The following is a 72,089-nucleotide window of genomic DNA, read 5'->3' on the forward strand; positions in this document are numbered from 1 at the left end:
TCTTTTATAAAAGGAAGACTGGTAAGATTAACTATCTCATTGGTTGTGGTCAGAATGAAATATGGTAATGCATGTAAAATGCTTTTGTCAATGCTTGAGAATGTTATAAATGCTAAATAATGAGTAGTATTACTATTTTATTTTTCTTTCATTTCCTCAACCATGAATAATTGATGAAGCACAGATAAAGGAAAGGGGAGCTGGCGAAATAATCTCCGGATGAATTTATGCAAGTGGCCTATTTGCTTTTATAATTAAGTTTAAAAATTTTTTAAATTTTATTTGAAATGCAGAGAGAGAGAGAGAGAGCAAGAGAGAGAGCAGGAGTGAATGAGTGAGTATGGGAGAGAGATTGATTTTCTGTCTGCTGGTTCATACCACAAATACCTGCAATAGCTGGGGCTGGGCCAGAGCAAAGCCAGGAGCCTGGAACTCAACCTGGATCTCCTACATGAGTGGCAAAGACTTAAATGCTTGAGCCATCACCTGATGCCTCAAAGGGTGCTCATTAGCAGGAAGCTGAAATTGGGAACAGAGCTGGCACTCATACCTTTTCACTCTGATACCAGATATAGGCATCCCAAGTGACATCTTAACCGCTGCACAAAACACCAGCCTCAATTTCTTTTTGAAGCTTCCCTCAGCATTGCTGCAATAGGTATAACTCTTAATCCAGACAAGAGGGAGCTCTGCCTAGGTCCCATATTTTAGAGGGCACCTTCCTTGTATCACACATGAAATAAATTTATTAAAGAACACACAGATGCCCCTGTCATTTGTTAACCCTAAATATTCGTTCTCATGACTGACAGCATTCCTTTGCAGGGAAATATATCTCCAAGTCTTAGTATCCTCAAAACAAACATCAGCTATTCAAATGCATGAAGGTGTACAGGTTGAATCACTATTGATATTAAAGGTACACACTACTTAAAATCAAGACAACAATTTAAACAATGGAAACACCTAGGTAAATGAAAATATAAGTGTATTAACTTGTCAAATTCTTCCCCTTAATTAAAGCTTAAATGAAATAGACTCTTGTTATGATGAGCTATCCCAGTAGTACTGTTCTATTTTCTTGCTTCATTTCTTGTTCCAATTCATGGTTTCAGAAGTACTCACAAATTGGTGTAATACTTGAGACAGTTGCACAAGGCTGTAGGAATTTCAGATTTTTAATAATAATTATTTAAATTTGTATAGATATATGTCTTAGCTTAAAGCATGCAAAGGATATTGATTTTTTACATTACAGAATAGATCTCCATATTACTTTAACAGATCATAATAATTGTAATATAACTGATAGCTATGCATATGGTGAAATTAAAAATATTTTGGAACATTTTTACTAGTAGCAATTTATCATAGATCACTGTTATAATATTTGAACAAGATATAGGTATCTTATTCACTTCTAAATTATTTATTTCATTAGCAATTTGACAATTCCTGTCTCTGTTGCTTCAGCAAAACAAAGTTTATTCAAACTGGAATTATTAAAAACTTGCTTAAAAACAACAGTGTTGGGTGGACATTGTGGTTTAACCGGTTGTCACTGCTTGGGATTCCCACATCCTATATTGGGGTGACTAGTTCCCATCCTGGCTCCTCCACTTTTGATCCAGCTTCCAGTTAATGCACATTCTGGAAAACAGCAGATGATGACTCAAGTACTTGAATCTTTGCCACCCACGTGAGAGACCAGATGGCCTTGCAGTCTGGCTCCTGGCTTAGATCTGGCCCAGCCCTGGCTATTGTGGCCATTTGAAAGTGAACCACTGGACTGAAGATCTGTCTGTCTCTCTCTTTTTTACTCTTTCAAATAAATTAAAACAAATAAAAGACAATTAAGCCCCCCCACCAAAAAAATGCCTCAAGAAAGTTTGTCTAATTTTTCATTTCTGTCAATAAAGTGCAAGTCATGTGAAAAATCTTTATTATAACATTATCAGTTATTCTGTTAAAATTAAACCAGGAAAGGAGTGTTTGTGTAATAAATGTATAATTTAAAAGTTACATGTCTTTATTTTATTTACAGTTCAAGTATTGGACAACAAATAGGCATGCATGATAAAAATTAAATTTATTTGAATTAGTATTTTGCCAAATTTCAAGTATATAAAAATCATAAATTTTCATAAGCTTGAAAGAAATTTTATTATTAAGAAGATATATTTGTCACGGTAAAAGAATAGAACATATTATATCTAACTGCTCGTTAGGCTGCTTTCTGCTTTTAAAATAATTGAATATATGGTATGTTGTCTCCCATTTGTGTTGCCCTGAGTTCCACCAATGTGATGGATGAATCTGCGGTCAAGGCTTTGTATATTTAGTTAAGAAATTAAATCTCCATTCTCTTGAGAATGAAAGGTCAATGCAGAACTAAAAATTACATCTGTACTCATTCAGTACATTTGCTGATTCATTCAACAAACATTAGGCAAGGGCTATGTCCTAGACTTTGAAAATCAGATTTTGAACCTTGAACCTGTCAGTTACTGCCTGTGAGATCTTGGTAAGTTAATTACTTAGGCTCACTGGGTTCCAGTGGCCATGCCAGTAATATTGAGTTAAGGGAACTTGTCCTGAGAACTGCACAGTGTTGTAATGTGGACCTATATATATCAAAAAGGGCCTTGTGCAGGATAAGGGCAGAGCCTGGGAAGGTCATATTGAAGAATGTGCTCCTCAAGGTTGAAAGTTCTGTACAAATGTGGGATTGCGATATTCTTAGAATCAAGTCCTGTTTTTCCAAAACTTCCTCTGATTATAATTTACTCTGGGACTCTATGTGATCTTTTCCATAATAGGGTAAATAGGTTCAGTGCGGCAAAATGAGGAATGTATTATGCCATGGCATTTCACAAATTTTTGCATGAATAGCCAAATTTCTCTACATGACATTTTAATAAAATATCTTACTATGCTAAATTGTTTAGATGTTCATTTCTGAATTTTTTTAAAATAAGAATTAGTCATCAAACTGTCGGAGGGAAGGAGGGAAAAAGAAAAAGAATGTGAGAGAGATATTGTGTCTTATTTTCTTGGGCTCCAAATTGTGCAATTTCAGGGATGTAGTCAAAATTTGTGTTTGAGAAAGACCTTAATGAGCAAGTAAAATATGCTCTATAAAATTAGAGGGGAAAACAAAAGTCAAATTTAATAGTTGTGATAAACTAGCAGCTTTTACTCCCTTTGTAAACCTGAAGGCTACTCTGAGCCATTTGTCAATGTTTACTCTGTCCCCCATATATATCCATATGGACAGGCTGAATTATATTGTGGTAGCAAATAACTTACAAGTGTTAGTGTCTTAAAACAGTGAAGGTTTACTTCTTGTTCTCTTGGATTTTTATTACCTCCTCCAGTTCCCAACTGACAGAACATCTGCTATTGGAAGATTGCTGGTCTCCATAGCAGGGGGTAAGAGAGCTCTGCAGGATCTCATATTAGTCTAGAGCAAGTAAGTGCTCCGGGCCAGGAGTCTTACCTGTCACCTTTTCTTACAACATACTGGCTGGGATAATCACATGGCCCCAACCCACAATGAAGCCAGGAAACAGGATCCTAGCTTGGACTAGAAATAATTGATGAGCATTACTAATGACTAGTGTGCCAGTGCTACTTGCATGAGGCTGTCATGTGAGTCTTTGGAGTCAATCCAGTATGGATGAAGCAGGCCAGGAGGCTGACAGTGGCGATTGGTGTTAGTCCCTTTCAGTCTTCCTCAGGCTCAGTCTCTCGCACTTGCCATCCCTAATCTGTGCTACTGAAGTCTGTTATTCCTTCATCAGAATTTACTCCTTATGCCAATTCTAGTTATAATTTTGTGTTCTCTTTTAAAATGTAAATCAACACTAAATGCAAGTATACTATAATTTTCAAGTTTTAATCTGAAGGTTTTGGGGAGATGGCTGATGCAGGACTCTTGAGAATGGAAAAGTTGCTTCTGTGGGATACACAGCAGACTCAGAATGGCAGATGTCCTAAACAGCACTCTGGCCTCAGAATCAGCCCTTAAGGCATTCGGATCTGGCTGTAGAGCCCATGAGAGTATTTTAGGCATGGAAAGCCAAGACACTCTGGCAAAAACAAAACAAAACAAAACAAAACAAAAAACCAAACCAACCAACCAACCAAACAAAATAAACCTAAATGAAAGATCTCTGCGAGTGAGATCCCAGTAGAAAGAACGGGCCATCAAAGAAGGAGGTACCTTTCTGTGAAGGGAGGAGAGAACTTCCACTTTGACTATGAACTTGTCTAAATAACATCAGAGTTGGCAAACTCAAAAGGCTTCCATAGCCTTGGAAACTCATGACTAGAGCCTAGGGAGATTACTGACCCCATAAACAAGAGTGTCAATTTGTTAAGTCAACAATAGGAATCACTGTGTACTTACTCCTCGTGTAGGATCTCTGTCCTTAATGTGTTGTCCAATGTGAATTAATGCTATAACTAATACTGAAACAGTATTTTGCACTTTATGTTCTCTGTGGGTGCAAACTGATGAATTCTTTACTTAATATATACTAAATTTATCTTTTGTATATAAAGATAATTGAAAATGAATCTTGATGTGAATGGAAGGGGAGAAGGAGCGGGAGATGGGAGGGTTGTGGGTGGGAGGGAAGTTATGGGGGAGAAAAAGCCATTGTAATCCATAAACTGTACTTTGGAAATTTATATTTACTAAATAAAAGTTAAAAAAAAGTTGCTTCTGAAAGACCAGAACCTCTCCCCATGAAGGGGAGAAAAATATCTAAAGATAAATCATCCTCTTTAATACATTTTGCAGGGTAGGGCCTGACCACAGCTCTTAGGATATGTAGGGCTGGGCACCCTATTTAGTTCTGCCGTTGGAAGTCCAAGACCGGTTACCTAATCCATTCTCATACATTTTGAGAAATAGGCCTTAGGAGTCCCAGGTTTGAGACAAGATCCTTTTTTTTTTTTTAATTAATTAATTTATTTGAAGGAGTTACACAGAGAGAGGAGAGGCAGAGAGAGAAAAAGAGAGAGGTCTTCATTTGCTGGTTCACTCCCCAGTTGGCTGCAATGGCTGGAGCTGCACCAATCCGAAGCCAGGAGCCAGGAGCTTCCTCCAGGTCTCCTATGTGGGTGCAGGGGCCCAAGCACTTGGGCTATCTTCTGCTGCTTTCCCAGGCCATAGCAGAGAGGTGGAGTGGAAGTGGAGTAGCTGGGTCTTGAACCGGCGCCCATATGGGATGTTGGCACTTCAGGCCAGGGCGTTAACCCGCTGCACCACAGAGCTGGCCCTAAGATGCATTATCTTTAAAAACAACCATGAAAAATATATTGTAGGTCGTTTTCTAATTATGTAATAAAATCACTCCTAGTTCTAGCATGTTGGTTTAAAGTCAAAACAGCTTGTATTTGAATACAGCTATACATATTTAACATTCAAAAGCTGTTTTCAGCATGATAATTAGACATTAACTTGTGATTTATATTGTTAAATACTGATTTAGAGTTAACCAAGTAACAGTTTTGGAATTTTGAAGTACTTTAGGGTTTTATGTTTATATTAAAATATGCTTACAGTGTATCACATTTTCCTCTCAACTTTAGTGCATTATTTTAATTTGTATCTTAAAATATTTGGAAAAATAATATGTATATAATACAAATAGCCAAAGTTGTGAAATAATTTTTAGGTTAAAAATAAGTATTTCTCCAATTCCTATTCTCTGAGCCCTGAATTCCCCCCTTCAGAGATAACCACTGTTATCAGTTTATTGTGTTTTCTTCCAAAGATAACTTGTATGGCTATGAATTTTCCAATATGTGTGTATATTTGTTGGTTATTTGCTCTGACACTTTGTGTTTCCTATTTAACAGTAAATCTTGGAGGTTGTTTTATATTACTCTATAGAGAGCTGCTTTATTCACTTCAGAACTACTTAGTATTATAGTACATTGATCTGTTATAATTTACCTGCTTCCCTATTTAGAGCCATTTATGTTGTTTCAAATATTTTACCAAACAGAAAATCCTGGAAATTATATTCTTACATTTAAATCATTCTATATATATATCTGACTTTATTATAGGACATAATAATAGAAGTGGAATGGCTAGGCCAGATTTTCTTAATAGATTAATATATTAATATTAATATAAGTTAAATTTTAAATTGCATGATAGCATAAATCTTGAGTTTTGTTTCACCAAGGTAATGTGTTTGTTCGTTCGACTGTCCAGCTCTGAGTTAACATAGTCAAATAAAACATGGTTTCAGATTTCAAGGGACTTTACTGTACATAAAATGGCAGCTGTTTATAAAGTATTTATTTTTATTTTGAAAACCACTTTAATATCACCCTCATAAAATGTGCTTATCAACTATAAATTGAATCTAAAAAGATGTTCAAATGTTCATATGTACATACTACTTGTCTTAAAAAATTTCATGGGAAAAGTGTATTATGGAAAAACCGTGTGGATTTCAGTTCTTTTTTGGACTTAAATAAATTTATCTTTAAAAATATTTATTTAATTAGCTGAAAGCAGAGTTACAGAGGGGAGAGAAACAGAAAGAGAGCTTCTATCTGAGTCTCTCAAGTGAGTGGCAGGGCCTCAAGAAGTTGGGCCATTATCTGCTGTTTTCCCAGGTACATTAGCAGGAAGCTGGATCAGAAGTGGAGTAGCCGGGACTTGAATCATTGCTCATTTGGGATGTCAGTGTGACAGGCATCAGCTTAACCCACTGCATCACAATGGCAGCCCCTAAATTTATCTTTTAATTCCAATTTCCCATGAACTTTTTGAAGTATCCTTGTATGTCTGGATTCTGAAAATTCCTTAACTATAGAAAATTCTTATTTTTTCTCCAAAATTAAATACATTTTCAAGTGAAGTTCTGATAAACCATCACTAGGAATAGTCATGTCAAACCTGTCTTGGAATTTTGCAAATGATTGACAAAGACAACACAGTGATGTGCTTCATTAAAGGGTTCATTGAAAAGCTAATCTGGAAATTGATCATCACTTAAATGCATGTATCTGACTAAACTCACCAAGAAGTTCTTTAAAGTAGAAAATTCCCTGCTCTGAACTTCCAAATAGATTTTTGGATTCTTTAGAAAACCTTGCATGATTAAGGATGAATAAAGAAGCTATAGCTTCTTGGGACAATATTAGAAATCCATTTCCAAATGAAGAAGAAAGGGTGTGGTTTCCCAGAGCAGCACAGGAAGGGTTAAACTATCACTCCTTCCTGATAATTTCATATCACTTGCATAAGATTGCTAAATGTCAAAAAGTGTTTATTTTTTTGCTAACAGTATAAAACTGAACATACTGTGAGACATAAGGTAGCAGGTGTCTTGGCTCTAAACTATCAAGTCTGTGGGCATTCTGTTATAACAGGTGCTCCAAAAAATTTGAACAGATTTTAACCAGAGCTGTATGGGCTTTTTAATTAGCCTGGTTATTCAGCATGTGTAAAAAGCATTAGGTATATTCTTAAAACATCATAGGGTTTGAAAAACAAATGCTTCACATAGTCACTCTCTCTTTCTGACTTCTCTTCACTTTCTGCTATTACATTTGACGTATGTGTTTCTTTTATCGTAGAATTTCCCCAGTTGAGGCAGGAGCACAACAAAGAATGGCCATCCATAATAGCAATAAAGTAGGAGATCCAGAAAACTGTTTTGGCTGTTATACAGACACTCTGTACACGTTTAATAGAGCTCAAGTTTGGTATATTTTAAGAGGCTGCCTACCTTTCTCTGGAATAGCCTCTTTAAAAACATTCATATGGCTCATAAATTGATGATAATAAGAAGGAAATCAATCTACAATATAAGAGGAGTTTTTTCTTGGGATTTACATTTAGGGTTTTAGGAATGAACAATGACAAAAATAAAATTCTATCTATATTTTAATTACTGTTCTGCACTATTATGCTTAATAGATGTTAATTTAATACTTCCCATTTCTTTGTTTTTATTTGCTAATCTTACATTTGACTTCTGGGATCCAGTTTTACAACACCAATTCATTGAGTCAGCAAATATTTACTGAAAATCTATATCTATTATATTGAATTTGTGTGTGTGTGTATGTGTGTGTGGTGTAGCATAGATATAGAGTTTCTATTCTTCAGATACAAATTATACAGCTGAATATATTTGATATCCTTTTTAAAAAATGTATTCATTTATTTATTTGAAAGGCAGAGAGAATCATCTTCCATCCACTGGTTCACTCCCCAAATGGTCACAACAGCTGTGACTGGGCCAGGCTGATGCCAGAAGCCAGCAATTCCATTTGGGTCCCCATACAGGGAAGCTGGAAATCAAGCACTTGAGCAATCATTTGTTGCCTCCCAGGCACATTAGCAGGGAGCTGGATCAGAATAGCTGGAACTCAATCCGGCACTCTGAAATGGTTTGTGTGTGTCCCAAATGACGGTCTAGCCCTCTGTGCCACAATGCCCATCCAATGTTTGACATATTAGTAATGTTGTAAACAGAGTACATTTTGGAGAGGAAAAAAAGGGGAAATTTACATTTGGTGAAATCAAGCAAAGTTTCATTGAAGCAGGTGACATCCTGGTCTTGAAAGTTGGTTACTCTTGAAATGGCGTTAGGAGTTGATATTTGGGACAACATAACAGACTCAAATGAGAGCACATTATAAGTCATTGAGTTATTGATTATAATTACTGCATATATTAGTGTGAACAGTGTTTCATTATTTAAATATACAGGTGAAAGGTATAGATTTGATTTGAATTGAGTAAATGAAATGTACCTGTTGCTGATTCTTTACAGTATACTAGGCCCACTTGGGTCATTTGATGTTTATAACAACCAGGTAAGAGGAATCATTACATGTGTTCTACATGTGAGGTAACTTAGCATTAGAGGAGTTAAGTAGTTATCTCAAGGCTGTATGACAAGCAAGTGGCTCAAATACATATAGTACCTAAGTACATGTATTTCTCTGTAACATTGAGCCATCCCTTGGTTTTATATTATTTTTTATTTGTCTTTGCACTCAGAATATTTTTAATCATTCAAATTTTAAAAATTATTCATTTTACAAATCACAATTCAAATATCCAGTATCTTGAAAACTATGTTAGAAAGCAAAAACCCATGAGAAAAAATACAGATTAAAACAACAGGTATTATATATCTCAGATTTTACAATTTTCTTACTTCATCATCAGTGTCAGAAATCTGTTCCTTCCACTGGCTCCATTGCTCTGGATTCATATTAACACCTTTTCTTCCTGGTTTCATTTCACCTTCTCGATCCATCCAGTATTCTCCAACATCAATTAAAACATTGTCTTCAAAGTCCTGGGCACTGTCCTATCTCATTTTCCCAATCTGAAACATGTTCTCATTTCCACTGCTGCTTCTCTGGAAGATAATTGAACTCTCTTAAGTTTCATCGGTCTTTTGCTTCTTTACAGGTTTTTCTGGAGCAACTTGCTTTTTCCTCTTTAATTTTTTTGTCAGCTTCGCTGTCAGATAAGCGTGAAGAAACAAGTTCCTTTGATTTAGGCATTGCTCAGCTTCTCCAATCAGTGTCTTGATCCTTGCTCGCTTTCAGCTGACAGAGAACCCCCATCCACTTGCTTTTAAACCAGAAGGAATCTTGTGGACAGTACTTACATGTTCTCAGTGGGAACAAAAATCAGTCCCTGGGCAGAAAAATGAAACAACAATAAAAAAACCCCATACTCTTTATTTATAAAATATAGGTACACATATAGTACACACACAGATATACAGTATTACTGTGGTAGTAACATTTTATGGCAGAGTGATCAAGGAAAATGAATTTAAAAACAGAAGCATTGATCTAACTCAAACTCCTTTCATTTTCTAAGGAACAAATGAGGAAAGTCAGAGAATGATAATCACTGGCCAGTCCCATAACTATTCAGTGGTGTGTGTGTGTGTGTATGTGTTTGGAATAAAAATAAACCACCATTTTTAAGGACAACAGGGTACAAGAACCAATTATGTCTTTGCTAAGTAAACTCAAGAAGTCTCATGATGTGTTTGTTCCCTATAACTTGATTTTTCCCAGGGTTTGTAGATGAGCTTATTTATGCTCTCATTTTGCCTTTAGATGTAAGTAACTAAATTTCAGTCTTGGAGATCAGCAATGAATGAACCAGCCTTGGAGCTGCTTTGATCCTGTACTGTGTCATTCAAGCAGCTGTATTTTTAGGGAGCTTCTGAGCTGAACACTTGGCGCTCCTAGAACAGCATCTAACATGTTATAGGTGCTTATAATTATGAATTAGTGGATGAATATTGGTGGTAGCAGAAAGAAAAGTACTGAGAAAGGCCAAGAGCTGTTTGTCTTTTAAACTATTTAAATATCAACTCAACTCATTTCCCATGGGAACAAGCAACCCAGACTCATTTGCGGGCTGTCAGACATCTGCTTTCATTGCAAAAAGTGACCCGAAGTCTTGCAGAAAAGTCAGGCACTCAGCAGAGCTTTTATCTAGGGGTCAGGTGCTCTATTGGGTCTCAGATACTATTATGGTTAGTGTGCTAAAATGGAATACCCTTAGCTTGTCTGGGGTCAGACAAGGCACGGGATTGTCATCAAGGAGTAAGTATTTTGAGCCCTTAAACAGTTTTGATTATACTCTTCCTACACATCAAGGTATAATTCATTAAATGTGCTGAATATGAAAGAAGATTTCTTAAAAAATCTATTGACATGAATGCTTCTATTACATTTAATTATATGTGTGATACTTTCACATATTTGCCCTGCCCCACGTCCCAAATAAGAATATGATGGAATGTTTTCTTTCTACAGTCTTTCTACATTTGTTTCCACTGACCAATGTTACCACTTCTTGGCTATCCTCCTAAAGTTTATGTTTATAAAGCAAAACTGAAGAGATGTTTTCTCTCCCACTGTATCTATGAAGTGACATATTAAACACACTCTTCCATACCTCATTTTATTTTTTCAAATAGTTTATCTTGGAGATATTGTGTACTGGTACATGGAAAACTTTTTTAAATTAGTAATTGGATAATATGCCATTGGCTGTATCCTATTTGATTGTATTTCTATTAACTTTTAGGTCATTTGTGAATTTGTGCTATTACAAGTACTTCTATAATTAATGAGATTTTACATACATTATATTTGTATGCATGTATACATATTGGTAGAATATATTCAGACATGAAATTCGCTGGGTTCTAGAGTATATTCACTTGTGATGTAGATAATTTTGTTAAATTCCCCTCCCTAGGAAGTGTGCCAATTTATGCTTAAACAGAAATGTTGTAAGTGCCTGTTTCTTTATAACCTAGTCACAAGTATATCAACATAGTTTTTGTATTTTACCAATCTGAGAAGTGAAAATGATATCTCAATGTAGGTTTAATTTTCATAGTTCTAATTTTGTCAAGCTTCTTTTATATGTTTAAAACCACTTAAAATGGTGAATTATCTGATCATATATATACAACACTGAATTGTTGATCTTTTCTGATTTATAGGAGCTCTTTATTTATTATAAAACGTCTCTGATAAGAGGTTACAGATAGGTTTATCCCCACTTGACATCAATGATTTTAAATGTTGAATGATTAAACATAACATTTTATTTTTAAATTTTGCTAGTATGATTAATTAACATTGCTGGGAAAGATAGCGCCACATGATTCATTATACACTTTTAACTTCCCATATTAAAAATATGAATGGGGCAGGTGTTTGGCATAATGGTTAAGCAACCACTTGGCATGCTCATATCCCATGTTAGAGTGACTGGGTTTGAGTCCTGGCACCACTCTCCATTCATGCTTCATTTTATTACACATAACTGAGAGGCAGTGGTAAGGGTACAAGTAGTTGAGTCCCTGTCACCCTCATAGGAGACCTGGATAGAGTTGCTGGCTCCTGGCTTTGGCCTGGTTCAGTCAAGCTGATTGGGATATGAGGAGTGAACCAGAAGTTGGGAGATCTCTCTCTCCTGCTGTCTCTCGGCCTTTCAAATACATAAAACAAATACATGAATATAAAAAAAAAGTAAATAGAGTACTTCTAAAAATAAATACATCCATGAGAAGAATTATAGCATCTCATTTAGTGTTAACTCTATTTGCTTTACATCAGTTAAATAAGCCTGTTTAGAGTAATTGCCAGCTGTTTGTCCTAGGGTAGAGTAGTTTTGTCATTTATTTGCCTAATGCTCCTGAACAAATGAATGACAGATCCATGAAAGTTCAACTTTATAAGTCTTCTCTTTTAAACAATTGCCAATTGGCCAAGAAACCTGAGAAAATTATATGAACACTTGGCAAAGTACCTAGAATTTAGGTTTGGAAAAATATTATGTTTTAAATTCCTTTATATAGTTCCTAGAATGTAAAGGATTTCTATTCTTGTTTGGCATTCATAGGACTTTGTTAAGAAGTCTCACTGCCTGCCTTTTCTTTATTTACTACATTGAACCAGATGGAATTGCCATCTTATAGGCAAAAAATGGTTGTCTTTTGGCAATATCATATGGTTTAACCTATATCTGAAAACCTGATTCAGTTAGAGAGGATTCAGTCCTCACTGCAAGAAACCCAATGCCTCTTATTCTGGTGGATCCACTGTAGGAAGCTGTTGACCAACTTAATAGATTTTCTGCGGGAAGCTTTAACGGCAGTATTCAGCATTCACCACAAGAGGGGGCATTTCTCTTGGAAATGTGAAGCTTGTGACCAGTTATCAGAAACAGTACAGGCAGTCTAGGGGTGTGCCAGTAGGTCAGCAATAAACAACATATATGGGAAAAAGAGGGCAGTGATTACATGCTAGGCCCTTGATATAACAAAGGAAACTCCAGGAGTTTTCTGTCTTTCAGACTAGAGTTAATAATCAGAAAAGGATGAAAATGAAGGGAGCCCATAGCTAGAGCAAGGCCTTTATTTGGGGTTTAATTGTAGATTTTATAGCCAGAATCAAAATGTCAAAAATGGCAAGCAGCGAGGGTTGACGATATAGTATTCCATACACATTTGAAAACTTCAGCTGCTTGGGGAAAAATCAAGTTGGCATAAGGGATAGGCTGTATTTGCTCATTGAGTGGCATATTCCCATCTGAAGTACGGGCTGCCCTGCTGAAAGTGCAGTGCACACTAGCGCTGGGCTCCTTTGCGTGGATGTCATGCAGGTCTTCACATGACAGAAATAATGGATAAATATTTTTCTTTTGTATTGAAACTGCTGTTAGTACCTTTAACTCAAAAATTGTACAGCTCTTGACTAACAGGAAACTTGTTCTTTGTTAAGCTCCAAATGTTTACTATCAATGACAGAGAGATGAGGTTGCTCTTTAACTTGTATAATGTGGCAAGTATGTACCAGACTAGGTGAGTCCAACTTTCCAGGCTATCTTTTGGAAACAATCTCCAGTTTTCAAAGAAACATTGCAAGAATCAAACTGCCTAAATTAGGACATTAAGTGGCAATAAAGCAGTATCTCAGGGCCAGTGTTGTGGTGTAGTGGGTAAGGCTGCCACCTGCGAAGCTGGCATCCTATATGGGCACTGGTTTGAGTACCAGCTGCTCCATTTACCACCCAGCTCCTTATAAATGGACTGGGAATAGCAGTAGAAGATAGCCCAAGTGCTTGGGCCCCTGCCACCCATGTGGAAGACCCAGATAAAGTTTGTGGCTCCTGGCTTTGGCCTGGTCCAGCCCTGGCCATTGCAGCCATCTGGGAATTGAACCAGTGGATGGAACATCTGTGTGTGTGTGTGTTTCCCTCTTCCTCTGTAACTGTTTCAAATAAATAAATCTTTTTTTTTTAAGTTTCTCAACCAGAGGTAGTCTTTTTTTTTTAAGATTTATATATTTACTTGAAAGAGCTACAGAGAGAAAGGAAGAGACAGAGAGAGGAATCTTCCATCTGCTGGTTCATTCTACAGATGGCTGAAATGATCAGGGCTGGACCAGTTTGAAGCCAGGAGCCTCTTACAGATCTCCCACATGGGTGGCAGGGGCCCAAGAGCTTGAGCTTCATCTGCTGCTTTTCCTAGGCCATTAGCAGGGAGCTGATTTGGAAGTGGAGCAGCCAGGATAAGAACTGGTACCCAAATGGGATGCCAGTGTTGCAGGCAGCAGCTTTACCAGCTATGCTACAACACTAGCCCCTAGAGGCAGTCTTAAGAGAAAATCAAGAAATAGGAAAAGGAGGAAGAATTAATATGACACATATTGATACATCATTTTAATATTTACTTCAGTAATCCTTCTGGCCGTTTCTCACTGCCCAGCATCTGAGGTTAATTAGAATTTAGGGACTCTTGTTCCAAAAGAAAAAAAAAAAAGAGAAGAAGAAGAATAATTCAGGGGTCACTGGATTCAGTCAGTGAAATGTTATAATTTGATAGAGAGATACTAGACAGGTAATGATTTGTCTTCTGCACTCCCCTCCCACTAAGCCCCCACAAATTTCCAAGCTAACTGGGGTGCTTTTCTATGGTGATTTGTTGAGAATCTTTCTCTTCTACCTCTAAAACAAGTTGTAATGTTCTTATTTGTTATTCTCAGAAATAAATATGGATGTTAAAACATGTAAGCTTCAGCTTATTATTGTGGATAGGCATGAAAATGGTTGTTCTAACCATTGTAGCATGCAAGCTGCCTGTCTCATGCTACAAGGAAGCAATTTGCCAGTAATGTTGGTGCCAGATTAAGATTATCAGTGCATCATGAGTAAATTACCATCTCTGTAGTTTCAAGAAGAAAAAAAAGAAAACGAACAAACAAAAAACAAAGCTAAGAAATATAAGAAGGGAAATATTGGACCAAACTTTGGTAAAAGGTACATAGCTCTCTTCAGAAATAAACAGCTGACTAGCCTGTTTCATTTCTAAAAAAAAATTTTGTGGGTGTACTGTGAAAAAGGAATTGTCAATTGCTTTTATGGCTGTTTTTGAGTTCTTATGACCCAAGGCTAAGTGGTATTTAGACAGAGGGTCTTTCATATTTCGTGTGTATGTTATATGAAACCACGTGTGAAAACATTTTGACATATTGATTTGTAGTACTATTAATGCTCTGCGAGTGTGTTTTAGAACACGCTTGAATGAAAGAAGGCTGTTTTGAGGAAAGTCTCAGGTACATAAAGTGTAAACTATATCACAGATAACAAATACAGTAGATGGGGATTGAGCTGTAGATGGAAAGAGATGGTCTCTGTTGGAGAAAAGTGGATGGGAAGCAGCTGATGTCTTCTTCTTCCCTAAGTTATTTGAAATATAGATAAACTGTGCCATCTTCCTCCCAGCAAGTTCACTTTAATTCCTGGAGCAAATAAAATGTAAAAGAACTAAACATTGATAGAGAGGATGGGGTGACAAAGATACCCCTGGAATAGCCTAGAGGCTTGCATTTACTCTGACACATCTGTTCTTGATGCTATTCTATTAGCAAAGGGGAAGACCCAGTACTTCTGCAGTAAAGGCCCACCTGGGACCAACTGGTATTTTCTGTTATTGTAATTCAGCCCTCATCTGTAGCCAGGACTAGGAAGACTGCTGCAAGCATTGACAACTGAGAGGGAGCTAGAACATCTGGGCTGCTGTTTTTTTCTTATTTTGTTCCTACATTTCAAAGTAACCTTTTATTCCAGTTCCCTTGAAATGCAGAGATGTTTTAAATCAGGGTATTTCTCTGTAGCTGTTTGTATTTTATAGGAATTTGGGCTTCCTTTTTCATAGTGTATTTTTTTTTTTTTTTTTGACAGGCAGAGTGGACAGTGAGAGAGAGAGACAGAGAGAAAGGTCTTCCTTTGCCGTTGGTTCACCCTCCAATGGCCGCCGTGGCCGGCGCGCTGCGGCCGGCGCACCGCGCTGATCCGATGGCAGGAGCCAGGAGCCAGGTGCTTTTCCTGGTCTCCCATGGGGTGCAGGGCCCAAGCACCTGGGCCATCCTCCACTGCACTCCCTGGCCACAGCAGAGGGCTGGCCTGGAAGAGGGGCAACCGGGACAGAATCCGGCGCCCCGACCGGGACTAGAACCCGGTGTGCCTGCGCCGCTAGGCGGAGGATTAGCCTAGTGAGCCGCGGCGCCGGCCCTTTCATAGTGTATTTTTAAAAATGCATCTTACTTATCAGAGAGACAGAGAGATACAGATAGAGCTCCGATCTGCTGATTCATTCTCAAATACTAGTAACAGGCTAGATTAGACTGAAACCAGGATCCAGGAAGTCAGTTCATTTCTCTCATATGGTTGACAGGGACCCAACTACTTGAGTCATAACCTGATGTCCAGCCCCCCCGCCACCAAGGGTACACATTAGCAGAAAAATGGAATCAGGAGTAGAACTGGGACTCACATCTAGGCACTCCGAAATGGGGTGGGGGTGTCCCAAGTGGCGGGGAGCTGGTGATCCTCTAGAAAGCTTTTGAAAGCTACTCAAGCCCTGGGTAGCAATGGCATACTGGATGATTATGAATATATCTTTTTTATTCTAGGTGAATCCTAAAGCCTAGAACTGAATTGTGTTCTACAATAGAGCTCTCCTAAAGGAACACTGGATTTCATTTTCACGGATCAAGACCAGTGGAATTTCTCCTTTGGAATTTGTAGCATTGACAATGTGCTTTATCTTTTTAGGACAGATGAAGTCAGGACAGGTCCTTACGTTATAGCATGATGGCCATGGACACAGGGGATTGTTGAGTTACAGAGGTCTGTTATGTGTTCTAGGGCTCTGCTTTCTGTATATTTCTGAATATTTACTTTCCAAGTGTTCTCCATATTTATTTTGACAGTTCTTTTGCTTCAATAAACCAGTTCTTAGTAAGATTCCACTAGCACTTTTCTAAATATTTTAGGATTTGGGCATGAGGTAGAACTCTTCACTTAGCAAAGGAAACACCTGGAGAAAAATTAAATTCTCATCAACTTTCCAAGTATGATTATGTGCTTCTATGAAGAGGTCACTTTAGTCTTTGGTGACCTTAGTCAAGCTAGCAGATTGTCCTTCCTGTTTAGTAGAGCCAGACTCATAAAACACAAGGGTACTTGGTGATTTTATAAGAACTAGACTTAGAATAAAAAGGCTGTGGCTCCTCTGAGATCTGGAGAATCCCAAGAGGAATCTGAACTCTTGCAGGAATCTTGTGACTCTGAAACCGGAAGTCAGAATTACAAGCTTCAAGTCAACTTCTCTAACAAAAACCAAGGAGAAGAACAGGACTGTTTGAGCCTGGAGCTTTCCCTGCTTGAAAGTGCCGTGTCTGATCTCTGGCCTCTGTTTGCTCTGCTGTCAGGCCATTTCAACTCATGTCCTGCTTGGCTTCACTAACTCCAAAGCAACTTTTGTCCCAAGCTGTGTCCAGCCTTCTTTGACCAATGCCAAACTTACGTGCCACCCATCACCAGCCTTGACTGCTGACTAGCCTGGACCTCGTCTATCCTTATTACAAACCTCAGTTCGCTTCCCTAAAACATGCTTATTTTTCTTTTGCTATATTTCAAGCATTCACTGTTCAATGTTAATGAAAGATGGTATTTGAAAACAAAAACCTAAAATCTGCTGGAGTAGGTAGTGCTCTTTGTTGTAGATGGAAATAAGCTTAGCTGACCAGTTCAGAATTCAAGGTGTGCAGTAGTATCTGGTTCTGGGATGGAGTCACGTGGGTTCCAGGTTAATGCCAGATCCAGAGTCCTAACAGCCTCAGGGAGAATTTGTTGGAATTAGGGTTTTATCTGGAGTCTGAGGCAGCAGCTGCTTCTTTATTCCTGTCCACCTAGTTCTTCTCTGATTTGTCCTAAAGACCTAAAATAACCACGAAAACAAGCGTGGGTTTCTGGGCAAAAGACTCCTAAAGCTGAGTTCTTGGTTTCCCTGTCTATACTAGAGTCTGATCAGCACTTGGCTGTGTAGGGCTTCTATGGAGTGTGAGTTCTTGTAGAAGAGTATGCACACGGACTCCTTCCTGAAAGAGAAATGAGCATTTATTAAACTCTTCCTGGGATCCAGGCACTCTTTTATTTTATCGAGGTTGTCTCGTGACATTCAGTTCTAGGACATTCTATGTGGATGTACTATTGTTGCCATTTTACTCTTCAGGTAATTGAAGCTCAGGGAGGTAGTGACTCACACAGGGCTCCATAAGCAAAAAGAAGTAGAGCTTTGTTTGAGCCTAGGTCTGATGGACTTTAAAACCTGTAACTAGTCTATAGACCGGGAAGCAAAATACCTACAATGAGATTGTGGTATGATTATTTATATCAAGAGGCATTTTTCATGTACATATACATTAATCACACAAAATTCTTCTAAACAGTGAAGTCTATTAGTGAATTTCAAACATTCACTTTAGAAAAGATTAAGGTATGCTAATTTATAGCAACAGGTTTTATGGCATAAAGCAAGCTACAACTTGCAACTTTTGTGTGTTTGTTTTCTTGGCAATGTTCATGATTGCTTTTTTTCCTCACTTAATTACTTCCTGTTTTTTTTATTTGAATTGCTTTATCCTTCATTTACCTACACTGCCATCTTAATTAAGCTTTTTCAAATGTGATAATATCTCTTCATAAATTCTTAGAAATATGATGTTTTCACTATGAGGCTATTTTGTTCTAAAACAGAGATAACACAACTAATCTTGGTTCAAGATACTGGTTTTGAAATACTGCAAAGAAAACAGTGCACCAAATTACACTGCTGCAAGCTCCTTCCCGCCCCTCCCACTTCACAGCAGCCTCCTTTGCTGGTGGCCTTGCTGGCAGGAGCTGCTGCTGGCACCCTTTCCACCATGGACCCTAATTGCATTAAGCCCATTAATGATCCATTTGTTTCTTCTCCTCCTGTTTTCACAAAAGGAAATGCATTATTCATGGATAACCTTTCTCCCCTCTCCCTTTGTGTTATATCAATACTGCTAGGCTTTCTGAATTTCATGTGGGTGCACAGACTGTGATATTTGTCATTTTGGTAACTCTGATGTGAAATTATTCCATTGTCATCAGACATTAACAGAGCTCAAGAATACATCTGTGTAGCAGCTCTCAGTTTCGCTTAGAGCTCCAGCCATCCTTCTTAATGGCTCTCAACTGACCCACTTCAGCAGAAAACTGGCCAAACCTCTGGTCTGATCTCTTTGGAAGATGCCACTTGTCTCCTGTTTGTCTAATAACTCTCTTACTGAGTCCTGAAAGCTCTTCTTGAGGCACAGGGATTGTGAGGACATCTTTTCTCCATGCTGTCATTGATCATCAGCACCAACAGAATTATATAGCATACGTCCTAAGAGCTCCAGCCATATCATCTTTAATTGGTTGGACCTGTTTTGCAATACTTTCGAACCGGCTCCCCTGGGTGATAAAACTCTGTGTCTTTCTTTAAACAAATAAAAAAACACTGCTTAAAATGGTTGTTCTGTCTTCTGTGGAGCCACATACAGCTTCTTAAATGTAAGCAAATAAAAACTAAAATTTATTTTGCATTAGCTATAGTTCCAATGCTCAATAACCACATGTGGCTAGTGATTGCTTTATTTGACAACACAGTGACTATCCAATAACCTCAGAAGGTTCTGATGGATAGCATTGATCTAGTGATAACAGTTAATTTTTATTTATTTTCTTAGATTTTTAAATTTATTTGACAAGCAGAGTTACAGACAGAGAGAGAGAGAGAGAGAGAGAGAGAAGGGTCTTCCTTCTGTTGGTTCACCCCCCAATTGGCCGCCATAGCCAGAGCTGTGCTAATTGGAAGCCAGGAGCCAGGTGCTTCATTCTTGTCTCCCACATGGGTGCAGGCGCCCAAGCACTTGGGCCATCCTCCACTGCCTTCCTGGGCCACAGCAGAGAGCTGGACTGGAAGAGGAGCAACCAGGACTAGAACCCGGCGCCCATATGGGATTCCGGCGCCGCAGGCAGAGGATTAGCCAAGTGAGCCACGGTGCTGGCCCCAATATTTTTTTGAGTACCTGTCACATGGCAGCCACTGGTACATGTCTGAAATCTATTAAGGAGTAATAGATGAGTAAAATATGAGTTAGGTGCTGTTTAATTAACTAAATTTGGTTAAACAATGTGCTTGTGCTTGAATCCTTATGTAATGGACTGCAACCTAACAGTATGTAATTAACTAAAAGCTCAACATTGGGGTATAGTTTTGTAACAAATCATCAATCACAGCAACCTAGACTTATTCATTCACAGGTGGCCAAATTACCAGACTGTGTTCATCTAAGGTGAATACTGAGCTGTAACCAATCTAGCTGCGTCTGTGCCTCTCACTTGTTTGCTGTCCACAGTTGCTGTCTGCCATGTTTTTGTAGAGCTGACCTCTCTGTACTTCCTCTGATTCTGTGGAATGCTCAGTTTATGAACTGTTCTTTACTCAGTTAAACTCTGATAAATCCAAATTGTCTGAAGTTTTTAACAGTACTATTATTTGTCAGATTTATAGATGAGTAGACAGAAGTACAGAGACCTTATGAGTATTTACTTCATAAACACACTCACATCACATCCTTAAATGTGAAACAGACAAGACAAACATAAGTAGTCTATACCCCAGTGCCTAAGTTCCACACCTTTTGCTTCTCATGCTTAATGCATCAGGAAGAGACCAAGCCCTAAACCATCTTTAAATAAACAGTTTTGTTTAAAAATAAAAGCTATTAACCTAGTAATCATCCCCTATCTGCCCTTCCTAGCCCTGTCCCTGCTGTCAACAGACGGTGGGCCTTCCATCTCACAGAAATAAACAAGGCAAACAATGGGTTCCTTCAGTCTCTCTCTCTCTTTTTTTAATTTTGACAGATAGAGTCAGACAGGGAGAGATAGAGACAGAGAGAAAGGTCTTCCTTCTGTTGATTCACTCCCCAAATGACTGCCACGGTTGGCACTGTGCCGATCCGAAGCCAGGAACCAGGTGCCTCCTCCCAGCCTCCCATGCAGGTGCAGAGGCCCAGGCACTTGGGCCATCCTCCACTGCCCTCCCGGGCCATAGCAGAGAGCTGGACTGGAAAAGGAGCAGCCGGGACTAGAAACTGGCACTGATATAGGATGCTGGCGCCGCAGGCAGAGGATTAACAAAGTGAGCCATGGCGCCGGCCCCTGAGTCTCTTTCTTTGACACTCGAGTAAGTGTCTTATTTCTTCATCAATTTTTTTTTCTCTTTTCCTTTAGTGTCCTCCTAGGAAAGGCAAATTCCTTTATTGGCCTGACTGTTCCCATCCTTTGCCACCTCACACAGAACCAAACTGCCATTATTTACTCCCTTCTCACCACTCCGTTTTTTCCTCCAGTAGGATTCTTTGTCTTTGCAGAAAACATGTGCAATCCTTCTCTTCCTGTGCATTTGTTTGAATATGCCATCCTAACCTGGAGTGCTCCTTTAAGCATCATTGCATGTTTCAGCAGCACCACCCCTGCTGCCCCTAGAGGCTGTGCTAACCCTAACCCTCTCCTCTGCTCCCACAGCCTTTGCTTAGCTTCATTGTACTCTCTGCTGCACTGTGCTGAGCAATGTGTTTTCATTTTTATTTTTTCCACTGAATTTCTTACTACTTGGGAGTATCAAGTTCTTTTTTTTTTTAAAGATTTATTTTATTTATTTGACAGGCAGAATTACAGAGAGAGGTAGAGACAGAGAGAGAGGTCTTCCATCCACTGGTTCACTCCCCAGATGGCAGCAACGGCCAGAGCTGCGCCAATCCGAAGCCAGGAGCCAGGCGCTTCCTCCTGGTCTCCCATGCGGGTACAGGGTTCAAGCACTTGGTCCATCCTCCTCTGCCTTACTGGGCCGCAGCAGAGAGCTGGACTGGAAGAGGAGCAATCGGGACAGAATCTAGCGCCCATATGGGATGCCAGCACTTCAGGCCAGGGAGTTAACCCGCTGCGCCACAGCGCCGGCCTCAAGGGAGTATCAAGTTCTAATCATCTCTGGATCTCGCCAACTATCACAATGGCCCTGTGTGGACACTAAGTAAATGTGGGTTAAAATATTTCTATTCATTCTAAAAAGAAAAGAGCAACAAACACCTGAATACATCAGCTTCTTTCAATTCTATTTCCTCTTCTGCGTTGGCTTCTGGTATTTCATCCTCCAATTTCTTGAAAAATTCACTAGCTATCTTTATTCATTGTCAATTAGTCTCCATCTCTGTCCCAACTGATGTCTGTGCCTTCAAGAAAGATGGCCTTCTAAACACACATGTAACGACTGTGCCTTGATGATGTAGTTTGAAATTTTGCGGTGTTTGGTATATATGGCCCTTCCTTGAAATTCTCTTCTCCCTTTGATTCTGTTCACTTCAGGACCCTCACTGCATCTTTAGTTATGTCCCTTTCTCTTGGTCTTGGTCATCTTGGCTGGCTTCTACTCTTCTACCATTCATTAATTATGAACATTACTTTAGCTTTCGGACATTTTCTCCTTCACTCTGTGGTGCCATAAATTTCTATGACTTCAATTATTTTCTCCATGGAAATGATTCTCGCATTTGTATTCCAGTCATGTCCTTTCCTTCCCAGTATCTATGTGTCCTGCCAGTTGTTGAAATTTAACATTTGTAAAGTAAATTAATCATTTTTCCTGTTAAATGTATTCCCCCTCCTGACTCTCAAAATTCTTCCAATGGGATTACTGTTTTGCATTATGATATTTCATCCTCAAACTCATCTCTGATGGCTCCTGTTTCTCCAATTCTATATACCTCATATGTCATTACATCCTATTGAGTTTTCTATGAAATTCTTCTGAGTTTGCTCTTTTCACATAGCTCCTCCCTGGTATTTTTCTCTTGTCTGTACTATTGCAATTATATTTGAGTATCTAGCCTTCCCTGCCATTTTTTAAAGATTTATTTGTTGGGGCCGGCGCTGTGGTGCAGCAGGTTAAAGCCCTGGCCTGAAGCGCCAGCATCCCATATGGGTGCTGGTTCTAGTTCTGTGCATCTAGCAGTGCAAGATAGCCCAAGTCCTTGGGCCCCTGCATCTGCGTGGGAGACCTGGAAGAAGATCCTGGCTCCTGGCTTCGGATGAGCGCAGCTCCAGCCGTTGCGGCCATCTGGGAAGTGAACCATCAGATGGAAGACCTCTCTCTCTCTCTCTCTGCCTCTCCTCTCTCTGTGTAACTCTGTCTTTCAAATAAATAAAATAAATCTTTAAAAAAATAAAGATTTATTTATCTATTTGAAAGTCAGAATTACACAGAGAGAGGAGAGGCAGAGAGAGAGAGAGAGAGAGAGAAATTGATTCACTCCTCAGTTGGCCGCAATGGCTGGAGCTGCACTGATCTGAAGCCAAGAGCCAAGAGCCAGGAGCCAGGAGCTAGGAGCCCCTTCTGGGTCTCCCATTTGGGTACAGGGGCCCAAGGACCTGGGCCATCCTCCACTGCTTTCCCAGGCCATAGAAGAGAGCTGGATTGGCTGTGGAGCAGCTGGAACCCAAAGCAGCACCAATATCGGATGTCAACACTGCAGTTGGCGGCTTTACCTGCTACACCACAACGCCGGCCCCTCTCCCCTGCCTTCTTTTTTTTTTTAAATTTTATTTTTTAGTTTTTTAGTTTTTGGCAGGCAGAGTGGACAATGAGAGAGACAGACAGAGAGAAAGGTCTTCCTTTGCCGTTGGTTCATCCTCCAATAGCCGCCGCGGCCAGCACGCTGCGGCTAGCGCACCGTGCTGATCTGAAGGCAGGAGCCAGGTGCTTCTCCTGGTCTCCCATGGGGTGCAGGGCCCAAGCACTTGGGCCATCCTCCACTGCACTCCCGGGCCACAGCAGAGAGCTGGCCTGGAAGAGGGGCAACTAGGACAGAATCCGGCACCCCGACCAGGACTAGAACCCGGTGTGCCAGCGCTGCAGGCCCAGGATTAGCCTATTGAGCTGCGGCACCAGCCTCCCCTGCCTTCTAATACATCTTTCATACTACTGTTAGAGTAATCTTCCCAAACAATTCTGATTATATCTGATTATCTTTTCTTTATTTAAGCTATCTCTTTTTTTAATTAAAGTTATTTAATTATTTGAAAGGCAGAGCAAGAGAGAGATTATCTTTTTTCTGCTGGTTCACTCCCCAAATAGCTTCAACAGCCAGGGCTTGGCCAGGCTGAAGCTGGGACCCAGGAACTCAATCCAGGTCTCCCTTGGGGATGGTAGAAACCTAAGTACTTGAGCCATCCTAAGTACTCGAGCCATCACCTGCCATCTCCAAGGGTATTCATTAGCAGGAAATCTGGATCAGAAGTGGAGTGGGGACTTGAACCCAGCCATTCCAATATAGCATGCTGGCATTCTAAGCAGGGTCTTAACAGATACACTGCAACATCTGCCCCTCAAAAATATTTTTGGTGACAGTTTCATGCTTATTTCATAAAGTCAATACCATTTACATGATAGTCAGGGGTCATGTATAACATGTTTTTCTTTAGTTGTTATCTCCCATTGTTCTCACAGTATGCTTTGAATGTCTTGATTTCTTCCCAGTATCTCTTTGCTACACTTTAAAAACCTATAGTCTTCCCTCTGCTAAAGTCCCTCACCTCCAATTTACTTATTGACGTGCTTTCTTTTCACTACTCTGTTCAAGTGTCATCAGTTGCATGAAGCCTTTCCTGATGTCTTTAGCCAGGAGTGACCTCTTCTGCTTTAACCTTCCTCAGCCTGGGCTACTATGACACACACAGTTTTGTGCTTATCACCTGATCACATACTTCCATGAGATGGTAGCTCCTTGAATAGCAGTGCACCTCTTATTTATCTTCCTATTCTTCAGAATATTTTTCCAAGGTCAGGTGCTGAGTCATTATTTTTTGACTAGCTTTTATACCATGTTCCTGTTGTCCAGTGTATGGTATTAGCATCTCTGCTATAAAAACTTTAGCAGGAATTAAAAAAGAAGAAAGCAAAAACTTGTCATTTAAATAGCATCTGGAAGGTCTGTGATGTGTTTATTGCTTAATTTTCTTAAATTAATTTTGATTAATAAATCAAGACTTGAGGAGAAAAAAAGTCAAATCCCAGTCTTGACCTCTCACTAGCCTTTCTGTGATATGCACATGTCCTTTCCATTGCTTAGCTGTTTCTTCAAGGAAATTGGCATCACTATTCTACTTCAGTGGAGCCATGGTGATAACAACAAATTACCTTGACACTTTTAAGTGCTGAGACTGTGTGTCTGTCAGTTTAGTCCCTGTTCTCTCTTCTCTAAATTCCCATGCCTTTTCCTGGATACCTCACTAACTTATATCTACAATAGTAAATTAAATGGTCACCCTAAAAACGTTAAGTTCACATACTAATCTTGGGGATATTATCTTATATAGTAAAAGATATGATTAAAACAAGCATCTTGAGAGGGGCACTAAATACCATTACCTGTATCCTTGTAAGAGAGAAACAGAGGAGAAGGCAGTGTGATGACTGAGGCAGAGAGATTGGAATGATATGGCAACAAACCAAGGCATGCCTGGATTACCAACAGCCATCAGAAGCAAGAGTCACAGGGAGAATTCTACCATAGAGCCCCTGGAAGGGACATCATTGTGCCAACATCTTGATTTTGGGTTTTTGGCCCCCAGAACTGTGAGAGAATACATTTTTGTTTTAAACCACATTTGTGGCAATTTGTGTGGCAACTGTAGGAAACTAATGCACTTATCCCATCTGGTGAGATCTTATACTGATGTTTAATATTTGCATCCATGTCTTGACTTTCTTGTGAGCTACTTGAGGAGTAAACATCCTCTGTGCTGGAAACTTTTGATTTTAGTAGTTATTTATTGAGACTCTTCTATGTGTCTCAAGATTGTAAATGGTTAAGTTCCCTTTCTGTCCTCCAGAAAGTCATATCTTTAGCGGAGCAGGGTGAGTAAATGCTAAGTGAGGGAGACAGGGGAATAAACTTCCTTAAGAAGGTGATGTTAAACTGAATTTGAAAAGCTGAGTTAGATTTAAATAACTGGGCCTGGAGGGTAGGAGATGAGACAATTTCAGACAAAGAGGATAGCATGAACAAACAGAAATCATGAGTGGGGAAACTACAGAAGCCGTGACAGTGGTTGTGGTAAGGGTTGGTGGGCAGTTATGGAGGGAAAAGATCAAAGAGGGCTTCCTATAGTGAGATGAAGGGGATAAACTCATAGTCTTCATTTCTTAGTTAAACTACATGTAGTGAATGGGAGGTTTTAACCATACAGTTGGTGTACAGTAGGTTCTCCCTGATGGGCTCTATTAAAATGCAGACAATTTATAATAAAGTCTAGTAGCATCGCTATCAAAAATAAGGTTTTCTGGCCGGCGCCGTGGCTCACTTGGCTAATCCTCCACCTGTGGTGCCAGCACCCCGGGTTCTAGTCCTGGTTGGGGCACCGGATTCTGTCCCGGTTGCTCCTCTTCCAGTCCAGGATGGCCCAAGTGCTTGGGCCCTGCACCTGCATGGGAGACCAGGAAGAAGCACCTGGCTTCTGGCTTCGGATAGACGCAGCACGCCGGCCACAGCGGCCATTTGGAGAGTGAACCAACAGAAGGAAGACCTTTCCCTCTGTCTCTCTCTCTCACTGTCTAACTCTGCCTGTCAAAACAAAAATGCTTTCTTACTGAAAGGTTGTCTAAATATGTTGATTATCACCTATGAGAGTGTGATGAGGATAGTTGTGGGATAAATAAAATTTACTTACATGCTCTTAAATTTAAAACTGAATAATGAATATTCCTTTCAGATTGCTTTTAGGAGATCTGCAGAACATGTTTGTTTAGTGCCACGTTTGCTGATTAAAAGCACCCCCTGAGAGCTTAGGAGCCATAGAGCAGGCCCTTCTCAGGCACCTTTCTCACCTCCTGGTGACATGGCTGCCCACAAGGAAGAAGTGGAACCTCTAAAAAAAAACTAGTGCTCTAGGAAGCCTGAAATGTAAGCCTATGAGAAATTCAAAATAGATATGTGCTTGAAGAAATGATGGGAGATGGAAAAGCTAAAAAATCTGTAACACATTGTAGATTTGGGCTTGTGAGAAGCCCCAAATAGAGATGTCTTTAAAAAAAAAGTGGAAAATGTGAAAGTTAAAAAAACAAATGCAAAAATCTACAATCATCAACAATAGAATCAAAAAAGAAAAAAAGAATGGTACTGGGTCTGATACCAACAAAGTAAAAAAAAATCTGAAAGCAAGTGAGCATCTGAGGAAGGTGATACCATGCTCCTGAAGACAGAGAAAATGTTGGAGATACCAGATGGTGGGGAAGATGACAAGGAAGTGCCCAGCCTGCCCTGGGACTGACAGGCACTTTGGAGGATGCTTCATTTGCTTCTCTAATTAAGCCTGTCAATGAAAATACTTTCAAGGCAATAAAAGATCTGGTCTTTATGAACAGGACTAAAATTCAACATAAGACTGTCATACCACTCACTTCTTTTTGAAGGCTGTTTCCAGCAGTGCAAACATTGGTAGTGACAAAAACTTGGCACTTCCCATTCCTGTGGTTGAACTCATTGTTAAGTAGTCCATGGCCAGGAATGGAACAGGAGTCCTTATTCTCTCACCTCTTGCGAACTTTCTTACAGAGCTAACCCGTGTTCACATGTGTGGCTTGATAGTGGGTGGCAGTAGCAGATATGTGAAAGCACAGAAACTTGCAAGGAAACCAACATCATTGTGGGTATGCCAAGATGCCTCCTGGACCATAGGCAGAATACCCCAAGATTTCTGCATAAAAACCTAGCCAATAAAACCAGTTATTAATTATTAATGAAGATGGTCACATCTGGAATGTTGGGCTTAAAGAAAACTTAAATCAGGTCATTGAATTTCTGCCACACAAACAAGAAAATTTGTGAAGATTTGAGGATTTCTCTGAAAAAAAAAAAAAAGAGCCATTGTATATTGGGGTTGATGTGATAAAGCAACAGTGGATGGGTGTGGACAGGGATGTGTTTTTATTTCTCTAAAAAGATATTCCTTCTGCTGTTTACATTCCTCAGGAAGAACCATAAGAAGAAAATGATGATTTTTCTTTACATCCTGTAAATCTATGAAATACTGCTATGAGTTGCTAAACTGTATTGATTTGCCTGTCTTGGCCATTCCTAGAGGGTTGAAACAAAATCAGTGTGTAACTGTATTTTTCAAGTTCTGCAGTTCTGATTTGGAGACGTTGTACCCAGAGTTGGCAGCTAGCGGTTATCTCTGAAGTTCACTGGCTTGTTTAGGGTGAATTTCCCAGTGACCCTAAGGAATATATTCATCATGGGGCTAGAACAGCTAGGGGCCTAGAGAGAAGAGGTATGCTTTGCTCTTTTTGTGCCCAGAGAAATTGGAATTCCTGCATTATTTGAGGCAATCCAAGATTCCGTTAAGTGAATTTGACTTTTCCTGGTCTAAAATTTCTGACATGCTGTCTCAGGTTGAAAAATTGATTGAAGAGAACTACTTTCTTCATAAGTCATCTGAGGAAGCAAATAAGTCAAACATACAAGTAAATGATTACCATCCTGTGAAACAGAGCTTTAATGCTAATAACTTAAATTTGCCTCCAGTTGCTCTGTCATTTGGTTTCAAGGTTGATCTAAAGGTGAACAGTAATGAATGCAAGCATAAGAAGAGGAGTTGGTGATGGATTGGACTCTTTAAAAACCCAGAAAGTCAAGAAACCCCAAATCCTTAACAATATTAGCAAGAAATCATCAACAGTCACTAAAGACAGTTTTTTTTTTTAAATCTGATATAAATTTGCCCTGAAATGGATTTTCTTTCCCTTGCTCCAGCAAAGGAATTTAGCCTTCAAAATATAAATTGATTTGGGTTGTAAGTGCAGAGCATTGTTATTTACAACGAGTCTCCTTTATTTTTGGCATATAAAACAAACTTTTATTTTCTTTGATTGCCACAGGGCAAAGCAAGGAATTTTTTTGGTCTTTGTTGTGATGATAAAATATTTTAAGTAAACCTCCTCAAATTTCTGTTAGTGTTTTAATGTAGTAGGAAGACGAAAGCATCAAACTCTTTATTATGAAAAGTAGGAATTTAATCTTGAGAGGACAGCAGGTGTCATGTTTTTCTGGTCTCTCTACTGCTGTGAAAGTTGGAGATGCTGTTTAGGCAATGACACACAATTGTGCTGCCACTGAGGTTGATAAGTTGTCTCCACGTGGTTTGGTTATGGCTTTCACGTTGTTAGCACTGAAAGACTCAGAAACAGGATGAAATGGGAAGGTAGGCATCAGGTGAGAACTGTGTCCCTGCAAAGATTTTATAGTTGATACATATAAATGAATCTAAGCACTTCCTATCACTAATCACATCTGTTAAAACTCTACACATAGAACGTTGGATACAAGCAGAAATCAACCATGCTGCAAACTATTTTGCAAATTCTTTCAATTTAGTAAATAAGAAAGCATTCTACGTATAAAAAAATCTCCAAGTGGACATAATAAAGTAAAGTAAGCAAGTTCCTTGGAAATGTTTACTCTGCATCCATTGTTTTGTGCTTTGGCAGACACAAAGAAGATGTGATTTTAGCTTATGAAGGGCTTAAAGGTTTTGTTTGTTTTGGAAGAGAAAATGATAAAGGCACTTGACTAACATATGTAATTATATGAAGTATATTGTGACTCTTTTAAGTAGAAATTCCTGTTGGGCAACCAGGTTAAAAGTGACAGAGCTGGGAGTTGGAGGTAAATCAGCTTTGTAGGGCCCAGTTTGCATTGCTGTGACAGGAGAATTAGCTTGGGTGGAGGAACAGGCTGGGGTTAATAATAAGTGAACATTTTGTGGGCTAGAAGGATTGGAGCAATATATTCATGTTTTAGAATTCACACGGGATGCTCTGGATACACAAGTAGATCCAGATTTCTAAAGATCTTGCGTTAATTTTTATAGGGGCCATAACAAATTACTGCAAATGTAGCATTTTGCTTTTTCATTAATATTTTCAGGGTAGTAGTTTAAACAATGCAATTTTTATGTTAGGGCAGAAGTCCAGTGGACTCAACTGGTTTCTCTGGCTATAGCTCATACAGCTAAGCTTAAGACTGGCTCAGGAGGAGGATCTGACTCCAGACTCTTTCAGGTTGTTGGCATACTTGACTTCCATGTAGTTACAGCACATAGATCTCTGTTTTCTTGCTGGCTGTTTGATGGTGGCTATTCCCAGCTTCCAAATGGCACCCTTACATTTTTTGCTCATGGTCCCTTCTATCTTCAAAGCCAACAATGACATTTGAATCTTCCTCCTACTTTGAATCACTCTTATGCCTCCCTCTTCAGCACTGTGTTTCTTTTAAGTATCTGTGATTGCATTGGATTCAACTGGTTCATCTAGGTTCATATCCTAATCTCTGTGTTTTAAAATCTCTAACCTTCTCTCTGCAAAGTCCCTTTTACCATGTAAGGTTATATTAACAGGGTCCATGGACTGAGTGCCAAAGTTGAGAAGTTTGAATACAATCCAAAAGGTAATTGAGAAGCACTGTGGGGTCTTGAACAGAACAGACATGTGGGCACACAGGGCAGGCTGATGTTATGGTACCTTTTCAAACCAGCACTAATGAATAATTCCTTACCATTTATTTAGGGGAGAGACTGAGCAGGACAGAGAGAAGGGAGAAGGAGAGCCATGGTGACCTATTTTAAGACCAAACAATTCTCTAATCCAAACTCCATGTAGTAAAAGAAAAAGATCCCTATAGTTTAGCTAACACCTCTGAGAGGGAAGGTTCATATAGTTTATCAAAGAATTTCTTTTAAACATTTGCCAGACTTCTCCAGAAGGGGCTTAAAATAAATATTCTATATCACATTACTGTTTTTTTTTAAGATTTATTTATTTACTTGAAAATGAGAGTTACACAGAGAGAGAAGGAGAGGCAAAGAGAGAGAGAGAAGTCCTCCATCTGCTGGTTCACTCCCCAGTTGGCCTCAACAGCCGGAGCTGTGCCAATCCGAAGCCAGGAGCCAGAAACTTCTTCTGGGTCTCCCACATGGAAGCAGGGACACAAGGACTTGGGCCATCTTGCACTGCTATCCCAGGCCACAGCAGAGAGCTGGATCGGAAGTGGAGCAGCTAGGACTTGAACCGGCACCCATATGGAATGCCAGCAGTGCAGGCAGCAGCGTCACCTGCTACGCCACAGCGCAAGCCCCTATCACGTTACATTTCAAGCAATATTTAAGCTCACTTTTATAGACTAATGTTGTAGGTATCTACCACACTGTACCACACTTTGCCCACAGCCCTAAACTGGCTTTTGTGATATTCATTGATTTATTTACTCATGAGCTTTTGCTGTGTGCAAGGCCTGTTCCAAGTGCTGGACTTATTCCAGTGACCCAAGTACTTTTGTTTTGGAACTAACATTTGAGTGGGAGAAGATAGTCAAGAATCATATGTTAGATGGCACAAATATGAAGAAAATCATTAAGCAGGTTAGATGCAGTAAAGATAAAAGGTAACATTTGAGTGGACACTTGAAAGAAGTAAGGGTAAGGCCATTGTGGCTATCATAGCTAACAGAGTTTCATAGAAAATAGCAATCCAATGACCCTGACATGGGAGTACACTTTGGGACATCCACATGGCTGGAGCAGAGTGAATGAGGGAAGTGTGTTTGGAAATGAGGTCAGAGAGGTGATGAGCAATACCATAGGAAAGTCATCAGTCATCATTCTGTATTAAACAACATTCTAAAACTGGGCCTACAAGTTCTCACACTTTGTTTACTCCAAGATTTTAATATGATAACTGTACAGCAGCATTTATTTGTCTCAAGAAATTTGGACCAAAGAACAAACTAGCATATTTCAAGTTCTCAGTATAGATTGCTGTGAAAAATTAACTTGTTATATGCATTTATTGACTATTGTTTATGACATAAACAAAGCTGCTCTTCTGTAATAAGAAGAGTTGGTAATATTGTACCTTTCTTATTTTCCACCCTCAATATTATTATACAATAAAGAGCTGAATACATAATAGACTGCCGAGAGGGTAATGAGCAGGATTCAATCACACATTTAAATGAATTAAGAAAAAATCTGAACCATGTCCAAGTTCTTCCATCTAAGCATCACTTAAGAATCTGTTTGTTCAGTTGAGTTTCATCTCTGCAGCTGCCAAGGCACTTCAGTTCTGCCAGCTATACTCTATGATTGCAAAATAAAGGGTGGTCACTTCACAGTGGATGTGAAGAATTAGAGTTCTGTGCGAAGAACGGCGTTACAAGGAATCCTGATAAAAGAAAGCTGGAGGCTTCCCCCTTTTCACCCCTTTAGCCTGAGGGTGGTTCATTTTAAGAGGGTATTCTCACCTTCCCCAAATCTAAGCAGCCTTTGGCGGGGTGTGTGTGCTTTTGGAAGATGGATGCACTTTGCTGCAGCTTACATTCATAAATATTTTTGTAGTATAATAGGTTGTCAAAACAAATCTGTGTTTCCCATTTGTGTGTGCAGGAGTGTGTCAGCATGGCTCTTCATTTTTTTGTCCATCTAGAGGTAGAGCACAAATAATTTACTCTCCTCATTGTGGATTTTTCCTCACACTATATATTTGTGCTGAAGTGAGTCATGAGGAATAGATAAAAACATGGCCTATTGATAGGAACAGCAACCATATCTTTATGTTAGTGGTTCCATTTTCAAAAGAAATCCCCAAGGGTGGGCATTTGGTGTTGTGGTTAAGATGCCACTGAGGTTGCCTGCATCCCATATTGGAATGTTTGGGTTCGAGTCTCACCTCTACTTCTGATCCAGCTTCCTGCTAATGCACACCCTTGGAGGGAATAGGTGATGGTTCAAGTGGTTGAATCCCTGCCACCCACATGTGCAACCCAAACTGAGTTACTGGCTCCCAGCTTTGGCCTGGCCCAGCAAACCACCAGCATTTGGGTAACTGAATCAGTGGATGTGAGCTCATTTGCTCACTTTCTCTGTATCTCTTTGTCTTTGAAATAGACAAATAAATTCAAATTTCTATTTTATAAAAGGAAATCCCAGAACCGGCCCTGTGGCATAGTGGGTAAAGCTGCTGCCTGCAGTGCCAGCATCCCGTATGGGTGCCCATTCAAGTACGGTTGGTCCACTTCCAATCTACCTCTTTGCTGTGGTCTGGGAAAGCAGTGGAAGATGATCCAAGTCCTTGGGCCCCTTCACCTGTGAGGGAGACCCAGAAGAAGCTTCTGGCTCCTGGCTTTGGGTTAGTGCAACACTGACTGTTGAGGCCATTTGGGGAGTGAACCAGCAGATGGATGACTTCTCACTCTGTCTCTCTGCCTCTGCCTCTCTGTAACTCTGCCTTTCAAATAAATAAATAAATCTTTATAGAAAGGAAAAAAAGAAAATCCCACACAAAGCCTGGTGTTAGTATGTCATTGAACTGGGATGGGAAGAAAGTCAAGGTGGTCTTATTGACAACATAGTTGTGACCGTGGAAATGTAAAATTGTGTTCAGAGCACAAGTGTCAAGGTTCACTGAGCCTTGTCACTAGCTATGTGACCATGGCTGAATTTTTGACTTCGCTGATCCTCCATTTCCTATTTTGTAAAATGAGGCAAACAATGCCTGCTTCCTAGAATGCGAAAATTATGAGATAATGCAAGTGAAATATTTAGTATAGAACCTGCACCTGCTAAGTGCTCTATAAATGGTAGCCATTTTATTAGCAGTTTTCTTTGGCTTATTTTATTTTGATGGCACAGCAGTAGACTTGGCATAAAGCAGCAGTCTTTCTGGTGCATGGAAACGTGGGCCCCTAGAGGATAGCACATCAAACTCTGTAACTCAACACATACCTTCCTTTGAATTTTTCACAATATTTTTCTCTTTTCAAGTGAACCCAGAGAAAACATTTTGCTGCGTGCTGGCTGAATTTGCCAGCAATTCTAGTTTCCAAGGAGATTGCAAGAGGATGTATTTGTGTATGCTGATTTTCCTCAACTTTAGAAGAATTCCTCAGGGAATTCTTCAAAAGAAACAGAACGTAATGAAAATACTTTTTCTTTTTTCCTAAACCATAGATATGTGTGTGTGTGTGTGTGTGTGTGTTTCCTTAGTGGTCTAAAAGTTATTTAGAAGTAGTCAGGCAAAACGGAAAGATTTGCTAATCAAATATTTGTCTCCTTATAACTGTAATTTTATATGTCCTTTCAAATTAATTTATCTAGTTGTTTTCCATTTAGAAAAGCATTTAGTGCAATTTTGAATTGTAATTAGGATATTCTATACCATCTGCAGTGCTTGATATAATTCTCTAGCTGCACTGTGGTTACATCACAAAGGAGTCTGGAGCTGAAATCTGCTTTTCTACTCTAGAAAATCCAATAGCACAAATGTACTGTCTTGATAGGTTTTCAATACTTGTTAATTGATGATAAAAGTTTCCTCCTGGTGCACAGTTTCCATTAGTGCCTGGGGTAAGGAATTGTACTTCAGTATTTGAAGAATTATGTATGACTGAACAGAGTATAAAGTTTTCAAAGTATTTTGGATCCAATTCTAGATTGACAATAACAACCCATTTGTTGTTGACTCAGTCCTCTCTTAGTCTCCCTGTTTCCATTCAGTCGTCAGTTGTGATAATCAAATGAATATGGCTTCTGATGTTGTAAAGCAAGTTGTTGCTGTCAGTTTTTCACATTTATCAATGTTGAGATTTTAATTTAGAGTTCAGTGTTTTTCTTTTCACAGAACCCTCCCATTTTTAACATCTACTATTAAGCAGCCACTATCTATTTTGCAATTGGAGAATCATCAAGCTGGCGTAACTTAAGTGCCTTGGGTCCACATTTGCTTGCTTGATTGATTCATCACCCATCATGCGTTCATTCAACACCGAGTGGCACAGTGTGGCATAGAGAACACATTCTTTACAGTCATGAAGATTGGAGTTGCGTCTTGGATCTCCTGCTGGCTTTGTGATCTACATAAAATAACTTCACCTTTATGAAATCAATACTGACATCTATGGACATAGGTTGTTGCCATGTCCAGATGAGAATATACACGTGAAATGTCTATACATCTATATAGGAAATGCTCTGTCAACATGAGTTCCTTTTCCCTTTCTGTGCACACTGACAAGATCTGTTCAGATCTTGTAGTCCTTATTCTCAAGAGTTTAAAATCTAGTTGGTAGACATACAGAGAGAAGTAATTATAATACTATGATTAAGCAATAATGGTCTTGGTCTTATTAAGAAATGGGTCTATGAATAGTTAGGATAAAAAGAGTGAGGGGCAATCAGGATTCAAGGAGACAGTCTAAATGGAATATGGTTGACAGTCGACCTCAGTTTCTTGTATGGCGGTTACCTCTTTGCCAATGCCTTTTTCACCATTGGCTGAGTTTCAGTGAGGCCATGAACTCTATGTCACTCATACCTATTTACTAATCAAAGGGATTATATTTAGCTATATGTTAGTTGTGTTGGACTAAGAATTAATAAGTTTGTTTTCTCAACTGCTCCTAAATAAATACATGAAATGGCACATTACTGTATTTTTAATCTGTTATCATTAATATTTTTAATTCAAAATGTATGCAATGGGTTGGGAGAGCTAAGGGATGTACCCAGCCCCCACAGGCAGATTTGTTACCACCCCATCTGCCATCCCAAATGCTAAATCCCAGGAATACCACTGCTTTGCAGTATGTTATATTTTACAAGACTTTGAGGAAAGAGAAACACAGAAAGATAGTGACAATCACTGCAGGGCTAGAGAGACAGAGAGCATAAGGTTAGAGCTAAAACTTCTAAAAAGCAACTGGAGTGTTGGAAAAAAGGAACAGAGGGAAGAATTGAATACATTTACCGGGGAATTAATGAACAGGCTAAAGGTATTTATGTAGGCAGAGAGCATATGGAAAAGGGGGAAATGAATCATGGAAGAAGGCAGGAAGTCTTACCACTCAAGTTACTTCATCTTGAGAAATGCGTGTGTGTGTGTGTGTGCTTTTTTCATATATATGTATGTATTATTGGAAGAAGGAAAATATGTAAAATATAAGAAAATATATGTGTATATATGTATGCATATATGATTCAAAGAAGAAAAAGTTCTGAGTACAGTCCATACCAAATAAAAGAGGAAAAAAAATCCACCATGAGGGTGTCATGATGTTTAATGTTGCATTTTTTTCTAAACTCTATCTTGTGGGAGGAATTCTGTTGCAATTATAAGAACAAATCCATAGAACAAAGGGAGGAGTTTCACAGAGCTTAAATGTGTACGAATATGGTAATTTCCACTTCCTGGCAATTTTATTGCCCCTCCTCCATTCCTTAATTCAAACTTGCTGTCATGCCAAGTGATTGGAGTTGCCAAGGCTCAGATACCTTCTGGTATTGGTGTCTTTTGGAATAATGATTGCAGAGGAAGTGGGAGGCTTGGAGACATGGTGGGTTTTTAAAAGACCATGGCATGGCAAGTTTGAAAGCTTTTAACAGTTTGGTGCTGCAGAAGTAGTCGGGGAAGAGAAACCTGTCCCTCCATGTCCCTGATGTGGAATATCTTGTCTCATTATGTGTAATTGTAATGTTGGGGATGGAGCGGAGGGGAGCATGTGGAAATGAGGGTTGAGAAGAGCCTGAGAATGATAAACAAGTAAGTGCTGAGTAGGGTTCAAAGCATTGGAAAAATGGCTGAACCTGGGAGACATAAGAAAAGGCTCCAAAAAGTTGGATTTATGTGAGACTAAGGGCAGAACTGCTCTGCCAGTGTACAAATAGAACCACCTGAGGTCAGAGCAGCATAAGGCCAGGAGTCAGAGCACTGACACTAAATGCAGGGTCTACAGGTCTGCTGTGCCTACAGGAACAGGCTCTGGAACTGTACTCTCCAGAAAGGTGTTCTCTACAGCTGTGTGAGAAAGGCCTATGTCCTGACATTAGAGCCTGATTAATATTTGTATATGGAAATCATAATACATCGAAGAGCCTTGACAAATTTTCTGAACAAAGTAAGTTCATAGCTAAAGCCCTCCACATATATGGAGAGTATACAATAAAAGAAGAATTTATGTCCAAAGAAGTAAGGAAAATAGAATAATTTTATAATGATCAAAAATTTAAATATATTTTAATAAACTCAGATATAAAAGAATCAAAGTATCCATATACAAAAATATAGACTAATATAAATACATAATAATATGACATGAATAAACATTAGGATATAATAGAGAAGAAATAATTACAATGAAGGAAATGAAAAAGTACAAAGCTACTTTAAAGGTCATGGATAAATGAAATTATGAGATAATAGAAGGGGCTGGCATTGTGGCATAGCGGGTAAAGCTGCCACTCGCAACACTGGCATCCCATATGGATGTTGATTTGTGTCTTGGCTGTTCTACTTTCAGTCCAGCTCCCTGCTAATGGCCAGGGAAAAACAGAGGAAGACGGCCCAAGTGGGTCCTCTGACACCCACGTGGGAGACTTGGATGAAGCTCCTGGCTTTGGCCTGGCCAGCCCTGGTTGTTGTGACTCTCTGGGGAGTGAACCAGCAGATGGAAGATCTCTCTCCCTTTCTTCCTCTCTGTGGCTTGACTCTGACTTTCAAAACAAATAAATAAGTCTTTTAAAAAAAGATAATGCGAATTTTCCATGAACTTACTGAAGTACTCTGGTAAGGTTGTTGAAATAATAAGCTTTGGTGAGACAAAAACCTTGGTAACCTGAGACATTGGCGGGGAAAGGCAGAAAGAGCCTAGAGGGAACAAGGCCTGAAGCCCCACTGGGGAAAGTTCACCAGGCTGACTGGAGGAGAGAAAAAAATGAATAAATAAGGGGAACCGGCGCGGACATTAGCCTCTCTCTCCACTCACCTTACAAAGCCGAGCAAGACAAAGAGCAGGTGCCATTTTATGTATGTAAAGCGGCGCCTGCCATTAGCCAAGCAGAAAAACCTGACTCTGGTGGGGAGAAATAACAGGAGGTTAGGACCTAGTGAAAGTGTGGAGCTAACGAACTGAGACTGTGAAAATCTGAGGTGGGGGGGGGGTGAGAGAACTCACCGAGTACACAAACTCGGTAACCTTGGCAACCTGGTGAGAGACCTTTGGAGAAATTTGAGACCACACTGAGGGCTGCATAAACTCTTTGTGTGTTCCCAAGGGTGGAGCAGACTAATACCCACAGGAACAAGATTTCATACATCAACTACCCTCAATTCCACTCAGCTGTGTGGAATTACTTCCAACTGAGTCAAAAAAAAAAAAAAAAGAGAGAGAGAGAGAGTGAACGAGTGAGCAAGCGAGTGAGAGAACAATCTGGATGAGTAACTTTGGCACACCCTAAACCCTGAAGAACCAAAGAGAGCTCTCTGGCCACACCCATCAGAGCCTCAAAGGATCCATCAAAAGCAGACAGTCCACTTAAACTAGAGTCATAGTATAATGAGAAAAAGCACCACAGCGAAGAAATCAAAGAATATCTCCACAATGACAAACAAACGCAAAAGCCGAGGTAACAGGAACAAGGAAGACACTATGATGGCCCCAAATGAAAAAGACACCCCAATTCAAGATTATGAAGATGATGAGATAGAAGAAATGCAAGAAGCAGATCTCAAAAAATTGATAAGAACATTAAGAAGTTCTCAAAAACAAATTCTTGAACTACAGAAATCCTTAATGGACAAGATAGAAAATCTCTCTCGCGAAAATGAAATATTAAGGAGGAATCAAAATGAAATGAAACAACTAGTACAACAAGAAACTGTGATAGTGACAAGAAATCATAATGAAGTGAAGAATTCAATAGATCAAATGACAAACACATTAGAGAGCCTTAAAAACAGAATGGGTGAAGCAGAACAGAGAATATCGGACTTAGGAGACAGAGAACAGGAAAGGATACAGTCAGACCAAAGAAAAGAAGAGGAAATTAGAAATCTAAAACATATTGTCGGGAATCTACAGGATACTATTAAGAAACCCAACATTCGGGTTCTAGGAGTTCCTGAAGGCATGGAGAAGGAGAAAGGATTAGAAGGCCTTTTTAGTGAGATACTAGCAGAAAATTTCCCAGGTTTGGAGAAGGACAGAGACATTCTAGAACAGGAAGCTCATAGAACCCCTAATAAACACGACCAAAAGAGATCCTCACCACGACACGTTGTAATTAAACTCTCCACAGTGAAACATAAAGAAAAGATCCTAAAATGTGCAAGAGAGAAACATCAGATTACTCTTAGAGGATCTCCAATTAGACTCACAGCTGACTTCTCATCAGAAACCCTACAAGCTAGGAGGGAATGGCGAGATATAGCCCAGGTACTAAGAGAGAACAACTGCCAGCCCAGAATATTATATCCTGCAAAGCTCTCATTTGTGAATGAAGGTGAAATAAAGGCCTTTCACAGCAAACAGAAATTGAAAGAATTTGTCGCCACTCGTCCAGCCCTACAAAAGATGCTTAAAGATGTGTTACACACAGAAACACAGAAACACGGTCATCAATATGAAAGAAGGTAAAAGAAGGAAACCTCACAGCAAAAGATCACAGGAAGTTCAAAACATATGTTAGAAAATATCTTTGGCAAATGGCAGGGCAAAATTGCTACTTATCAACAGTCACATTGAACGTTAATGGCCTGAACTGTCCAGTTAAAAGACACCGATTGGCTGATTGGGTTAAGGAACAAAACCCATCTATTAATGCTTACAAGAAACACATCTTTCCAACAAAGATCCATACAGACTGAAAGTGAAAGGCTGGAAAAAGATATACCATGCGAACAGAAATGAAAAAAGAGCTGGCGTAGCCATCTTAATATTGGACAACATAAACTTTACCACAAAAACTGTTAGGAGAGACAAAGAGGGGCATTATATAATGATTAAAGGATCAATACAACAAGAAGATATAACGATTATCAATGTATATGCACCTAATTACAGGGCACCGGTTTATTTAAAAGATTTGTTAAGGGACTTAAAGGGAGACTTAGACCCCAATACAATAGTACTAGGGGACTTCAATACTCCACTCTCAGAAATAGATAGATCAACCAGACAGAAGATCAACAAGGATACAGTAGATTTAAATGACACTATAGCCCAAATGGATCTAACAGATACCTACAGAACTTTTCATCCTACACAGAAAGCATTTACATTCTTCTCAGCAGTACATGGAACCTTCTCTAGGATTGACCACATACTAGGCCATAAAGCAAGTCTCAGCAAATTCAAAAGAATTAGAATCATACCATGCAGCTTCTCAGACCATAGGGGAATGAAGTTGGAAATTAGCAACTCAGGAATCCCTTGAGCATACGCAAACACATGGAGAATGAACAACATGCTCTTGAATGAACACTGGGTCATAGAAGAAAACAAAAGAGAAATCAAAAACTTTCTGGAAGTAAATGAGGATAACAGCACAACATACCAAAACTTATGGGACGCAGCAAAAGCAGTGTTAAGAGGAAAGTTTATATCAATAGGTGCCTACATCAAGAAATTGGAAAGGCACCAAACAGATGAGCTTTCAATTCATCTCAAGGATCTAGAAAATCTGCAGCAAACCAGACCCAAATCTAGTAGGAGAAGAGAAATAATTAAAATCAGAGAAGAAATCAACAGGATTGAATCCAAAAAAAAATTACAAAAAATCAGCCAAACGAGGAGCTGGTTTTTTGAAAAAATAAACAAAATTGACACCCCATTGGCCCAACTAACTAAAAAAGAAGAGAAAAGACCCAAATCAACAAAATCAGAGAAGAAAAAGGAAACGTAACAACAGACACCACAGAAAGAAAAAGAATCATCAGAAATTACTACAAGGACTTGTATGCCAGCAAACAGGGAAACCTATCAGAAATGGATAGATTCCTGGACACATGCAACCTACCTAAATTGAACCAGGAAGACATCGAAAACCTAAACAGATCCATAACTGAGACAGAAATTGAAACAGTAATAAAGGCCCTCCCAACAAAGAAAAGCCCAGGACCAGATGGATTCACTGCTGAATTCTACCAGACATTTCAAGAAGAACTAACTGAAATTCTTCTCAAACTATTCAGAACAATCAAAAAAGAGGGAATCCTCCCAAATTATTTCTGTGAAGCCAGCATCACCTTAATTTTAAGCCAGAAAAAGATGCAACATTGAAAGAGAATTACAGACCAATCTCCCTGATGAACATAGATGCAAAAATCCTCAATAAAATTCTGGCCAATAGAATGCAACAACACATCAGAAAGATCATCCACCCAGACCAAGTGGGATTTATCCCTGGTATGCAGGGATGGTTTAATGTGCACAAAACAATCAATGTGATACACCTCATTAACAGACTGCAGAAGAAAAACCATATGATTATCTCAATAGACGCCGAGAAAGCATTTGATAAAATACAACACCCATTCATGATGAAAACTCTAAGCAAACTGGGTATGGAAGGAACATTCCTCAATACAATCAAAGCAATCTATGAAAAATCCACAGCCAACATCCTATTGAATGGGGAAAGTTGGAATGAGATGTGGTGCCAGACAGGGATGCCCACTATCACCACTGCTATTCAATATAGGTCTGTAAGTTCTAGCCAGAGCTATTAGGCAAGAAAAAGAAATTAAAGGGATACAAATTGGGAAGGAAGAACTCAAACTACCCCTCTTTGCAAATTATATGATTCTTTATTTAGGGGACCCAAAGAACTCTACTAAGAGACTATTGGAACTCATAGAAGAGTTTGGCAAAGTAGCAGGGTATAAAATCAATGCACAAAAATCAACAGCCTTTGTATACACAGGCAATGCCACGGCTGAGGAAGAACTTCTAAGATCAATCCCATTCACAATAGCTACAAAAACAATCAAATACCTTGGAATAAACTTAACCAAGGACGTTAAGGATCTCTACGATGAAAATTACAAAACCTTAAAGAAAGAAATAGAAGAGGATACCAAGAAATGGAAAAATCTTCCATGCTCATGGATTGGAAGAATCAATATCATCAAAATGTCCATTCTCCCCAAAACAATTTCTACATTCAATGCAATACCAATCAAGATACTGAAGACGTTCTTCTCAGATCTGGAAAAAATGATGCTGAAATTCATATGGAGACACAGGAGACATCGAACAGCTAAAGCAATCTTGTACAACAAAAACAAAGCTGGAGGCCTCACAATACCAGATTTCAGGGCATACTACAGGGCAGTTGTTATAAAAACAGCATGGTACTGGTACAGAAACAGATGGATAGACCAAAGGAACAGAATAGAAACACCAGAAATCAACCCAAACATCTACAACCAACTTATATTTGATCAAGGATCCAAAACCAATCCCTGGAATAAGGACAGTCTATTCAATAAATGGTGTGGGGAAAATTGCATTTCCACGTGCAGAATCATGAAGCAAGACCCCTACCTTTCACCTTACACAAAAATTCACTCAACATGGATTAAAGACTTAAATCTATGACCTGACACCATCAAATTAATAGAGAACATTGGAGAAACTCTGCAAGATATGGGAACTGGCAAAGACTTCTTGGAAAAGACCCCAGAAGCACAGGCAGTCAAAGCCTAAATTAACATTTGGGATTGCATCAAATTGAGAAGTTTCTGTACTTCACAAGATACAGTCAGAAGAGTGAAGAGGCAACTGACAGAATGGGAAAAAATATTTGCAAACTATGCAACTGATAAAGGGTTGATAACCAGAATCTACAAAGAGATCAAGAAACTCCACAAGATCAAAACAAACAACCCACTTAAGAGATGGGCCAAGGACCTCAATAGACATTTTTCAAAAGAGGAAATCCAAATGGCCAACAGGCACATGAAAAAATGTTCACGATCACTAGCAATCAGGGAAATGCAAATCAAAACCACAATGAGGTTTCACCTCACCCCGGTTAGAATCGCTCACATTCAGAAATCTACCAACAATAGATGCTGGTGAGGACGTGGGGAAAAAGGGGCACTAACCCACTGTTGGTGGGAATGCAAACTGGTCAAGCCACTATGGAAGTCAGTCTGGAGATTCCTCAGAAACCTGAATATAACCCTACCGTTCGACCCAGCCATCCCACTCCTTGGAATTTACCCAAAGGAAATGAAATTGACAAACAAAAAAGCTGCCTGCACCCTAATGTTTATTGCAGCACAATTCACAATAGCTAAGACCTGGAACCAACCTAAATGCCCATCAACAATAGACTGGATAAAGAAATTATGGGACATGTACTCTATAGAATACTATACAGCAGTCAAAAACAATGAAATTCGGTCATTTGGAACAAGATGGAGGAATCTGGAAAACATTATGCTGAGTGAATTAAGCCAGTCCCAAAGGGACAAATATCATATGTTCTCCCTGATCGGCGACAACTAACTGAGAACCAAGGGGGAAACCTGTTGAAGTGAAATGGACACTATGAGAAACAGTGACTTGATCAGCTCTTGTCCTGACTGTTGATGTACAATGTAATACTTTATGCATTTTAGTATTTTGTTTTCTAGTACTATTGGTTGAACTCTGCAATTAACACACAATTATTCTTAGGTGTTTAAATTTTAACTGAAAAGTGATCCCTGTTAGGAATTTGGAAAACATTATGCTGAGTGAAATGAGCCAATCCCAAAGGGACAAACATCATACGTTCTCCCTGATCGGTGACAACTAACTGAGCACCAAAAAGGAAACCTGTTGAAGTGAAATGGACACTATGAGAAACGGTGACTTGATCAGCCCTTGCCCTGACTGTTGAAAACAACTTAAAACGTTATCCCTCTTAGTATTTTTTGTTTGTTTGTTCTACTTAATACTTTTGGTTGAATACTGTAATCAATACACAGTTATTCTTGAGTGTTGAAACTTAACTGAAAAGTTATCGCTGTTAAATATAAGAGTGGGAATAAGAGAGGGAAGAGATGTGCAATTAGGGACATGCTTAAGCTGACTTGCCCCAAACGGTAGAGTTAGAAACATACCAAGGGATTCCAATTTAATGTCATCGAGGTGGCATGTACCAATGCCATCTCACTAGTCCAAGTGATCAATTTCTGTTCACAATTGATCATAATGACAGGACTAAGAGTCAAAGGGATCACATAAACAAGACTAGTGTCTGCAAATAACAACCGATAGAATAAAAAATGGAGAGAACGATCCAATATGGGAAGTGAGATACACAGCCGACTCATAGAATGGCAGATGTCCTAACAGCACTCTGGCCTCAGAATCAGCCCTTAAGTCATGTGGATCTGGCTGAAAAGCCCATGAGTGTATTTCAGGCATGGAAAGCCAAGACACTCTGGCACAAAAAAATGACCTAAATGAAAGATCTCCGCAAATGAGATCCCAGTGGAAAGAATGGGTCATCAAAGAAGAAGGTACCTTTCTCTGAAGGGAGGAGAGAACTTCCACTTTGACCATGGCCTTGTCTAAATATGATCAGAGTTGGTGAACTCAAAGGCTTCCATAGCCTTGGAAACTCATGACAAGAGCCTAGGGTGATTACTGATGCCATAAACAAGAGTGTCAATTTGTTAAGTCAACAACAGGAGTCACTGTGCACTTACTCCTCATGTAGGATCTCTGTCCTTAATGTGCTGTACATTGTGATTTAATGCTATAACTAGTACTCAAACAGTATTTTACGCTTTGCGTTTCTATGTTGGTGCAAACCGTTGAAAGCTTTACTTAATGTATGCTAAACTGATCTTCTGTATATAAAGAGAAGCGAAAATGAATCTTGATGTGAATGGAATGGGAGAGGGAGCAGGAGAGGGGAGGGTTGTGGGTGGGAGGGATGTTGTGGGTGGGAGGCCATTGTAATCCATAAACTGTACTTTGGAAATTTATATTCGTTAAATAAAAGTTTTTGAAAAAGAAACAATAAGCTTCAGCCGGTGCCATGGTTCATATAAGCTAATCCTCTGCCTGTGGCACCGGCACACCGGGTTCTAGTCCCAGTCGGGACACCGGATTCTGTCCCAGTTGCCCCGCTTCCAGTCCAGCTCTCTGCTGTGGCCCGGGAGTGCAGTGCAGGATGGCCCAATTCCTTGGGCCCTGCACGCCATGGGAGACCAAGAGAAGCACCTGGCTCCTGGCTTTGGATCAGTGTGGTGTGCTGCCCGTGACGGTCATTGGAGGGTGAACCAACGGCAAAAGGAAGACCTTTCTCTCTGTGTCTCTCTCTCTCTCTCACTGTCCACTCTGCCTGTCAAAAAGAAAAAAGAAAGAAAGAAAGAAATAATAAGCTTCAAGGGAATGGACTAGAAATAACTGGAGAGTGAATTAGTGAATCATAAAACTGAGTTGAAGAAATACTAGTATTATGCAATGTAAGGAATCTTCACTGAATTCATGGGAAATGTGTATTATGGGAAAATGCCTGTATTTCAAAATTTTGGGCACTAAAATGAACTTATAGTAATGTTTTACAATTTGTCTGAAAAGCATCTACTTCAGGGCATTAAGAAGGGTAAGGCATAAGTTCAATATGAGAAAAGCCCCATCAGATCAACATGAATTCTGCTAAAATTGAAGCAAGAACAAACCTCAAATTTATGGTGAATTTTGGGTGGAAGAATGGTGAAATCATGGATAATTTGTGAAAAGTTTATGGGGAAAATATGCCAAAGAAAGCAACAATTTACAAATGCTTAATTCATTTTAATAAGAAAGATGGTCATGTTGAAGATGAAACCTGCATCAAAAGACCATCCATATCAGTTTGGAAAGAAAAAAATCCACATGTTCATGCTGTAATGGAAGAGAACTGACAGTTAACAGCAGAAGTAATAGCCAACACCAGAGATTTGTCATTTGATATAACTTACGGAATCTTAACTGAAAAATTAAAGTGGAACAAACTTTCTGCTCAATGGTGCCAAAAATATTTGGCCCATATTACCTGCAGACAAGAACAGGAATTTCAATGGAAATTTTAAACAAGTAGAATCAGGATTCTGAAGCATTCTTTGAATAATTGTAACAGAAGATTAAACATGGCTTTACCAGTATGATCCTGAAGACAAAGCACAATCAAATCAATGGCTACTCAGAAGTAGAAGTAGTTCAGTTCATGCAAAATGGACTGGTCAAGAGAAGAGGTAGTGTCAACAGTTTTTTTGCGAAGCTCAAGGCATATTATTTGCTGGTTATCTGGTGCATCAATAATAATAGTATCTTCTTATTAGAAGAGTGGTTTGAGAAAGTAAGCTAAAATTTTAGCAAAAAAATGCCTGGGAAATCTTCACTAGAATTCTTCTCTAGCACCAATGTTCCTGCTCATTCCTCTCACCAAACAAGGACAACTTTATGAGAATTACTGTGGGAAATCCTTAGGCATGCACCTTACAGTCCTGATTTGGCTCCTTCTAACATTTTTGTTTTCTAACTTTGAAAAATCTTTTTAAAAATGCCATGGTTTTTCTTTAGTTCAGAGATTAAAAAAAGACTGCATGGACATGGTTAAATTCCCAGAACTCTCAGTTCTTTAGGCATGGCCTAAATGTCTCATAATTGTCTTTTTTTTTTTTTTTTGACAGGCAGAGTTAGTGAGAGAGAGACAGACAGAGAGAAAGTTCTTCCTTTCCGTTGGTTCACCCCCCAAATGGGTGCTATGGCCAGCACACTGAGGCCGGCGTGCTGCGCCAATCTGAAGCCAGGAGCCAGGTGCTTCCTCCTGGTCTCCCATGTGGTGCAGGGCCCAAACACTTGGGCCATCCTCCACTGCCTTCCCGGGCCACAGCAGAGAGCTGGACTGGAAGAGGAGCAACTGAGACAGAACCAGTGCCTCAACCGGGACTAAAACCCAGAGAACCGGCACCGCAGGCGGAGGACTAGCCAAGTGAGCTGCGGCACTGGCCTCATAATTGTCTTAAGCATGATGGAACTTATGTTGAGATGTAAGGTTTACATTTTTAATTTTTATCTTTTAATTCCATTTTCCATACAGTATTTGAAGTCTCTCATATTTACTGAATGTTTACTGTGTACCACATATTACTCTAAGCATGTAATACTTAGAATCACACTAAATACTTGCAGGAATTATATGAGGTGGGTTCTCTTTTGATTCTTGTTTTCTTGGGGAAAAGAGAAAGAGAAGATAAGAAATTTTCCCAGTCACATAACTAGTTTTGAATCTAAGGTGAGACGTTGTGTGGAACTACTGCACTATAATAACAGCTTTCCAAATTTCTGAAAATGCAGCACAAAGATGTAAAGAGAAACCAATGAAAGAAAAGTTAAGAGTCAGGGAATAAACTCCATAAATAGTGAATAAAAATCTGATTTTAATAAATCAGTAGGTGATCGTATGCACTTTAAAGATTGGACACTTGGGGCTGGCACTGTGGCATAGTAGGTAGAGCTGCTGCCTGCAGTGCCAGCATCCCACATGGGTGCTGGTTTGATTTCTGGCTGCTGCACTTCTGATCCAGTGCTCTGCTATGGCCTGGGAAAGCAGTGGAAGATGGCCCAAGTCCTTGGGCCTCTGAACCTCCATGGGAGACCAGGAAGAAGCTCCTGGTTCCGAGCTTTGGATCAGCGAAGCTCTGGCTGTTGTGGCCAGTTGGGAAGTGAACCAGTGGATAGAACACCTCTCTCTCTCCCTCTCTGTCTCTCTCTGTCTCTCTGTCTCTCTTTCTCTCTCTCTGCCTCTCCTTCTCTCTATGTGTAACTTTGACTTTCAAATAGATAAATAAATCTAAAAAAATTAAATAAAGATTGGACATTTGGATTATCCATGGTTTTTTTTCTTAATGTAGTATTGAGCAAAGCTCTTCTTTCAACCTCTATTGAATGTTCCTCTGATAATAGCTTGGATTCTGGGAGAATTGGCACACAAAAACATCTGACCAGTAGAGTTCACTATTCAGCATTCCCTAAGGCAAATTGGCAGCATAGATCCCTTTTGAATACCAATTCCAAAGGGTTGATAGTGGTTGTCTGGATCTATGTTAAGAAAGATTCTGAGACTACATCTGGCTTCACCATGAAAGAGTACTAAATCAGTAGTAATACATGCCATGGGCAAAAGAGTGTGTATGCAAGGGTGGAGGTAGTAGCATATGGCTACATATTTGGCCTGGAGAGAACTCCATCCACCAACCATTTTCATTGCTGGAAGCCAATCAAGAATGGAGTTGAGGTGGGAAGGATGAGCAGATGGTGAGGGCCAATTCATTTAGAGAGATATAAAATTCTGATTTTCAAACTTTCTGAGCCCATCTTTGTTTTGAGATGACATAGTAAATCATATTTGTACCAATATGCACTTGGGACCATCTCCAAATAACCTATCTGTTATAAATCTTAGCACTCAAGAGAGCCATAGGAGGACCAGCTCATGAGAGAATCTCTGTATCAGCTCATGTGAATCTGTTTTCTAATCTAAATATATCTGATAGTGAGGCAAGATTTCTTAGAATTTGTCAGTATTCATTCCATTGTGCAGAATGAGTACCATTGTCAGTCTGCCAGGACTTTGAACATCTCTGTGCAGTTCCTCGTTTCTAGACCACTCTCCTCAAAATGATCCAACCTCTATGGCTGAGGTATCTTTCAGGGGACTGTCTCCATAGCCTGTCAGCCCTGTCAAACTATAGTATGTCACTCCACTGAAGATTTAATTCAGGGAATTTTTTTTTGCTTTTTCTAAAGTGTTTTAATTTCCCCCAGTATTTTAGAATCTCTGATGTTTTTCAAGAAGGCAAATTCTCCCTAGGGAAAATAGCTTATTAGCAAAGAAGAAAGTCAAATGGTGCTAGACAATGGGCTTTAAGAATGAGATTGTGGTACTAGAACAAAAAAAATACTAAAATGGATAAAGTATTACATGTTCTAGTACCATTGGTTGAACTCTGTAATTAACACACAATTATTCTTAGGTGTTTAAATTTTAACTGAAAAGTGATCCCTGTTAGGAATTTGGAAAACATTATGTTGAGTGAAATAAGCGAATCCCAAAGGGACAAATGCCACTTGTTCTCCTTGATAGGTGACAACCTGTTAAAGTGAAATGAACACTATGAGAAACGGTGACTTGATCAGCCCTTGCCCTGACTGTTGAAAACAACTTAAAACATTATCCCTCTTAGTATTTTTTTTGTTTGTTCTACTTAATACTTTTGGTTGAACTGTAATCAATACACAATTCTTCTTAAGTGCTGAAACTTAACTGAAAAGTGACCACTATAAATACAAGAGTGGGAATAAGAGAGGGAAGAGATGTGCAATTCGGGACATGCTCAAGCTGACTTACCTCAAACGGTAGAGTTAGAAACATACCAGGGGATTCAAATTCAATCCCATCGAGGTGGCATGTACCAATGCCATCTCACTAGTCCAAGTGATCAATTTCTGTTCACAATTGATCATAATGATAGGACTAAGAACCAAAGGGATCACAGAAACAAGACTAGTGTCTGCAAATACTAGCTGATAGAATAAAAAAGGGAGAAAACGATCCAACATGGGAAGTGAGATACACAGCAGACTCATAGAATGGCAGATGTCCTAACAGCACTCTGGCCTCAGAATCAGCCCTTAAGGCATGCGGATCCGGCTGAAAAGCCCATGAGAGTATTTCAGGCATGGAAAGCCAAGACACTCTGGAAAAAAAAAAAAAAAACCCTAATTGAAAGATCTCCGCGAGTGAGATCCCAGTGGAAAGAACGGGTCATCAAAGAAGGAGGTACCTTTCTCTGAAGGGAGGAGAGAACTTCCACTTTGACCATGGCCTTGTCTAAAAATGATCAGAGTCAGTGAACTCAGGGGGCTTCCATAGCCTTGGCAGCTCATGACAAGAGCCTGGGGTGATTACTGATACCATAAACAAGAGTGTCAATTTGTTAAGTCAACAACAGGAGTCACTGTGCACTTACTCCTCATGTAGGATCTTTGTCCTTAGTGTGCTGTACATTGAGATTTAATGCTATAACTAGTACTCAAACAGTATTTTTCACTTTATGTTTCTGTGTGGGAGCAAACTGTTGAAATCTTTACTTAATGTATGCTAAACTGATCTTCTGTATATAAAGAGAAGCGAAAATGAATCTTGATGTGAATGGAAGGGGAGAGGGAGTGGGAAAGGGGAGGGTTGCGGGTGGGAGGGGAAGCCATTGTAATCCATATTCTGTACTTTGGAAATTTATATTCGTTAAATAAAAGTTAAAAAAAAAAAGAATGAGATTGTGGGACCAGATGTCCTTGATGAAATGATCATGTAGTTCTCTTTGTATGATTTGTTGCATTGGAAAAATCACAAAATTTGGTATCTGTCTTGGATATTGTGGCACAGCAGGTTAATTTGCCACTTCGGAAGACAGCATCCCTTATTGGAATACCAGTTCAAGTTCTGACTACTCCACTTCTGATTTAGACTCCTGGGGGATAGCAGATGATGGCCCAAGTGCTTGAGCCCCTGCTACCTACCTGAGAGACATGGATAGAGTTCCAGGCGCCTAGCTTTGACTTGGTCTAGCCCTGGCTGTTGTGGGAATTTGGGGTGTGATCCAGGGGATAGAAAATCTCTCCTCTCTGTCTCTCTTCCTCTCTCTCTCTCTCTCTTTCTCTCCCTATCTTTTTTTTCTCTCTATATCTGCTTTTCAAGTAGATGAAAACAAATGACTATTTTTAGGAAAGAAATTTGTTATTTGACAGGGCTAGGTAGTATTTTGAGTAAAAGCACACAAACTTGAGAAAGTCATTGTTTCCTCATTTGTAAACTGAGTACAATAACACCTTCTTCACAGTGCCGTTTGTACAAAGGTATGACACATTAATAACATCGAATAAAAAATGAGAGTTCCCTTCTTTCTGATACCTGCTTTTGTTGTACATGAAATGTTACTGGGGCTGGTGCTGTGGCGCAGTAGGTTAATCCTCCACCTGCGGTGCTGCCATCCCATAAGGGTGCTGGTTCTAGTTCTGGCTGCTCCTCTTTCAGTCCAGCTCTCTGCCATGGCCCATGAAAGCAGTAGAAGATGACCCAAGTCCTTGGGACCTTGCACCCATGTGGGAGACTTGGAAGAAGCTCCTGGCTCCTGGCTTTGGATCAGCGCAGCCCCAGCTTTTGCAGCCATTTGGGGAATGAACCAAAAGAAGGAAGACCTTTCTCTGTGTCTCTCCCTCTCACTGTCTGTAACTCTTACCTCTCAAATAAATAAATAAAATCTTTAGAAAATGCTATTCTCAACCTTAATTCTAAAGAAGTTTAGAGGAACATCATGCCAGTATTTTAGCATTCAAACTTCCAATTAGGAAATTCTTTCTTACAGTAACTTGTTATCTAATCCAAATCTCTCATGTTTTAATTTTTCTGTAAAATGTGAGAAAGCTGATTCTCGTGCTGTTCTTGAGTGCATCGCTGTGGATACTGAGAACCATAAACCTTGTGCAGACCAGGGGCTGCTTTGTATACCATCTCTCGCCAGCAGGAAAAACTGCAGCTGCTTGCAAGGCTGCAGAAGGGAGGTGAAGTTTCATTTTATCATTTTTACCTTCATTCTGAACCCAACTAATACCCTCTTCAAAAGTGATGGTGCTACACATTCATTGCTATGGACTTAAGGTAGAAATGTCATGTATAAATAATTCTGGCATCTGTAGGAAATCTAAGATTTCCATGGTAAGATCTTTTCCAGTCTATTTTCACTATGAAAAGGTTACCGAAGAGGAAACTGAGGCATACTCAGCCTGTCAGACGTGGGGTTGGGAGTCTGCATGGTCTCCTGATTCCAGGTCATGACAAGGAGTTAAAATGCTCTTGATTGCTTCTAAGGTACAATTACCTGTAAAAGGATTTGTGGAAAAAAATCATCTCTTTGTGTGCGCTCCCAAGGTATGGTCCTGGCATTTAGAAAGCGCTGTAGTACCTGAATATTGTCTCCAAAAACTGCTGCTTTCACCCGTAGGCCAATCTAGGAATGTTTGGGATTCAGAGTCTGTCTTCCCTTCTCTCTTGAATCTGATCTCATCAACAGGAAAAAAACAAAAACAAACAAAAAAACCAGCTTGAATGTGATGCCTTCTTAAGGAAACATTCCACAAAAAAATGCCACAAAGACTGTAGCATATAGTTGATGTTATTTTATAGTTATCTTCACGAAGTTATTGATAGCTGTCTGGGAACTAGAAGGCAGTATAATTGGAGCAGGTTGTGATGTATTGAGAGTCATTTGTGTTTTTGGTGGCAGCAAAGGTGCTGTCAAAACATGTCACAGCTAACTGTAGTGTAGTGGGCCCATTATTTGTGGTAAATAAGTTCCCACAAGAAAGCCATGATATTATAGGTTGACAATCCTTTCTGTGTCTACTACCTTCCAACAAGTAGCTTAGTGATACCATGAAGGCCTGGAACTCTAACCTGAGATCAAGATATTTGATAATAGCTAGTTATCGGTCTTAACATGAAAGAGAAGAAAATATATTAACATTAGGAGAAGAATCCATTAGATTATTTAAGAAGGCTAATTAATCTCTTTTGAGAACCAAAACAAATGAAACAAAGCAAGAACAAAAATATCATGCCCAGAAAGTTAAGAAAAAGAAAGATTAGCATGAGTGTATCAAGGCTTTATGGTACTTCAGAGCTTCCTAGGAATGAAATGAGATGGACTATTCCCAGCTAATTATTAGAATCTTCTGCCAGCCTTGGAGAAACAGAACCAGGGATGGATTAATCTCCCCTTGATGTAGTGTTAATTTCAAAACCCAGTTACACTTTCATGGCTCTGATTTCTTGGCTACACATAAAGTGTACTTTTCCCATGCTTCTGCCCAGCTTGCCCTGCATTGTGTCCTCAGGTGACCCCTGACCACATACTGAACCTGAGACACCTGAATTCATACCTGCTCAGCCAGACCTACTGCCAAACAGGCTAAATTTCAGATTGGATTTTCAATTCAAGATCAGATGCTCAGTGCGCTGGATCAGATACTGGCAACCTTTTCCCTGTTTCTCTTACCACCCCCGGGTACCAACATGCTGAGGGCCTTTCTTAGAAGAGTGGGTCTGGTCAGCATCTTGGCTAAGCTAAGCAGTTGTCTCTGTAGGGAATCAGACTGTGTGAGGGCAGAGTCTCTGTGTCCTGTGATCACTCTCCTCACCCAACACATAGGCCTCCCTGTCATACCAGTGACAAGATCAAATGGCTTTTATCCATAGTTAGGATACAAGGACATAAAGGCTGGTTAGGGCACAGGAAAGGATAGGGAAAATTTCTTTGCTTCAAGCATTTCATGACTACAGAGGGATCATGTGGGTTTTGTAGTGAACCACACACTATCAGCTATAATTTCAGTTGTCTTGAAATCAGTGGGATTTGGTAGGAAAGATTTGCAGTTTAACTGAGCAATAACCTTATTTTGTGTTTTAAGATTTATTTGTTTATTTGAAAGGCAGAGTCCCAGAGAAGCAGAAGGAGGGGAGGGTCTTCTGTCTGCTGGTTCACTCCCCAAATGTCTGCAATGGTCGGAGCTGGGCCTATCTGAAGCCAGGAGCTTCTTGTGGGTCTCCCAAACAGGTGCAGGGGCCCAAACACTTGGGCCATCTTCCCCTGCTTTCCCAGGCACATTATCAGGGAGCTGGATCAGAAGTGGAGCAGCTGGGACTCGAACAGGCACCCACATGGGATGCCAGCACCGCATGGGGATGGCCAGTCTCCTATGCCACAGTGCTGGCCCCTTGAACAATGACATTTAAGGGACCAAGTGTTCTAGTTCTAAGCAGACACTTGATTAATGGATACAGAAACATCTTTTCTCTTCTTTTTTATATTTTGACCACCTTGCCTTAAAGTAGAAAGACCAAAGCAATTTACAGTAGTTATACTTATCCCTCTTGGGTCTCAGCTTATCAGTGAATTTGTAGACTGTTTTGAACCCTTGTATTGCCAAAGAGACATTGAATGGAAGGAGCTCTATGATTTTCATTTTCCACTATTGTGTGAAGTTTATTTTTTAAATTGGCCTACACAGCATCACTTTAATAATTGATGATGTTAGTAGGGAGCAAGTCTTTAGGGTCTGAGGGTGCTGAATTTGGAGAGGAATACTAAAGAAATACATGTAACGGGTATGGTAGACATTCATTGTAATGGTTGGCTGCCTACTCCCTGAACACCTTGCGTATGTATGTGGGAATTTTCAGAATATGGGATAAAATCTTCCTATCACCAAAGAAGCTGGAAATGACATGGATTTCTGGAAATACTGTGGACTTGCTTTCCTAGGCTTCCTCCTAGCTATAGCATGGACATGAGACTGGCTTTCACCAATGGGGTGCACTCACCCCTCACCCCTTTTATGGAAGCTGATGAAACTAAGAAAATCAGAACACTCACATTTTGTCCTAGGGAGGGTTGTGGCCACAGTAGCACTTGCTAGAGAGGCCTCTGAAGGGTATGACAGTGGTTTTATTTTTTATTTTTATTTTTTTAAAGATATATTTATTTATTTGAAAGTCAGAGTTACAGAGGGAGAGACAAAGAGGAGTCTCTCCACCCAACCCAAATAGCCACAAGCTTCAGCCAAAGGCTGAGGCTGGGAACCAGGAGCTTCATCCAGGTCTCTCACATGGATGCAGGGGCCCAAGGACTTGGGCCATCTTCTACTGCTTTCTCAGGCCATTAGCATGGAGCTGGATTGGAAGCAGAGCAGCCAGGATAAGAACTGGTGCCCATATGGGATGCCAGCATTGCAGATAGCAGCTTAACCTGCTGTACCACAGCACTGGCCCCAACAATGGTTTTATTTGCAATAGAGTGTCCATCAGTGGGATGATTAGGGAGTGCAAGTTGAAAGGGTGCATCCAGTGATGCTGGTTGTTTGTGTTCTCAGAACCAACCAGTTTTGTAGTGTGATTTGGGGCCTTGTTTCCAGCATTACAACCTGTAAGCCTGGTTCTCCAGCCCTCCTGGAGAGTCTGTCAACTATGTAATGTGTTTTAATAAGTTCTCTTTCTATTCTAATTAGTGAGAGTTGGTTTCTGTTACTTGCATCTGAGAAAGGCAATTGATAGGCTGGCCCATGCCTGCAAGGGTGGAGATGGTAAACACATATGAAATATTTGGAATATATAAGACAGGGCGCCATATTACATCCAACATATTGTGCTTCATACTAAAAATACTACAGGAACAGAGAATAGGAAGAGAAAGTGTGGTATAAGTAATCCAGACTCCAGACTAGATCATGAATTTCCAACTCGGATGCTTTTAAGTCTCTTACAGATAAAAGTAAATGAGTGCAGCAGGTGGGGCTTTGAAAAAAATTAAACGAGATGATGTTTAAAAAACCTAGTGTACTGTTTATAATAAATGCACAAAAGTGATACTATAGTTAGCACCAACAGCAACAATAACAATGACATTTAAACCAGTAAAAAATAGCTAATCCTTGCCTAGTGCTTACTGTAATACTCTATTCTAGAGTGTTGTTCTTTTTTAAAAGATTTATCCATTTATCTGAAAGAGTGACTGGCGATGGGGGAGGTGGGAGAGAGCAAGAGCGAGAGCAAGAGAGAGAGAGAGATTATTCATCTGCTGGTTTACTCCCCAAATAGCACCATTCAGGTCCAGGCTGGGCCAAAGCCAGGAGCCAGGAATTCCATCCTGGTCTCCACATAGATGGATAGATGGCAGAGGCCAAAGTACTTGGGTCATCTTCTGCTGCCTTCCCAGGCACATTAACAAAAAGCTGGATCAGGAGCAGAGCAGCCAGTACTCAAACTGGGTCTTTGATAATGGGATATTGATATCGTAAATGGCAGTTTCACTTGCTGCACCACAACCAAACCCTTTTACACCTTCATCTTTAGGGTAAATAAACTACATACAGAGGTTGTCTGATAAATTCCCGGTGTATTCTATTCAGGTTAGCATTTGCCCATTTTTGTTCTTTTCTTTCTAATGTTTTGTTTAGTTATTTTTATTTATTTGAAAGGAAGAGAGGGAGAAAGAGAGGGAGGGAGAAAGAGATCTTCCTATTCACAACAGCTGAGGTTGGGCTGGGCTGAGGCCAGGTGTCTGGATTCTTTCTATGTCTCTCTCATGCATGGCAGGGACATAAGTACTTGAGGCATTATCTGCTGCCTCCCAGGGTGCACATTAGTAGGAAGCTGTATTGGAAGCAGAGCTGGAGCTCAATCCTAGGAACCCTGATAGGAGATACGGGCATCCCAAGCAGTGTCTTAACTGCTGTGCCACAACACCTGCCCTAGATTAAAAAATACATTTCTTAAAGATTTATTTTATTTATTTGAAAAGTAGAGCGACAGAGAGAGAAAGAAATCTTCCACCTGTTGGGTCACTCCCCCAAATGGTTACAAGAGCCTTGGGGCTCTACCCAAGTCTCCCATATGAATGGGAGGGACCCAGACTCTTATGTACATCATCTGCTGTCTTCCCAGGCTCATAAATAGGGAGCTGGATAGAAAGTGGAGTAGCAGGATTCAAAATGGCATTCCGAAATGGGATGCCAATGTTGCAAGCAGTGGCTTAAACCACTGCACCACAACACTGACCCCATTGCCAACATTTTTTTAGTTAATAGTAATTTTATTATCAGTTGTATTAAAATAAGTGAGAATGTATTTCTGTGATAGCTTTGCCTACTGTATAATAAAGTTGACCGGTGATAACTAATCTCCTTTTCCTAACTTATTCCATATACAACCTAGATGGCACTTAGTTTTCATGGTCTGTATTCTGGATATTCACTGTTAAAATGAAGAACTCCTAGGCAGAAACAACTAGGGACCCCTAACTCCTTCCAGTTTGTTTGGGTAGTGTCAGAAGTATTCCATGCAGTCATGTCTGTTGGTCACTTGGTAGACTTGTCAGTGTGCCAAGGCCTTCAAGACATAGCCTGCAAGAAAAGCACGGGGGATCAGTATGACTAAGAAATTGATTAAAGTCCGAATATGTCTTCAAATGATTTTTATGCTACTATTATTTTTTAATGTTCAGAAAATAAATAGGCTTCAATGTATACTGAAATTTATTATTTTAATTTTGGGGGAAAATCTGTTTCTGAAATGATTTTTGGATAGAACTATTTTATTGATACATCAAGGCATTTTAAATTTTAGTAAGCAACTATTTTTGCAAATATGTGCATTTTACTTATTTCTAGTGCCTCTTTTATCTTTCAGCAGCATAGGCTTTTGGACAGTAAATTATAAGGTCACCTTATCTCTTTCTACTTATTCATTTAAAACTCACAACAATCCTCTGAAGTAGATTTTTATAGAAAAATTTCTATTTACAGTTGAGAAAACTGAAGGCCCTTGAAGTACAATAATCTGCTGCTTAAAATAACTAATGAGTGGTAAGTTGAGATTGTCAACTTGTGAATCTGATTCCGGAGTTTTACTTAGAACCACTACTCAAAGTAGGCTTCAAGAAAGAAGCAGGATTTTAGTCCAAAGACCTGCCCTTTTCTCCCACCAAGCCTCTGTTGCATGTAACCTTGGGTGATTCACTTCCACCTCAGAGTTTCTGATTCTTTATCTTTAGCATGGAGGTCACTACTGCCTTATCTCTTAAGAGTTTCTGGGAGGAGTCAATAAATTAGCATATAAAAAAGTGCTTTTGTAAGTAGAAAATACTGTCAATATTTAATACTATCACCTGTAGACCTTTTCCATAAATCTAAGGCAGGATTGTAAGAGATGAAGGCCTCAACTGTAAATCATGGGGCTTGCTGGGCTGTAAGCAATGACTCTCAGGAACTCCAATTTCTGTCTTCACTTGAGCAAATTAGAAGCTCACACTTCAGATGTGTATAGACAAACACCCCAGTGTATTATATATCAGGAATCCTCATGTTGGTAAAATGCATGGTTGAATCATCCTGTGTACAGAGGGTCCTAGGGTCAAGAGATCTGAAAGATTTAAAATCTCTTGTATGCCTTTGGAAATGACTAAACAGCAAAGGAAAGCATTTCTGACTTGTCTCTGATTTCATAGACTCCTGCTGCCTAAAATCTGGGTGGAAAGTAGAAAAATACTGGGTCACTGGGGCTGGTTTACGGGATTTTTAAATAATCCCATTATTGGAACCAGGTAATTTCTTGTCCTTGTGGCCCTTTCTCAGGCTCTCACTGCTGACAATTCCTCTGCACAACTACAGGAGTTTGAATTGCCTTAAGTCTGAATTCTTTTGACCCATTCGCTTTGTTTCTACTTATAATTTTTTGTTTGTTTGTTTTTCTTAAATGCAAATCCAATCATTCCACTATCCAGCTTACAATCTTTCAATGACTTCCTCTGTCCTTAGGATACAGTTTAAAATCCTCTGCATGATGAAGTGAACCTCCAGTATAGTTTTTCTGCCACATTATAAATCTCTCCATGTAGTTTTAGAGGATTTGATTGAAAACCCTGGAAAAAACAATGGGGTTGTGAACTAGGTCTGGCTAGTCAGAGTATTAGAGAGTCATTTGGAATGGATATAAGATCTATTTCAGGCCAGAGGTAAACCTAAATTGAGGAGAGATTCCTGATGATCAGCTAAATCCATGAACAGCCATGCTAAAAAGCTCATTAACCTCTTGTACTAGTCAGCTTGTTGTCACTTTAACAAACTACCTGACACAGGCTACTTATGAACAAAAGAGAGATTTTGCACACAGCTTTAGAAGTTTAAACGCATGGCACCTGCATTGACTCAGTTCTGGTGAAGACCTCATGGTAAATGTGGATTGCAGGTGGCCATGGCAGGTGAGGGTCATCTCTTGAACCAGGATCAAAGAGAGACTAGGATCCCACATCCTCTCTCACATCTGCTGGTTCACTCCCCGAGTGCTGACAATAGGCACAGCTCGGCCAGGCCAAAAACCAGGAGCCAAGAACTCTATCTAGGTCTCCCACATGATGGCAGAGATTCAAGTGCTTGAGCCATCATCTGCTGCCTCCCACCATGTTAGCAGGAAGCTAGAGCAGAAGCAAAGGAGTCAGGGCTTAATCTCAGGCACTACAATATGGGATGTGGGCCTTCCAACCAGCAGAAATGCTGTGCCAAAATGCCTGCTCTTGAAAATCCCTTTTGAGGGCCTGCCCCAGTTGACCCAAGGATCCCCACCCCTCACTGGGCTTCACTAGTGGTCCACACCACCTCCCAGTTCTGCCACCTTTTGGACCACATCTCAGAACATGAACTTTTAAGAAGACACACATCATATTTAAGCCATAACATTTCTTAAGCTCTCTAAAAACTGACTCATGGCAATTGAGTCATCTTTCTATGACTTAAACCACAAAACCTTTGCTGAACTTCATGCTCTGGCTCATGCCTACCTGTTCTGACTCATCTCCTTGTACTTCTGATACTATGTTGAGTTCCCTAATGCACTATGGGTTTTATGCCTCCTAGCCCTTGTAGTATCTGTACTTTCTGCCTAGAATGCCTTTCACTACCTTCATTCTTCATTCTATCTCCTGTTCTCCTTTCAGAATGACACTCAAGAAAGATGTCTCCTTAGCGGCCTCTCCTGAAAGGCTGATCGGGCCAGTCTGATTTAGTTACGCCTTTCCTGGTTTGCTTTGTGAGAACAGTTATCACTTCATGCTGTTAACCACTGGTCTACTTGTCTGAGTTCCTCTCTAGATTATAAATTCTTCAGGGAAAGAGACTATGTCTTATTTATTATGCATCTCTATCTCTTAGGAAATAATGTTATGAGGTTCAGTATGAATTTGATAATAAATTCATACTTCACTGAAATTTTTTCTAGTCTAGGTATTTTTTGTCATACTAAGTTAATTTATTTAATTGACAATGTTGTTGGCTTGGGAGTGGTTGGATTTGATGAGCTCAGGAAGATGATGCTGTAACTGACAGTGCTTGTGGAGAATTAATTACCTTCCACTCATTTCTCAGCCCACTCCAGACTGGCTCCTGCCTCTTCTCCAGAAGCGGTTCCTGCTGAGGTTATCAATTCTTGGCTCTCACAAATCCATAGACCTATTTTGACTCTCATGTTAATGACTACTGCTGGAAAATATTTATTTTCCCTCTCTCTGATGCCCAGCTGTACACTTACCTTGGCAAGAGTGGTGTTTCAGTTTCTTCCTCTAATTCACTCCCTTCTACACAGCCAATAAATATTTAGTCTCTCAAGACTCAGTAATCACCTTCCTCTGTTAGTATTCTACATTTTCTACCTGTGAGACCCAGCCACACTGTTGACTTCAATTATTTCCACCATATATACAACTCACAAATTTGTATGTTAGCCCAAATTTTCACTTAAACATCAAGTTTGTAGGTATACTTGTTACTTAATAGCTCTAATTAAATGAAATTTAAGGCTCAACATGTCTAAAACTAACTTCTAGATGTGCCCCAAACTTACTCCTCAATCTATGTTCTTAATCTGTATGAGGAACACCATTTTCCTTTTACTCAAACCATAAACCAAGTGTCTTGATATTTTGTTTTTTATTCAGTCCATCTTTAAGACAAGTTAATTTTACAGAGATATAATTTTGGTTTCCTCATCTGTACTTACTATCATGACAAAATCGAATCTGATTCTCCTCTTTAAATAACCACCTAAGTGATTTCTCAATTTATATTCTTTTTTACCTACAATCTATTTTCTGACCTGTAATGAGAGTGAATATTTACAAATGCAGATTTGGTTTGTGCCACTACACTGCTTAAACAAATTTTTTATGGATTTGTTTAATTATTTTGATAGAGTTACAGAGAGGGAGAGACAGAGACAGAGACAGAGATTTTCCATTCGCTGTTTTACTCGCCAGGTGTCTGCAATGGCCAACGCTGGACCAGACCAAAGCCAGGAGCCAGGAGCTTCATCCAGGTGTCCCACATGAGTGACGGGGCTCAAACACTTGAGTCATCTTTCTCTGCTTTTCTCAGTCTATTAGCAGAGAGCTGGATTGGAAGTGGAGCAGCTGGGACACGAACTTGTGCCCATATGGGGTGCCAGCATTGCATACAGCAGCTTTATCCACCACACCATGACACTGGCTTCTTAAACAATCTTAATGACATCTTATTGTCCTAGGGAAGAGTCAAAATTTCTTAACTTGACTTTGAAAGCGCTACAGTACCTGGTTTTAATGCATTTTTCTACTTCATCTTATACCTGTATCTCCTTAAAAATAATTTTTATTACTTTGAGAAGCAAAGAGAGAAAGAAGGAGGGCAGGAGGGAGAGAAAGAAAAGTGAGATACTATACACACACACACACACACACACACAGGATCAAAGCTGAGATGTGGGAACTTGATCCAGGTCTCCCTTGCGGGTAGTAAGAATCCAGTCACTTGAGTCATCATTGCTTCCTCCAGGGTCTGCATTAGCAGAAGGTAAAGCTGGAAATGGAACCCAGTACTCCAGTGTGGGATGCAGGTATCTTGACCACTGAGACAAAGGCTTGTTCCTGTCTTTTGGGTTTGGTTCTCTTTGGATCATACTGGCTTTATTCAACCCTTCCTATTTGCCATCTTCCTTCCAATATAGGATGCTCCTTTCAACCTCATCTTGATCTGATTAAATCCTTAGATCTTAGTTCATTGGTCATCTCTTCCAGAAAGCCTTACCTGCTTTTCCATCTTGGGTCTCGTATGTGTCTTCAAGGAACCGAAGACTGTTCTTTGTAGCACTAACCACAGTTCTAACCTTGCATTTATTTGTACTGCTATTAGATTGTTGTTTTTCATTTAGGCTACCGAGTTAGCCCCTTGAGGGCTGGCCATCTAATTTTACTTACCTTTCTTTGCAAGTTAGGTGATACTACATAACAAATGATTAAAAAATTTAGTGATTTAAAACACTAACTATTGCATTAAAAGATGCTCAACATCATTGTTATTAGAAAGTTGTAAACCAAAACTACCCACTAGGATGATTATAATTAAAAAAAGAAGAAACCTGAAGAAAATATAATTGTTTGTGAAGATGTGGATAAATTGGAAACCTTGCACACTGCTTGTGGGAATGTAATAAGGTTCAATTGCTGTGAAAAACAAACATTTCCTCAAAAAGTTAAACATAGTTATCATATGACTCCAAATTTGCTTCCTAACTATATACCAAAAAGAATTGAAACAGGTACTCAAAGAAGTACCTGCATGCTCTATAGTACCATTAGTCAGAAAAACCAGAAGATGTGACCAGCTCACATGTCCATCAATATATTAATGGATAAACAGATTGTGATATATGCATACATGGAATATTAGTAAGTCATAAAGAGGAATGAAGTATTAATATATGCTACAACATGGATGAACCTCAGAAGCATTATGCTAAGTGAAAGAAACTGGATATCACTCAGGGGGAAAAAAGACCTAAATGAAAGATCTCCGTGAGTGAGATCCCAGTGGAAAGAATGGGTCATCAAAGAAGGAGGTACCTTTCTCTGAAGGGAGGAGAGAACTTCCACTTTGACCATGGCCTTGTCTAAAAATGATCAGAGTCAGTGAACTCAGGGGGCTTCCATAGCCTTGGCAGCTCATGACAAGAGCCTAGGGTGATTACTGATACCATAAACAAGAGTGTCAATTTGTTAAGTCAACAACAGGAGTCACTGTGCACTTACTCCTCATGTAGGATCTTTGTCCTTAGTGTGCTGTACATTGAGATTTAATGCTATAACTAGTACTCAAACAGTATTTTTCACTTTATGTTTCTGTGTGGGAACAAACTGTTGAAATCTTTACTTAATGTATGCTAAACTGATCTTCTGTATATAAAGAGAATCAAAAATGAAAAAAAAAAAAGAAACAAAGAAACTGGATACCAAGGAGCATATATTTTATGATCTGATTTATATAAAATATTAAAGATAGATACATCTATGGAAACAGAACACAGATTGGTTCTGTGTGAGGAATGAGGAACTGGGGAGAAATCACTTAATGAATAAAGTTTCTGTCTTTGTTTTCTGTTGCTTGTAACAAAATGTCTGAAGTTGAGTAATTATTAAGAAACCAGGCCAGTGCCATGGGCTCAATAGGCTAATCCCCGGCCTGCGGCGCTGGCACCCTGGGTTCTAGTCCTGGTCGGGGCACTGGACTCTATCCCGGTTGCTCCTCTTCCAGTCCAGCTCTCTGCTGTGGCCCGGGAGTGCAGCAGAGGATGGCCCAAGTCCTTGGGCCCTGCACCCACATGGGAGACCAGGAGAAGTACCTGGCTCCTGGCTTCAGATCAGCACGGTGCGCCGGCCGCAGTGGCCATTGCGGGGTGAACCAACGGAAAAGGAAGACCTTTCTCTCTGTCTCTCTGTCTCTCACTGTCCACTCTGCCTGTCAAAAAAAAAAAAAAAACAGGTTTTTTTTTTATTTTTATTTTTTTATTTGAGAGATAGAGTTAGACAGTGAGAGAGAGAGAGAGACAGAGAGAACAGTCTTTCTTCCATTGGTTCACCCCCAAAATGGCCACTACGGCAGGAACTACACCGATCCGAAGCCAGGAACCAGGTGCTTCCTCCTCCCATGCGGGTGCAGGAGCCCAAGCACTTGGGCCGTCCTCCACTGCCTTCCCTGGCCACAGCAGAGAGCTGGATTGGAAGAAGAGCAACCAGGACTAGAACCCGGCACCCATATGGGATGCTGGTACCGCAGGCAGAGGATTAATCAAGTGAGCCACTGGTGCCGGCCCTGAAACCAGGTTTATTTAACTCACAGTTCTGGAGGTTCAAGAGCATGGTGCCAGCATCCCAGTAAGGGCCTCTGGAGGTATCACAACATGGTGGAGTAATAGAAAAAGGGAGCTGGCTACATGCAGAAGGGATCAAATGCATAGAAGAGACTCACCTTATAACAACTCACTCTCATCCGAACTGACTCACTCTGAAAACAGCATTAATCCCTCTGACGGAAACACCTCCAGTGACCTAATTACCTTCCACTCGGCCCAACCTTTTAAAGGTTATACCACTTGAACACCACCACACTGGAGACCAAGCTTACAGCACATGGACATTTGAAGGATACACTTAGGGCATATCTAAACCACAGCAGTTTCCTGTAAGGGTGATGAAAATATTTTGAAGTTAGATAGAGGTGATTTTTGTGTAACATTATGAATGTGCTAAATGCCACTGAATTGTTCACTTTAAAATGGTAATTTCACCTTACTGATTTCTTTGAGAACCAGGAATCAGAGACCACCTAGGCATAACTTGAACCCTCTCAGGAGAACAATGCTTTGAGAGCATGGCCCCCATGACCCAAACACCTCCTACCAGACCCACCCACAGTTAGAATAAGTCTTAACCCTTAATCCATCATTCCTTAACATTAATACTTCAGGATTTATACCCCTGAGTCCCTTTCAGGAACACAGGTTCTATTCAACACGTAACAATGAGTAACACATTGAATTTAGACCAGAAGAGGATCTAGAACCCAATTAAACATTTGAAGTAATGAGCTCCCGTGGCTAGAAAGGAAAAGAAAACCAGAATTACTAGAGTTATTAGAAGCCTTGTCAGTACCTTAAAGGCTCTGTGGCCCAGCTTCCTTCTCCCTAATTTGATTGGAGTTTAGAGAAATTTCTGCTGTTAGAATTCTGAGCTACAAATTTAGTAGTTAATCGAGTGGTATACTGACAACTCTCTGAAAGTCAGAAAAAAAGCCTGGCTTATGTTGTTTGCTAATTCCCAGGGTGTAAATTTTCCTACCATGGCCAATTTCAAGCCACTAGCTTAAAGTCACTGAAAGCAGACTTGGGAAGAGATATGCACATCTGACTCTTGAGAGTCAATGACAGCCAACTCCACCCTAACACTGATATAGCTCCATTGGTTAGAGATCAGTAGCACCTTGCCTATTTAGTTCCTGCTCTTCCAGAATCATCAGAACCAAAGATCTGCTCTGATTTGTCACTTTGACATTTTATCTGTTACTTTCACTCATTTACTCAACAAGTAATTATTGAGCTATATACGTAATTATGTTAGGTACTGAGGGAAAAATGATGAACAATAAAACGTGGTTTCCACCCTTAGGAGAGCGCCTATTCTTCCTCACTGGTTTGGTACTTCCAGATCCTCTTGGGCAGTTCTACATATCTGACACTTTGCTTGGTGGTACTCTGAGAAAGTGTTAGTGTGGTGGCACCTCAGTCTAGAGGAAGAAAGCTCCTAATTTCTCTCGTGGTACTTCCATAGGATGAGGATGTTGTCACTTGCAAATTTTTGTTCATCACAGTCTTTTTTGGACTGCTTCTCCCTGGGTTGGAACCAAATAATCAATCACAATTCAGCTATATAATTTAATTTTGATAGCATTGCTTCATCACAATTTGAAACATTGGTAATTTTTTTCACCAAACAGAATCTGAAGGATTCAGAGTACATCTAATGATCTTATGTATTACGTAATGTAATCAATACATATAATTCTGCATAAATAAACCCTTTAGATTATCACACATCTGAAGGATAAAGAGGGTGCCATTCTCAGAAGTTCTTTCTTTCCACCAATTAAGCAATAGTTTACACCTTTGGATAATCAAATATTCATTTAAAATGAAAAATTATAGCTTGTGTTACCATTTTTCTTTCTCTTTTCAGGGATAGATGATAGATAGATAGATAGATAGATAGATAGAGCGAGCAAGCTTTTTTGGTAAACTGTTAACCATGGACATATGTTCTTTATTTCACTATGAAATTGATGCAAGTTTTTTTTTTTCATGAGGGATAGAGGTATGGATGGGTTGGTGGGTAGATCAACATGTAAAATGTAACAGCTGTGCAGAATACATATATTTTGTCAGATAAGTGAAGTTCCTAGACAAATTATGCCTTAGTGAACAAAAGAAAAATTTGTGATTTATTTACCATGTCCAGGACCCAAACATAAAGCTTAACACAATCAGTCATCTAAGACACTCACAGCTTTAATATTAATTGTATTTAGGAAAGCAGCAGAACAGAAACCTTTGGATGGGACAAGAAGCCGAGAGGCATATTTTCAGAAGCAAAGCTGCTGGTTACCCTTACTGAGTGTAGAAAGATCAACATAAACAAGACTAGTGTCTGCTAATACTAACTGATAGAATCAAAAAGGGAGAGAACAATCCAACATGGGAAGCGGGATACACAGCAGACTCATAGAATGGCAGATGTCCTAAACAGAAACAGCACTCTGGCCTCAGAATCAGCCCTTAAGGCATTCAGATCTGGCTGAAGAGCCCATGAGAGTATTTTAGGCATGGAAAGCCAAGACACTCTGGAAAAAAAAAAAAAAAAAACCTAAATGAAAGGTCTCTGCGAGTGAGATCCCAGTGGAAAGAATGGGGCCATCAAAGAAGGAGGTACTTTTATCTGAAGGAAGGATGAAGGGAGGAATGAACTCCCACTTTGACTATGACCTTGTCTAAATATGATCAGAGTCAGCGAACTCAAAAGGCTTCCATAACCTAGCCTTGGCAACTCATGACAAGAGCCTAGGGTGATTACTGACGCCATAAACAAGAGTGTCAAATTGTTAAGTCCACAACAGGAGTCACTGTGCACTTTCTCCTCATGTAGGATCTCTGTCCTTAATGTGTTGTTCAATGTGAATTAATGCTATAACTAGTACTCAAACAGTATTTTACACTTTATGTTCTGTGTGGGTGCAAACTGTTGAAAGCTTTATTTAATATATACTAAATTAATCTTCTATATACAAAGAGAATTGAAAATGAATCTTGATGTGAATGGAATGGGAGAGGGAGCAGGAGTTGGGAGGGTTGCGGGTGGGAGGGAAGTTATGGGGGGGAGAAGCCATTGTAATCTATAAGCTGTACTTTGGAAATTTATATTTACTAAATAAAAGTAAAAAAAAAAGAGGATAGTACAAGGATTCACAGAAAATAGAAGAAAAAAAAAAGAAAGAAAGAAAGATCAACTTGGGAAAGGGTAACTCATCCTGGGAGAAGAATGTGTTCTGCCCAGCCACCAAGGTCACAGAGCCTGAGGTCCTCCTAAAAAACAGACATTCTGCTGGAGCAATTTGGTGTTATTTTTCCCATGCAAAATACATGGCCTTCCTGACAGTTCTAACAAGCATGTAAAGAAAAACAACCACTTGCAGCAGCTACTTTGGACACCAGTGTTGTTGTGTGCTGTGAGTGATGGGTTGCAGTGAAGTTCTGTGGAGGGCCCCCCAGGAACACAGAGCAGAAAGATCTGTGTTGTGCTACATTCTGTGAGAACTGGTGTGTCTTAAAACCAGCTCAATGGCCAGCTTCACCACAGGGAGAAGGCTTATGGAGCAGTGATGGCATATTTCTATTTGGCCCACAACTGGAAGTTGAAAGCTTTGACTGCACTGAGATTATATGGGACACTTACTGTCAGAATTAATTCTTCTTTGGTGCACATTCCTATACCACATTATTCTGCTTTTAGTGGAGCATACCCTCCATCCATCTTGAGCTGGTAGTCTCTTGAGGGCAAAGGCAATCCTGGTTCATTTTAATATTCTCTTTGCTCTTCATGGGTCTGGAGTGAACATTTGTTCAGCTGAAGTGAGAGGAATTAAGTTATTTCACAGGTTTTATAGTCCCCAGCTGATCACACATTTTTCATTTAATTAATGGGGCTTCAGTGGATCTACTGCTTGGCTACTTCCAATAGGTTTGTGCCTCTTAGGTCTTGTGCATTCTCTCCCTTCCTCCTAGCCCCAGCTCTTTTGGAATTATCACAGGCATCTTATTTGTTTTCCAGTGTTTTTGGTAAGATCAAATGAGAGAAAATGTGGGATTGTGAAGATTGAATACTTAGTTTTAAGTTTTCTACAGTCAGGAAGTCCCTATCTTATCACTACCCAGTAAACAACATTTGGCTTCTACTTGAGGGCAACCAGTGATTCTAGTGGGCAAGATATTTCAAAGCCATAAACACTTGAGACCTTCGGACCATATCAGTCCTCCCTGTTTCTCGGTAATGGAACAAAAGTGTCTCAATTCCAGGTTTCTTAGCTTACCATTTCAGATTTTAAACTTGGTCATTTTAGCCAAATTAATCTCTGGTGGCAGACTTGAAGATCATTCAGGCTAACACACATCAAATAGCATCTAAGAGGTGTCTAGTCCTAGAAAATTGCACTATGTTGGTACCCACTGTGATACACAGTTATGCCTGCTTCTTGGGCATAACCCTTTCATATTTGTTCAGATCATCCTTAACCCATAGCAGCAGTTCTCAACCTTTTTGGTCTTGGGAGCTGTTTACACTCTTAAAAATTACTTAAGCCCTGGCCGGCGCCGCGGCTCATTAGGCTAATCCTTCGCCTAGCGGCGCCGGCATACCGGGTTCTAGTCCCGGTTGGGGTGCCGGATTCTGTCCCGGTTGCCCCTCTTCCAGGCCAGCTCTCTGCTGTGGCCAGGGAGTGCAGTGGAGGATGGCCCAGGTGCTTTGGCCCTGCACCCCATGGGAGACCAGGAAAAGCACCTGGCTCCTGGCTCCTGCCATCGGATCAGCGCGGTGCACTGGCCGCAGTGCGCCGGCCGCAGCGGCCATTGGAGGGTGAACCAACGGCAAAAGGAAGACCTTTCTTTCTGTCTCTCTCTCTCACTGTCCACTCTGCCTGTCAAAAAAAAAATTACTTAAGCCCCAATAGTGTTGGGTTTTGTGGTGTGTGTGTGTGTGTGTGTGTGTGTGTTGTATCTATTAATAATTAACATGTTGGAAATTGAAATGGAGAAATTTAATTATATTGTGTACTGGAAACTAAAAGCTATTATGTCAACATAAATATCATGCTATTTATGAAAATTGCTACATTTTGCAAACTAAAAAAAGGGAAGGGAAAAAATTAATAGTTGAGGATTACTTTAAAAATTGTTTTTCTTCAAATTTCTTTAATATCTGCCTCAGTGGAAGATAGCTGTATTCTCACATTTATTTCTTCACTCAATCTGTCATGATCTGCTATTTTGGTTGAAGCATATAGAGATAATCTGGTCTCACAAAGATATGTAGTTGGAAAAGAGAAATGTTTAATAGCCTTGTCAGGTAACTATCCTGTAAATTCTTCTTTAATACTATATCAAAACTCAGCAAGTGTTAATTTCTGAAAGGTTAGTTGCAATGTGGGATCCAAAACTAAAGCAATACGCTTTTCATATTCTGTCCCATTATAATCCATTGGCTTATCTTGTACTCTGAGTGCATATTTTACTCATGCATGATTTCCTAGTGTCTTGCGTGGATTCTTTGAAAAATTGTTTCACTTAGTTATACAGATCTTCTAAGTGTTGATACATTTCATTATCCAACATCTAAACTAACATTCACTAGTATTATCATCTATTTCATATGAAAATTCTTAAAGTAAAGAAAGGTGTCAGTCTCACAGTGGTGGATATAAGTTTACGAAAATTCAAATTTTGATCTGAAACCTCAACTTGGATAATGGCAACAAGTTCTGTCAATGGTTTTCTTTCATATGTCTGGTGCACTTGGTTCAGTTTTGAGAGAATACTATGCTTCAATACTCAGGTTTCAATAATCATCATCATCTGTCTTTCAGTCTTTCATGAGAATAATAATGCTTTTTTTTTTTAAACAATGAAGTTACGTGAAAAAACAGCTAGCTCAGCTTGCCACTCAATAGCATCACTGCTTTTCCAGGACACAACAATTTTACTTTGAAATGTAGCAGAAGTGCTTTATGTATAGCATCCATTTTATCACATAGAATATTAAAAATGCTTATATTCAAATGACCAGAGTTAACAAAATCAATTAATATAATTCATATGTTATTAATGAAATTAATAAATAAAAGAATAAACTTAAAGCATCACTAAGTATATTTATTAATTTATACTGCATCACCAAAGACTTTCTTAAGTGTGATAGGCATTTCTTTTTAAAAAAATATGAACTTATGACATAACCAGAGCAAGCCCAGTATGGTACTGCTACCATGATTTGGGCTAAGGCTAAGTCTCACTAGTGCTTTTGCATCATCGTTACAAATATCAACACTGTGAGAAAGCGAATGACAATTGATGTTATTATAAAAATTATTTTAACCTCCTGGATGCCCTGAAATGGTCTCAGTGACCCTCAGGTGTCTGCGATCCACACTGATAATTGCAGGCCTATATAGAGCTGTCTTCATTGTAACTGTGAGGCTGCCAAAGTCTTTTCAGCCCTCTCCTAGCTGTATTCAAACACATGGGCCTGGGAGGAAGGCATTGGTTTGCTCTTCATGTTTTGATGGGGGCGCTAGGAATCTGTTAGGCTGCCTCAGGCCTCTCATGCCCAACATGATGATGCAGGCTCTGCTCTCCCTCCTGCTGCTGTTGTGGCGCAGGTACACAGGGTGGCTCGTCATAGGACAGTGCCGTCAGTTCTCAGATCCACAGCTTTCTGCATAACTGGGTTTGTTTTCATCAGTTTCAAAACTTGGTGGGCACAACATACCCTCTCAGAGACACTTTTCCACATTCTAATATCAAACCCAAGTCTGCCTTCTATTATATTCCCACATTGATATGAATTCCATATTTTGGACTTACAGAGAACAATTCTGAACCCCTTTCAAAAACAATCCTTTTTTCAAAAAGGCTATCAAAATCTTCCTTTCACTTCTATTCTTTTTTTTTTTTTTAAAGATTTATTTATTTATTTGAAAGTCATAGTTACTCAGAGAGAGGAGAGGGAGAGAGAGAGAGAGAGAGAGAGAGAGAGAAGTCTGCCATCCAATGATTCACTCCCCAGATGACTGCAACGGCCAGAGCTGCGCAATCCGAAGCCAGGAGCTTCTTCCGGGTCTCCCACGGGGTACAGGGGCCCAAGGACTTGGGCCATCTTCCACTACTATCCCAGGCCATAGCAGAAAGTTGGATTGGAAGAGGTGCAGCCAGGACTAGAACTAGCGCCCATATGGGATGCCAGAACTTCAGGCCAGGGCATTAACCCACTGCGCCACAGCGCCGGCCCCTCACTTCTATTCTTAAAAATAATTTAAAAAACTATGTCATTCATGAAACTTAGATGTGTTTTTTTGCATTGTCATTTATGATATCCAACTTCCAGTCATTTTAGTTCTTTGATTTCAAGTTTATCAACTAAAATGGGGATAATTCTTATAAGGAACTATGGGGATCTAATTAGAAAAGTACATTGAGAGATTGAATTCAATGCTGGGTACATGGTATACAAAGAATGAATGTTATTTCTGTTCCCTTTATGTAATGTGTTATAATTGCTCATAATTTCTCTTAAAATACACATGTGTTCTGAAAATGTAATCAGAATAAGGTGTTATTATTAGTGGTAATAGCACCACAAAATCAGTAACTATTAAAAATCATTGCTGTACTCTCACCTTGGTCTTCAAAATCTGTAAATTGGATCTAAGGAATATCAATGTAGCAGCAGAACACTGAGCTGTTGTGATATCTGTAACAATAACTGTCAGTTTGAAGGTTTTTTTTTCCTTTATGGATGAAAGAACAAGGGGTTGTTGAAATAAATGTGCAGGGGTCTGAGATGAAAAACTTACTAACTACTCCTATATTAGGGGTCTCCATGAGCAAAAGCAAGATGGATGCCTCCTATTTCATAAATAGAATTAAAGTTAAGGAGCAGATAGGGCCAAAAAAGAGTTCCTTATTATAGCATCAAAAAGAAGAAAATGGATCCAATGGCTATTTTTCCAATAAGCAATTAACCAGTGATGTGAAAGCTAGGGTTATAAGCGTGTAGAAGAATGATTTAATTACTAAGCTCACGTAAACTCTATGTTCATAAAAACAAGATTGAGGTATGTGGAAATGAACCACTAAGGGGAGTCGCAGAGTCTTTGGAGATGTGAACATCATTCATTTTGGAAGGGTCAGTTTAGACAGTAAAGGGGTAGTGACTGGGAAAGGTCTATCGCAGTTTTATAAATTCTAAGGCATTGTATTCATCTGAATTATGTTTCACAGGAATAAAAAATTTCAGATAAATAAATTATACCCATCTTGCAACAAATAGAGTTTTATAACCCAGAGTTATCAACCAGATCTAGGGCATTTCTGAGCTATCTAAAATTATATGGAGGCCGGTGCCGCGGCTCACTAGGCTAATCCTCCGCCTTGTGGCGCCGGCACACCGGGTTCTAGTCCCGGTCAG

At 39.7% G+C, this 72,089-nt stretch overlaps 2 pseudogenes; one reads left to right on the top strand and one right to left on the bottom strand.

The window, feature by feature from the left end:
- Window positions 1-9,083: 9,083 nt before the first annotated feature.
- LOC100338981 (activated RNA polymerase II transcriptional coactivator p15 pseudogene) lies at window positions 9,084-9,788 on the bottom strand (annotated as a pseudogene).
- Window positions 9,789-27,205: 17,417 nt separating this feature from the next.
- Window positions 27,206-28,725, top strand: LOC138849169 (ATP-dependent RNA helicase DDX18 pseudogene; annotated as a pseudogene).
- Window positions 28,726-72,089: the final 43,364 nt, after the last annotated feature.

This window comes from Oryctolagus cuniculus, chromosome 3 (genome assembly GCF_051225735.1).
Source record: "Oryctolagus cuniculus isolate XC-2025 breed Fujian yellow rabbit chromosome 3, ASM5122573v1, whole genome shotgun sequence".
In the NCBI taxonomy this organism is placed as follows: Eukaryota; Metazoa; Chordata; class Mammalia; order Lagomorpha; family Leporidae; genus Oryctolagus; species Oryctolagus cuniculus.